Source organism: Micromys minutus (genome assembly GCF_963924665.1).
Source record: "Micromys minutus genome assembly, chromosome: 19".
Taxonomy (NCBI): Eukaryota; Metazoa; Chordata; class Mammalia; order Rodentia; family Muridae; genus Micromys; species Micromys minutus.
Window position 1 is genome coordinate 16,073,377 of NC_137954.1, and position 72,089 is coordinate 16,145,465.

General features: G+C 42.8%; 2 protein-coding genes across 3 annotated transcripts; one reads left to right on the forward strand and one right to left on the reverse strand.

The window, feature by feature from the left end:
* The first annotated feature begins 6,126 nt into the window (after positions 1-6,126).
* CCNYL1 (cyclin Y like 1) lies at positions 6,127-40,293 on the forward strand. Of its 2 annotated transcripts, XM_080932660.1 has the most exons (10): positions 6,127-6,510; positions 15,689-15,763; positions 17,151-17,185; positions 22,960-23,060; positions 25,782-25,817; positions 27,506-27,557; positions 28,917-29,036; positions 33,058-33,224; positions 36,329-36,491; positions 38,155-40,293. In XM_080932660.1, exons 1-10 carry the CDS (start codon positions 6,282-6,284, stop codon positions 38,269-38,271), a joined length of 1,095 nt encoding a protein of 364 aa, XP_080788786.1. In that variant the 5' UTR covers positions 6,127-6,281; the 3' UTR covers positions 38,272-40,293. The 2 variants fall into 2 exon arrangements, with proteins under 2 accessions (XP_080788786.1, XP_080788787.1); XM_080932661.1 differs by lacking the exons at positions 22,960-23,060; positions 27,506-27,557.
* Positions 40,294-48,893: 8,600 nt separating this feature from the next.
* On the reverse strand, positions 48,894-50,651 carry FZD5 (frizzled class receptor 5; the record flags this gene model as incomplete). Its single annotated transcript, XM_080933054.1, has 1 exon — positions 48,894-50,651. One exon carries the CDS (start codon positions 50,649-50,651, stop codon positions 48,894-48,896), a length of 1,758 nt encoding a protein of 585 aa, XP_080789180.1.
* Positions 50,652-72,089: the final 21,438 nt, after the last annotated feature.

Sequence of the window (72,089 nt, forward strand, 5' to 3'; positions counted from 1 at the left end):
CGCTTGAGAGAACCATGATGTCTCTCGTCAGTCTCAGGAATCCCAACCTTTGCAAACCAGATGCCTGGCATGCAATGAAGAAACCGTCATGGACATTCTATCCTCAGAGTTGAGGCCTGAAGAGAAATAGGGGATCACGGCTCCAGTCAGAACTGATCCTGCTGGTCAGCCATCTTAGCCAGTTCTATTGTTAAACTGGTTCACTCCAGCTCGCTCTTCTTTTTCCTAAGCAGTGATGTGTGTGTCCTGACTCACTTCCTGACCCCAAGTTATGAGATTATTATATTACTATTATTATAAAATGATGGTTGTTTTAGAGAGACACTACAGAAAAACAAAAGTTAGAAGCAGAGGTAAGAGAGTGCTGGAAAAATATAAATGGCTTTCCATAGTTCTCAGCTTCTGATGTTAGTACATGCTATTCAGACTTCTCATTCACTTATATGCTCACTCAAAAAGCCAGGTTTATACTGAGTGCTAAGAATACATAAGATGAACAGAAGTTTTGTGTTCTCAGAATTGGGTTTTACAGGGCTGTCAGACATAAAAGTAATTATCATACAATGTGAGAGCATATTGCTCTGCAGTTTGACTCTGCAGGAAAACTCATTACAAGCCAGAGACAGAACCTGTCTTGAGGGAAAGAGGGAAGTACTGTAGAAGAAGCTCTGCTCCAGATAAACCTCAGAGAATGAGTATAGGTTGACCAGATGGCCAAGCTGAGCTGCTATCCTGGATTTCTGATTCTGGCTGCAAAGAACATGACAGAATTATACTGGATACTTGAGTTTTTATTGTTCCTATGGTTTCAGTCTTTCTCTACTCCTCCCACACAGAGTATTTATTGAATAACCAGGATATTTTTTTCACAGGGGTAATCTATTCCATCTGCGTGGGAAAGACATTGGAAGAAATAGGTTAGAAAATACTGTCCTTTTCCACCTAAGCACCCCACAGATGCCATGTTACTAAATTTGGGGTCTATATACCAAAATGTCAAGTCTAACCACTCATTCTTAAAAAGCCAATTAAAATATGTAGGGCCACTCCACAAAGGAGTTCAAGGCCCTAGATCCAGAAAAATGTAACCCAGGTTGTTAGGATTGGGGTTAAGGGTTTCTTTTCTTAAAAAATATGCTTTTTATAGCAAGTGTCTTCCAAGACAAGTTCCCTGGTCCCTGCATCTATCCATATTACTGTGTAAATATCTTATGATAGCATGATTCCTAGAGGCACTTCAGTGAAGACTTCTTGCTGTGATGATAATGATCATTTAGACAAGAGGGCAATAAAGCCATTATAAGAAAAAGATCCTGCCCTAAGTCTATGCTGTGTTTCTAAGAACATAAACTAGGCTAAAAAGACCTCTTCAAACTGTTCAGTTCTGTCAAGTTTAATCAAACTCCTCTTCCCCTCCAGCATTGTCTTTCTAATGTCAGCTTATGTGAAGAGGCTGCTGTCAAGAAGGCTTCTGGAAGAAGCTGGAGGGAACTGTCAAATCATTGCAAGGAAATGCTTCTAACATAAGGGAAACTTGTTTCACTTGGCCAAAGACTCCCTTTAATAGAGGAGTCTGTGTGCTATAGAGATGACTCAGCAGCTAAGACCACATACTGTTTTGGTAGAGGACCCAGGCTTGGCCCCAGCACCTATATCAGGCAACTCACAATCACCTATATGATTCCAGTTCCAGGAATCTGACACCCTCTTCTGGCCTTCATAATATGTGTAATTACATATGCCACACAAACATACACACATACACATTAAAAAATAAAAATAAGGGGGCTTAGTGGGTAAGGGCACTGACTGCTCTTCCAGAGGTCCTGAGTTCAATTCCCAGCAACCACATGGTGACTCACAACCATCTGTAATGGGATCTGATGTTCTCTTCTGGTATTTCTGAAGATAGCAACAGTGCACTTACAAAATAAATAAATAAATATTTAAAATAATAAAAATAAAAATAGGGATGGAGAGATGGCTCAGCACATTTAAGAGCTGCTCTTCCAAAGAATCTAATGTTCAATTCCCAGCATGCATGACACAACTCATGCGTATTTGTAACTCCAGACCTAGGGGATCCAATGCCTTCTTATAGCCCTCAAGAGCTACTACACAGACATACATGCAGATACAATACCCATAACACATAAATTAAAAATATAAATATATAAGGGGTGGGACTGACATATTGGAAAGTCCTAAGATAATTACCTTAGATTCATACAAATAAAACCTCAGATTCTTACAGATGCTAACCTTCACTTAGTACTTACCACAGAATTTGTGTTTTGTTTTGTACAACATCACTCTCCTAGAAAGTCAGATCTTTTTAAATTAATGCTTTCTACTATTTTTGAAAGTTATACGCTTTAAAGTCTATTTTTGTAACAATGGTTCACAGTGGTTTTGCTTATGTTTTAAATTATTTAATTTTAAGGTCTTTTGTATTTATCTGTGTATGTTGTTATGAGCAGGCACTATTTTGTAACTTGATCTTAAACATAGCTTCAATTAACAGGGAGCATCTAAAATGCTATGCAATGATTTCTAACACCTTAGACAATATTATCACCTTAGAATGTGTCGTTGGGCCTTAAGGATTTATCATTGGTGATGGAAAAACACTCTCATCCCCCTGTGGTTTCCCACGTTTTAATGTATTTTTCACTCTGTCATCAGTGCTTAAGTAAATGCTTTACACGGAATTAAATTAAAAATTAATCCCCGTTGCTCCCTTGCCTTTTGAAATAACCTTTTCTTCCTGTTAAAAGGCTAATATTCCCTCGGGTCCTTTTTGTGGTCTTCTATGTGGCTAGAGGGTTTGTAAAAGGTCCACACTTTATACAAATACATTGAGCTTCCTTATCTGTTTACGTTCCACAGTTGTTGCCATTTCTTTTCATGGCTTGGGAAGAATAAGTAGCGTCACCTTCCGCTTCTGTGACATAGCTTTTCAGAGCTGAGCTCCATGGACTTTGCTCAAATATCTCAATTTACTCACTTCTGAGGGAAGAGGCATTGTCCTCTTATCTGTGGTTACTACCTTCATGGATTCAACGATGAATGGGCTGAAAATACTTGAAATAACTTGCATCTCTACCAAGCATACACATTTCTCTTGTCATTATTCTATAAATAATATAATATTGCCCATATATATATACATACATACACACACACACACATATACATATATGGCACTGACATCTATAGGTATTATAGGTAACTCGGGTGGTTTGAAATACATGGGGGAATGTACACAGGTAGGTTATATGTAAACACTGCGCCATTTCATAAGGACTTCAGCTTCTTCTAGTTGTGGTATCTGTAGTGGATTCTGAAGACAATTCTTTACCGATATTGAGGGGTAATAGTGTCTTTGTTAGGGTTACTAGTGCAATTATGAAACGCCATGTCCAAAAACATGGGCATCACTTTTCATCATCCAAGGAAGTCAGGACAGAAACTCAACAGGGCAGGAACCTGGAGACAGGAAATGATGCAGGCCATGGAGAGGTGCTGCTTACTGGCTTGCTCCTTATGGTCTGTTCAGACTGTTTTCTTATAGAACCCAGGACCACCAGCCCAAGGATGGCACCACCCACAATGGGCTGGGCCCTCCCCTATCAATCCTAAGAAAACAACTGAGGCTCCCTCCTTTTAGACGACTTTAGCTTGTATCAAGTTGACATAAAACTAGCCAGAGAAATGGTAGTTGGTTTTCATTAAATATGACTTCTGGGAGGTACAGACGTCACACTTCCGTTTCCCCCAGCTATTTTCCAAACTGTAACTGTAGGAAAACAGGGATCACAAAGTGAACTTTCCCAAAGCCTCACCAGCAATGTCACATAGGTCTTTTCTCCCTGCTTGCGTCTGCTTCCCAAAGCTTATCTATCCCAGATCTGGACTGCAAATATCTCTGCCTTCTTAGGGATGTTATTTATTAATTCCTCCTTTCTTTCTAAGTTTGAAATTTTGTTGTACTCATGGACTCTTACGCCTTTAATATTAAAGAACATCCATCTTGCTTTTTCTCCCATCTTGAAAATTTTCTTTAGTCATATACTCTCTGCTTTCTCCCCTCAGAAGGATTCATTTTCATACAACACTTAACAGTGTCAAAACCGACTTCTCCAAACTTATTCTTCTCTCTTTATCTGTCTGGGGGGAGGCATCAAAATCCACCTATTCCTCTAAATCAGAACTTGAGCCTTTTTTGCCTTCTACTTCTGATCTCCCTCCATATCCAATAACTAAGAACTTCCTATTTCTCTTTGGAAATAAGTTCTTTGTCCCCTCAGTCACCCATGCCCTTTATTGGAGCTGTCTTTCCCTCCTAGGTGAAAGAATATGCTTCCCTAACTGGCCCTTTTCTTTCCTTTCTTCTTGCTGTCCAGAGTAATGTAGTCTTAAATACACCTGATAATGACTTCTGAACTTCATATTCAACAATTATTTCAAGTATAAAATCTAAACTCTTGGTCTGGAGAGATGGCTCAGAGGTTAAGAGGACTTACTGCTCTTCTAGAGGTCCAGAGTTCAAATCCCAGCAACCTCATGATGGCTCACAACCATCGGTAATGGGATCTGATGCCTCTTCTGATGTGTCTGAAGATAGCTACAGTGTGCTCATACAAATACAATAAATATGTAAATTTAAAACCAACTAAACTCTTGACCCCATTGACTTTGGGGCCAGATAGCTGTGTTTGCACCCCAAAATCAGCAGTGTGAACTGGTACAGTTTGATTCTCCAAATTTTTGCTTCTCATTTTCCTGAATGTACTGAGAGCCTAGACTGCTGGTACGCACTTCAGGAAGAGAGAATGAACCTGAAGATTCAATTAGGGAAGATATTTTAAATTCCCAAGTGAAAAGATGGCTCTTCCTTAAACTGAACACTACCAAGTACCAACAAACAGTCTGTCATTTTCCCTAAGTGTGACTTCCTTTTACAGGTACTGTGAGATAAACCTGGAATCCTGACTATTCTGGCGCCTACATGAGCAGCATGCAACCTTGAGAAAGTTATTTCTACATATCCATGCTCCCCCTATCCTGCCACTGACCAGTAAAATCTGGGAGATAGAACATTAGACTACTCTTTAGACTTACAGCTAAGGGAACTCCGTTGGCATGGTGACCAATACACGGTGCATGCTAAACGTTAATTGTTCTCTACCATCCCCATCAATTAGGACTGTGGGCATTCCACCGTGTGATTCTCTATTTTGTGGGAGAAAACTGCTCTCTGCATTGCTAGTTAAAGAAACGAAATCCGGAAATTCCTGTCTTGTGATGGAAGAAAACAAGCGAAAAGGGAGTTGTTGGCTCCCAGCTTTTCCGAACTGAGAGGGACGAGTTTGGTCCTTATTTTACGTATGAGGAAACCGAAGGGTGACGTGTCTAAAGGTCTCAAGCAAGACACAGTCACAGTTCTTTACTGAGAGTAAGGCGCGAGCCTCAGGGTTGCTATGGCCAATGTTGCAGGGGAAACGTAACACTGGGAAGATGGAAGACGAGCATTTAACCATACACAACCGGCTAAGTCCGGTGCAACTTACTTGGGTGAGCAAAGGGAAGCTGTCAAACATGAAGAGACCAAACTGCTGAGAAAACCAACTCTCCACCAGGCAGGGCCTTCGGGGCCCGCCTCGAAGCGCGGCCTCGAGTAACAAACTGCCGCAGGTCTCCATTAGGAAGCCGACTCCGTGCAGCTCACGAGGAATGGAAATCAGAGTCCGCGCGGCTCAGCTTGAGGGACGGGGCGGGGCTTTGTGAGTCACGTGCCTGGGCCGTAGGCGGGTGCGTGGAGGGAAGTTCAGGTCTGATTGGCTACCTGTCACCAGGTGACCGCGGAGCGCGTTCCGGTTGGCAGGAGCCGGCTAGCGGCCTTCAGTCCGGAGGCGGCGACGGAAGGAGGAGGAGCTCCGGCCGCGCTCTCGGCCCGCAGTGGCTGCGTCTCCCAGCGCTTGTCGGGTCCCCACCCCTTTTAAATAAGCCGGGCTGGTCGCCGCCCTCGCAGACTAGTCCGCTGTGGGGAGGCGGCGGCGGCGAGCCGGCGGGGGTGCGGCCGAGGCCGGAGCCCTGCCCCGGGCCGGGCGGCGGGGCGGGCGGGCGCGCAGCGGGCGCGGCGGCAAGTGCGGGCGGGCGCAGCCCCGCTCAGCCCGGGGCTGCCGGCGCCGACCGCGCCATTGTTGGGGGAGGGGGCGGGCGCGGAGTCCGGGGCGAGCGGAGGCGCAGGCGTCGGCCGAGCGGAGCGGACGCGCCCCATGGGGAACACGCTGACCTGTTGCGTGTCCCCCAATGCCAGCCCCAAGCTGGGCCGGCGCGCGGGGCCGGCAGAGCCCGACTACGAGTCCGAGGTGTACGAGGCGGCGGCCGGGGACGCGGTGGCGGTAGCGCCGGCGCCTGCTGCGGCCGTGGAGCCCGCCGAGTTGGATTTCGGAGCCGGCGAGGGCCACCACCTGCAGCACATCAGCGACCGAGAGATGCCCGAAGGTGAGGAGGCAGCGGGCGCGTCCGGGCCGTGGCGCACCTCTGGCCTCCACCGACTCCCAGGGTCCCGTTGGGAGGCAGCCACCGCCTCGGGTTCCTTCCTGCCGGAGTATCCTGGCGCAGGCCTGGGCACCCGGAGTGAAGGCTGTGGCTCGCGTTCCCACCCCTTATTCTTTCTCGGCCACGTCTGGCCAGTTTCTTTCCCACCCCTACACCCAGTTCTTCACTCGTCCCATTCTCTCATTCTGACCTGGGACCCCGCAGCCCTCACCGCTTCCTCTTTGTACTGCTGCATACCGTCCAGTGGAACTTGATCAAGACTTCAAGAGACTATATAATCGCCCCCTTTCTTAATAAAACGCCCAGGCACCCCTAACCTCAGAATAGCCATCCCATCTCCCTGCTCCTACTTAGCCAGATGGTACCTAAGGTAAAAAAAAAACCCTGGTGGTTCCTCTTGCACCGAACCAGTTGAGTAACAGATTCTGCATCTTTAAGGATTTATTTACGTTCAAGTAGAGGCTGCCACAAAAAAAAGTGTATGGTATTAAATAGGACTTTTAAAGTAGCCTCAATAAAGGTTGCTTTATTCCTTTCCATTATAATTGGAACACAGAGATGAAATTGGGAAAGAAGGGACTTCTGTGAAAGATATCAATGTCCATTTCTTTCAAGGCTCCCTCACAAGGACTAGTTCTGCTTGCTTTAAAATTCTCATTTTGATAAATACGTTGCCACTTAAACTTCATTTGCCTCTTCCAAAAGAAGCGGGGTGAGGAGAGATTGTTGATCGGCGGTTTTAAAGTAGTAATGTAAAGGTTTGGGATTTAAGAAGACAGCCCCTGCCGGTGCCGACAGTATTTGTTTCCATGGCTCCGTTTCCCTCCCCACCTTCTGCCTGGAGATTCTTACTCAGTGCTGAGAATGTTGAACTGAACCACTGCAGGGTGGGCTGGCTGGGTGGGTAGGGGAGAGAAAAGGAAATGCTTGGTGCTTTATAATTAACATTTTGAAAATCTGTAAATCTGGGTAAAAGTAATTCTGGATAGCACTGTGGTTATTTAACGAAGGCTACAGATTTATAAGACAAAGTATCCTGAGGGGTTTAAGCCACATTGGCTTGTTTCACTTCAGTGCTACAAATGAGTTCCTTTCGATGTGAAGGAATGTCACCTAAGTGTTTCTTTAAACTTGAGTTGGACTGTTGAAGCCTTCATGTTAGAATACTAACTTAAGGCCCACGATGGATACACTTTTGTAACTTTTTATAATTAAAATACAATTCAGATATTATAAAAGAATGTAAAAGTAAGTGTATCTTTAAACAGTGAGGGGTGTGTGTGTGTGTGTGTGTGTGTGTGTGTGTGTGTGTATGGGGGGGGGAGGGAGGGAGAGAGAACTGTTCTGTTTCAATGTTGTAAGGTAAACCTCTGGATTTATAAACCAGTTAGTATATGGGTAGTATTGAGAGTCCAAATAGGACCTTTTTATAGTTCTTGAGCGATTACACCACATTATCATGTATGCCTATTCTTCCCAGATACAAAGGAAGCCTGTATGCATTCTCACTGTATTGTTGATGATGCAAAGTTGAGATATGACTGAAGCTGCTTCTGCATAGAACTGTTCCGGAAGACTAGTGTGGAGGTGGTAGATGTGCTGAGTTGGACTCCAGAGGGAAAAATCTTGTAAAAATGTCTATTCTATTTTGATCTGCACAGTAGAGCTTGTGGTACTTTGTCCTTCCTTGTCTTCGTTTCCTTTCAGTTAGTTGATGCAATAAGATCTCATATCTCATATGTACTGTCAATGAAAAAGGAAAAGGGCAGGTGAGAGGATAACCTAGTTGTACTGATCATGCTAACCATGAGTTGAAGCTGAGAATGCTCTGACAGAACATTAAGAAAGGCTGGCAAGAGCTGTACCAGCATATATGATAGGAAATGCTTAGGAATTTTTGAGAATAAGTGTGTGATTGTAGAATTTTACTTTATTAATATGCCCATTAAAATTTCATTCAGTATTTTCTCTAAATTTAATTTTTAGATCTGGAGGACTAGTTTGGGTATAGCAAATACAAAGTCATAGGCTTGATGCTTAGTTTTACCAAAACTCTGTAAAATTAAATTCTTTGGCATTCACTAAAGTGATAAGAAATATCAGCATTTGACTAGATCAAAAATATATATATAAACATGTTAAACGTTTGAATTTAATATCTTTATTTTAGAAAAAAAGTTTTATAAGTTTCCTTGTAAATACTTTTAGATTAAAAGGTAGCTTTTTATTAGAATGATAAATTGTTTTGAGTTTTTACATAAAATCATAAATGATGTTCTGTTTATTTCTTTAGAAACATTTTAGAGCATTCAGAGTCACTTTCAGGACTTTCCAGTTAGCATTTCCTACTCATTGGCTCTAGCACTGTGTCTGAGATAACTGATGGTAAGTAACTTCGGTAACCAGAACAGGACACTAAGGCTTCTTACTTCTCAGCCTTTCATGCAGCTTTCGTGTTTCTGTCTGGGAAGAAGTGCTCTCTCAAGTGACCCTTTCTCCCCATTCCTTGGAAGGGTGATAGTAGGGAAAACATTAGAAATATGTGGGAAAGCCTCTGAGCAAAAAATCTTTCCCTTTTCCAGTAGCTTTTAACCATTTTTTAAAAGACATGCTGGTAAGATACAGAAAACACAGATAAACCATTTATAGACAGTCATCAAAACTAACGTTTATTAATATTTTGGTGCTGCTTCTTCCTGAACCTTTCATATGTCTGTTAATATAACATTTTCATTTTATAAAAATGAGATCCGTCTGCTGCTTCCTTTTCTAAAGCAGTGATTTCTCTCCAGAGCGTACCATCTTGTGCTGGTACCTGCCGCTCTATGGCTTTTCCTTAACTGCTGAGTGCACCATTGAGTAACAGCTGGGGTGTGTGGTAACCTGCCCTTTATGATTAGACACCTTTCATAGTAAAAGTGTACATACTCTTATGGAGTGACAGCTATTTTCTGGCTCTGGATAGAATTCACACAGAATATTTAGTGTTTCAATTTTCATCCTTATAATGTGTCATTGGCATTAAAAGCATTTAGTTCTGATGCCAGTTTGATGGTAATGTTGGCTTTTTCTAGGCATTAAAATTCCTGATTTTGATTCTTAGTAGACTATGTCAAGTTTTTAATTCTAAATAGCTTCTGCTCTAAGAGATGTGTTAGTAATAATACTAATCTAAGATGGAAAATCAAGAAACAACATTAGATGAAATCGAGAAATATTAGAAAACTGGACGATGCTTAATTGGCTTGAGTGGCCTGAAACATGTTTATTGAACACCTTTGAATGGCCGGGCAGTATTCCAGAAAGAGACAGTGACAGAAAAGGTGGTTCCTTCCTGTCCCCCAGTCCCAGCAGGTGAGAATAGACTATGAATCAGCAAGAATGTACTGAGTTTGTAGGAAGGAAGTCAGATAGGGTAATGATTGGGAAAGGGGACAGTCTTATACTAGGATGATTAAAGGTGATTATTGTCCTGAAGTGATATGTGAACTGTCCTAAAAGGGAAAAGAAGCAGTGGGGGTGAAGAGAGACTGCCTTGTAGACAGGTCTCTTGAGAGCTTTTCATGTTAGAAGGAACTTTTGTCTGTAAAGGACAGAAAAGGAGGAGACAGAAAGCTACAATAGAGAGAGGGTCACCTGGAGAGAGATGATGGGTTAGGCCTTTATATGCTAAGGTGGCTACCTTGTGGACTTTGGGTGTAATGAGAAAACTGGAGGATTAGACACAGGGGAACAAGTTCCTTATGAAAGAGACCAGGTTAGTGGTTTTGTGAAAATGCACTATGATGTATGCAGGAGGACCAGGTGGGAGACAGCACAGTCATTTAGGGAAAGCATGGTCACTGGAACAAAACAGCAGTATTGCCTGGGGTCTAAAACAGGCTGAGAAATTCCATTTCAACAATAACAAAGATGGGTGGACATGCAAATGAAGTGGCAGGAATGCAGGGACCTGAGAAGCATGGGTGGAAAGTACTTCAGTTTCTTCGGTAGGGTGGGAGAGAAATCCAAAACTGGGATAGTACTTCAGTGCAGTTGCAAGGAGGTTACACTCATACATTGCTAGTGGAAATGCAAAATGATTTGATTCCGTGAAGGAGAATTCAGCAAAGTCTAGCACAGTTACTAACTTTTTTAGTCTAGAAACCCTACTTTAAGGAATTTATACCAAAGACGTATGAGACAACATATTTTTAAAGTTTTTGCTGTATTTCTTTTCCTTAAGATGGTATTGACAGCAGCTCATGCAGTAAGGGATAGGTAAAATGAACAGGCATATCCACATGGCTATGCATTTGTATTTGTAAAAGTAAGTATGCACATAAAGAACCATAAAATAAATCAGATCTCTTGTTAGAGCCATCTTCAGGGTGTAATGCATGAAAGGAAGGGTGGTAGAGAGAGACATATTTTGGGAGATTCTCTTTTAAGGGGAAATACATGTTTGCTTATTTAACAGTGTGACATTTTTTGATCTTGTATGAGTGATTATGTTATATGCCCCTTTATCTAGTGTTTAGCCAAAGGATACACATATTTGCCTATGAGTTACTTTGGTATATAGATTTACCAAGGAAATGGCACCATTTGTTTGCTTTTGTGGGTGTGGAAACTCTGTAATGTATTGTGTATGTATATTTCATTTTCTTTTCTCAGTGATCTGAATTAGGCAGTACAGGAATCATAGCTGGTTTACATATAAGAAGACAGCTACCAAGAACTATAAATTGAGTTGTCTAAGGTTTTAACAAGAAAGACATGGCTGGTGGGGAATGTAAATTCCAGCTGTAGAACTTATCAGCGTAGCTTACAGAATATGACCCAAGTAGGCTGCTTTAGATGCCACTTTTCTTTTGTTTTCTTCTCAGGACAGTAAGATTTGGCGTTCAGACAGTAACATTAAGGAGTATACAGTGAAGTGGAGATAGTAAGTGTGTAACAGAAATGATCTTTAAAGTTTGAGTAAAATGCTCTCAAGGAAGAAAGTTTCAGTATATGAATCATCACAGCTCTTAAAGCATAGGCTGGGAATCGAGGCAGACTGAGACAGAACTGAGGGAGGGACAGGTGCCAAAGTGGATTGGGTCATTGGAAGCTAGGAAAACGGCAGAAGTGAGCTCTAGATTGACCTTCTACTGAGATCAGCTTGCTTGAGGCTGTCAAGAATTATGTAATAATGCAAAATGTAGACTCTGGTAGATTCATCAGTTGGCAGTGCAGTTATGAATCTTGGAATGTCCGTTCAATGCCATAAAACTAGTACTGTCTGTGTTAAGGGATGAAGGAGCTTGTCAGTGAGACATTAGACAAGTGCCTGACTTTGATAAGGACATTTTTGTGATGGGGTATGATTGCTTAATTTTAACATTTTTAGCCTTTAGCAATGCATTTTATTCTAAGTTGCGTGTTCTTTAGTATTTTGACCTATGTAATTAAAGTAGAACATACAACTTATAGAATCTTGGATTGGAGGATAGACAGTTTATTTGCCTATCTTTGCTTTCAAATTAAATTGCACCTAAAATTGATAGTCCAAAAATAATGGATCTTGTCATTTTAATTATGATCCTTGTCTTGAGCTATTTCTCTAGTTAAAAACATTCTTAGAGGTTTCTTTATGGAGGATGTGTCTTCGCATACATGTGTGTACAAGCTCACGAGTGAGGAAAGGATTCATCTTCCGCATTCCTGCTCCACTTATTTAAGACAGTCCAGGCTGGTTGAAAAGTGAGTTTAGAGATCTGCCTGTCACTAGGATCACAGATGCACTACTGCAAGTTGGCTATTTACATGGCACTAGGGCGCCAAACTCAGGTCCGAGACCTTGTGCATTAAACGCTTTTACCAACTGAGCTTTCACCAGATCCTCTTACAGTTTTCTGAGGAAACCTGGTAGTTGGTGTATTCTTATTTTCCTAAATCCATAAGTGTGTGTAGAGTCTGTGTTTATAGAGCCTAATGCTTTGGTTCATACTTGTCTTGCCTCTGTAAGGGTGACTTAGCAGCATCTCCATAGGCTCTAGGAGATGGAATAAGGGTACAGAAATAACACAGTGTGCATATAAGTAGACTCATGGTTTACTGACTTGTTTCCATTCTATATAAAATAGCAAAATGTAGTATTTACAGTAAGTGGAAAGTATAAGTTACGTAGCAAACTGGCAGCTACATAAAATTTATATTTTCTCAAATCGCTGCGCAAATTGGCATTGCAGCCTTGTTAGATTTGATTCCTATAGGCTTTATACACATGATTTTAAGTATCTAAAGCTAAGATGGGAGTGAAAGCTGACATGGTACTATACCTCAGTGTGCCTTCTTTAGAAAGCTGCAAGTGCATATAGAGCCATGGAAGTTACCCATTTGTGAATCAGTATTTGAAGAACTTTCTTAAGGAGATAAAAAGCATTATTTTAAAATATAGTATGCAAAAAAAAGTACTTTGTAATCATAAGGACAGAATTTTATGTCTAAATCCCCAATACTGGATTGGCTAAGCTAAAATGGAAATAACACTTGCTGTATCGTTATATAATTATTCAACCAAAAAACATTGAGTTTAAGGATGATTTTTCTTTATTGCAACACAAATTGTGAGCTGAAAAGAGGTTTTGTTGTTGTTTTGAACAGATAAGAGGGTTTGTTTTTTTGTGGTCAAGTGCCCAGGGCCTTGGATGTGCTAGGACCAGTTACCTAAAGACTGAACTACACTCCCAACACAAGAACTGGTTTTTAAGAACTGCATAAGAAACATAACTGAAAGTTAAGGATTGTAAGAATATCTATTGGTCATTTTAAAGTGAAGCATTATTTTAGCTTTCTCTAATTTTTGTTGTTAAGGAAGAGTTTTACCATCTCATTTTTAATGTGATCTATACTAATGACTGTCTGTATATATTGTCAATGTAACTGATTACTATTCTCCATCAAAATCTCAGAATCGGTGCAAGAGTTCAAAGAGATGTGAACTAGGTATAGGTTGACCTGGGAATTAAATGACCTCAGAATGTGTTTGATTCTCCTCCTTTCCTCTGAGATTTGAGATTTGAGAAATCTTGAGTTGTGACTGACTGGCTGTGGGATGTATACCCACTTCAAACCTCTGTCTGTGATATGTTGTCACTGCCTTTATCTCAGCCTTCTTGGATTTCACCTTTAGAACCATAACAGTACATCTTGATTTGGCTTTTCTTCTCCCTAAGATATATTTTAAGTGAATGTATGTGTACTTGAATTTATGTCTGTGTATATGCACATGCACATTTATGAACACTGGAAGACCAGAAAAGGGTGTCAGATCCCCCAAAATTGTTAACAGGCTATTATGGGCCACCCAACATGAATGCTAGGAACTAAACCCAAGTTTTTTCAAGAGCAACTGCTCTTAACTGTTGAACCATCTCTCCAGCTCCTTGATTTGGCATGTATGTTTTAAACTTTAGTTCTCTTCAATTTTAATAATTTTCTTGGATTTTTTTCTAGTGCTGGGAAATATTATATTGATTCATAACAATATATAGCTTCAGCCCCATCTATTGAAATTTTTAATTTTATTGCAACATGGGGACTGCTACATAATATGGCTCTTTCTAGAAACTATTTTTAATAGTGTGATCTACAAATTACATTTTAATTCAAGTGATGATGTTTTCTTTTAGAAGGAAGTAGTTCTCTGTCTCCTTAGATAAGAGTTCTAGGTTAGAAACAACTGAGATCTCTGCCCGTCACTTCATGCACACATGGCTTTGCTTTTCCTCATAGCTAACTTTATCTCACTCTTAAACATGTCAAAAAAATCTTAAAAATAATTCTGTGTGTGTGGGTGTATCTTCAGAAGAATCAGCTGATTATACACCTATAACTCTTAACCCTCTTGAGCTGAGGTAGAAGGATTCAAGAGTTCAAGGCCACCCTGAACTATATAGTAAGATACTATCATTAAATAAATAATTTAAAAATAAAATGGGTAATTCAGATTCCTGTTCCATTGGGAAGTCCAGAGTATGTTCCTGTGGTAGTCTAAGTTTGTTATTTGGAGTAAGAAAAGGTGTTCTAAGTACAGGTATAAATGAGATGCTGAATTAGATAGCAGTGCTGGTAGAGTTAGGGTTTTTAGATTTGTGTTTTATTATTTGTGTGTATGAACAAGTGCAGGTACCTGAGGATGAGAGAAGAGAGCATTGGCCCCCTGGAGCTGCAGTGACAGGTAGTTGTGAGCCACCTCATGTGTGTACTAGGGACCAAACTCAGATCTTTAAAGAACAGTATCTCTAACTGCTGAGCTATCCAGCCCAGTAGAGTAGTTTTTAATATGTCAAGTGTATATTGACTGGCAGGGTTTGACAGTGTTGCCTTACCGTTTGTCCACCTGGACCTTGTTCCAGTTTCTGACGAGATTGGTTAAATGTCTCGAGGCGAGCATTACTAAGGAGTGTCATCGTCTTGACCTCTCTCATCACACCGTCCTTTATCCTACATGATGCACAAGAGTACATGATGATTAGTTAAGACTCTGTCTTGTTTCCTTGGTTAAACAGAGCAAGTCCCATCTTGTTCCCAAGGTAGACTTCAGGAAGAAGTGAGTGAGTGTACCCTTGGAAATTGAGAGCAAAAGTTAAAAGTCATATATTCATGGAAGTTATGTGGATTGGGCTATTGAATTTTTATGCAGCCTTAAGTCTGCATGGTGAATTACTCCCATATAAACAGTTAAACAAATGCTTTTGTCTAATGAAGTTAGAACTAGCCAAGTGGTTAAAGAATATCAAGACCGATTGGCTTTGTTGTAGCATGCGTGATATATTGAGCAGTATCTGACAGCCTGGAAACATTTTAGTAATATCAGCACATAGATAAGTAGGAGGGAGGGGCATACATATGATTTTACTAACGTTTCAGAAGACTACTTAGGAATTGAGGAGTCTAAACCATACCTGTTAGATTCTACATAAATGGAGACATTCTCAAGTTTTCCAGTAGAACTTGTCTATTTTTGCCTTTATTTTCCTCAAGTTCATATTTTAAAAACATTTTCCTAAAAGTTAGAAGTGTTAGACACAATTTCCAAAAATACCCATTTTTCTTCTGAAATAATAATCACATCTTTTCTTTACTTCTGTAGATCTAGTTTTGGAATCAAACCCTTCTGACCACCCGAGGGCAAGCACAATTTTCCTGAGCAAATCTCAAACGGATGGTAAGATTATTTTCCCACTGAGGAAAAGACTGAGTACTGATGATATTCAGTATGTTATAGTATTAAAGACATTCCGTAGGACTTGCATGCTGACTGAAGCTTTTCGTGCATTTACTTTTGATGTGGCATGATACCACTCTTTTAGGGAGAGTGTGTAGGTTTTGAAGACACTCACCTTGTTACCATGGAGATGTGTGCTTTAGAAGTGGTGTGGGTTTATAGCTGTCTCTCTTTTCTTCCTTAATCAACAGTGTATTTCAAAGATTAATGATAAGATTTGGGGTTCTGTTATATTTTTATGTGAAATACCAAAAGAAATGTTTTATATACTTCATTTTGACCTTATTTCATATAGTACCACTTCCAAGTAAGCCTGTGTCACACCCAGATTTGTGTAACTCAAAACTTTCAGGCTATTTAAAATTTCTTCATCATCCCATTGTAACAAACCTCAGAGCAAACATGTTCTAATAAATTCTAAAAGGTTTGTTGGTGTGTAGATTTCTGCTTGTTTTACGTTGAGGGTCTGAACTGTGGATTTTTGCTTGTACTATTTTCTGTGATGTTTGGTTATTCCCCCTCCTCCATTTTTAAAAGGTAAATAATTTTTCTGTTGATTATGCCTGGATGTAATTAAGGATTCTGCAGCAATCTTGGAATAGTGCAGTAATGCAGCAACACTTTAAGGGGACGTGGTGCTTCTAGCCTGTGTTTAAATACTTGTGTGCATTTTTTGAGTCTTGAGCTATTTCCATTCTGGCTACTACTACTGTTTCTCCATGGGCTTTTCATGCATAAAGGGTGAGAAAGTAGTCGAAGTAGTAGTAGTAGTAGTAATGATAATAATAATAATAATAATAATAATAATAATAATAATAATAATAATAAAGCTATTTGTTACCTTCTCACTTCTCATCAATGGGAAGAAATGTGTTGAAGATGCAGCCTAGTGTTCACAGAGGCAGTGTGGGGAACTGATGTGGCCAAGTCTCTTTCTGGATTTTGTGGGCAGTGATGTTATGCACAGTTAGGTTAACACACTTACTTCAAGGGCTCATTAAAGTAGGCTTAGTGTTTAGGTGTATTGCATAATGTTTTTATTAGCTGAATTTCTCACCTGCCTTAAATTATTTTGTCATTTTCTTTTGTGTATATATAAATTCTTATTTGTGCCTATTATCTGTTAGCTAAAAAAAATTCAGTTTTTGGATTTACTTTATGGAGTTGATTTTGACAAATTTATTTTGTTAGAAACTACTTTTTGAAGTAGAGCTGAATTTTATCTTTACATGTTGATAATCTCTATTAGATAAATAATAGCAATTATTATTTTCTGTGGCATTTGTATCAGAATTGATCAATTAATTGTTTTTTTTTTTATTCTTAGTGCGTGAAAAGAGGAAGAGCAACCATTTAAACCATGTAAGTAAATGGTTGAAAAGTTAAGGAATCAGTAGTTTGATTAAAGTCTGTCTGTGGTGACTTCTAGAGAATGTATTGGGAATGCAGTACTGTTAGCATAGACTGTTTCTGTATATTTTCTAAAATTCTCTCATAATATATTTACTTAGGAAAGTCTGGCATAATACCATTTTTAAAGCAGGATGTTGACTTTTTATCCATTTTTATTCTAATGTGTTTTGAAGGTTTATTTATTATGTGTATGCCCACAAGAGAGTACAGGTGCCTGCAGAGGCCAGAAGAGGGAATCAGATCCCCAGGAACTGGAGTTAAAAGTAGCTGTGAGCTGCTTGATGTGGGTGCTGGGAACTGAACGTGGGCTTTCTGCAAATGCAGGTAAAAGTTCTGAAGTGCTGAGCTATTTCTCCAGCCCCTTAGTCTAATTTTCTAATTGAAGTAACAAGCCATTGGCTGTGGTACTGTGCTGATCTCCCTTCATAATAGGTAAAAGTTGTTTCCACTGTGACCGTTACTCCCCTCTTCCATTTCTTCAACATTATACTTTATTTTTTAAAATTATGTCAGTATTCCATTATGACTGCTCACATAGTTGCTGAGACCTGCCACACACCCTTAGTTTCTTTGTCTTCGGTGGTTTTGAATCTGAATTCTTCATGCCCTCTGACCCATATGAGCTCACACAGCCAAATGCAGTCTGCAACCCTGGCTGGTCTCCCCGTGTGCACATTCTTGTTTTTAGTGTGTAGGATTCACTTTCTAACCAGCCATCTTTCTTACTCCAAATGTTGTCACATTTGTCACTTGTCTGTCAACGGTATTTTCCATCCACTAAATGAATGCATCTGTTCTGGTTTCCTCCTGAGGCACCTTCACAGCCTTTGCCATCCTACGCTGGGTTTGGCTTAGGCCTGCTCACTTTATTTTTTCCTGGAATATGTCTTTGAAGTTATTGGGGTCTCAATACTTCTCTCTTGTATTGTCCCTCAATGTCTAGATTCTCTGTTTCCTCTGTCTTCTTATACTGTACTAAAACACAAAAGTCTTGGGAGGGGCGTGAAGGTATTTGTAGTGATCTGGCCTGGAGAACTCCTCCCATAGATAGAGTTCTAGGCTGAAACTAATTTTCATAGTTCCTAGGATACTTTTGTTACAACCTCAAGTACATAGGCTATGGTGTTTCTGTTAATTTGTTTTTACTTGTTTCTTGTGGTCCTGGGGATTGAAACCAGCACTTAAAACACCCTAGGCAAGCTCCCCTGGATTATATCTCCAAGCTGTAATGCTGCTGTTAAAAATCTGTTGCTATTGTATGATACATTGACATTCTCCTTCCCTGGAGGATAAGTACTTAATATCTAGCATTCTGAAAGTTTGTGATATAGTTTGTTAGGGACTTTAAAATTTTATTCAGAGCCAGTAGGTCTGCAAACAATTTCTTCCAAGTTTTTTTCTTGTGTTTCTTTGGTATTTTCTCTTTTCTTCTTGTGTTTTTGTTATTCAGATGTTGAGTCTCTAGACCGAGATTTCAGTGCTGCGCTTCATCTCCTCTTCACTCTCTAGTTTATTTTCTTCTTGATGAGTCCCTTGCACTTTAATTCCCTTTTCCTGTTGCCTTCATCTGACTGTCTTGCTGGAGTCCCTCAGCTGTAGGACTGCCCTTGGCTTCCTGTGACTGGAAGTGTCACACAGTTTTAACTAGAGTCACATTGTAAGGATTTGGAGGTCAAGCCAACTTGGGGGCCTTGGTATCTTTTTCTGGGGTCCCAATCCATAGGACAGTTTGGTTTCTTCAGAGAAAACTCAGTTTCTGCCTGTGAACTTTGCTCGCAGTAGATTGGTCTTGTCTAACTGCCCGAGGGCCTTGACCGTAGCGTCTGTCTGCTCGTGACCCTGTCCACACAGTGTCTGTGGGCGCCAGCATCGTGTTCTCCATGCCACCTCCACTTGCTGTTCTGACACAGGCTCTGATGGGCTAGCCCTTACTCCTGGCCCTCTTGCTGGGCTAGCCTTTACTCCTCCTGGTCCTTGTCTGTGTCTCGGGACTGCTGGAACTGTAGGCCAACACCACTAGCCCAATCTAGTTTTCATCTTTTAAAAGCATGAAGAATCCTCTGTCAATCCTGTTTCCTGGTCCTGATAGAAACTTTTATTCCTTTAGTTCAAATGACATTTTTTAAAGAAATAGGTTTGTGGTCAGTCCATGATGTTTAAATGAATTTAGAATCGGTATTTAGAGGCTGGAAGGATGACTCGGGGTTAAGAGTGCTTCCTGCAAGTTTGGTTTCCAGCACCCACATGTCGGCTCACAACCATCCACAACTTCAGCTCCAGGGCATCTGAGGCCCTCTTCTGACCTCTTCAGGACTCAAGCATGTACATGGCACACATGCACACAGTGTGCATAAAGATAAACATGCACGTCACTGTTCTGTCAGTAACCTCCTACTAGATAGGCTTTTCTGTGTTCTGTTGTTTTGTTTGTTTTTACATCTTGTAGACATAGGTTTATTAGTGTAGTTTATGGAGTTATAGGCCAGCAGTGCTAAGATGCTAACCACAGCTGGCAACTATTAAGTTTTCAAGCTCCATTAAACAAAAGCTCACTTTGACAGCTGTCTTACAGGCTTTGCTCAGAGATTGTCTTCTGCCATTGTCTAGTTTCCAGACTGAAAAATTTGATTAGTTGGATTTTAGCTCTGTCCTCTGCTGTGTACAGGTTAGTGGCAAGATTTTGTATGAAGGGTTTTTTGTTTTGGTTTTTGGATTTTTGTTTTTTGTTTTTTCTCCCCTTGAAACTAGGAGTGTGTCCTGAAGAGGAAGAGGGCAGCAGGGCTGACTAGCAGCAGGGCTGTTTTCCTGGTAGTTTACTCTTAACTGACGGGGTAATGTTTGGTGTTTCTAGCCAGTAAATTGCTGGTTTGCTAAATGGACAGCAGCTAGGGGGTTAGAAGATGACCTAATTAGATGTTTTAATATTTTCGAAGACAAGCCTCCATGCATTCATAATTAGAAACTGTACAGTGAAGAAAACGGAAGTGTCACTAGAAGGCCTGCCAGCTAGCCTGTAGTTTGTTTCTACTTCGTTTTTAATGTTTGCTTTGTTTTGGCAAAATTGACTTTTGTTAAGTATATACTCTGTTACTCCTTAATACAAGGTGCACTTCCTTAATTCAGAATCCATAATGTTCCAACATTCTAATGCCACAAGTAGAAAATTCCACACCTGACCTCATGTGATGAGGTAGCAGGCAAACAGCAAAACCAAACTGTATAAAATTACCTTTTACTATGTGTGACTAAGAAATACAAAACGCTTATCCTTAGACTTGGGTCCCATCCCCAGGAAATCCCACGATATATGGAGAGAAGGGTGGAGAGTGTGTGTGTGTGTGTGTGTGTGTGTGAGAGAGAGAGAGAGAGAGAGAGAGAGTATATAATAAGAATATTCTAAAACCCACTGTCTTTGTTAAGCGTGTCTATTGTGAGGAGCAAAGGGTTTGTTTGGCTTGTATTTTCCCATCACAGTCCATCACCGTGGAAGGAAGTTTTGAGGAATGGTGGTCAGACAGCAACTGTACAGGAGGCCTTGGAGAGGTGCTCTTAACTAGCTTGTTCAGAATCTTCCTGCTTTCCTGTAGCACCCCCAAGACCAGCAGCCCAGAGGTGGCACTACCCACCATGAACCAAACCCTCCCTCAGTCATGATGATTCTTCATCAAGCATTATTCAAGAAAATGAACTATAGGTTTGTCCATAGACCAATCTGAGGAGGGTGAGGTTTTTTTTTTTTTGTTTTGTTTTTTTTTTTTTTTTTGTCTTTTTGTTTTTAATTGAGAGTTCTTCCAAATGACTGTAGTGTGTGTCAAGTTCAGAAAACATTAGCCAACACACTTAAAATACTTTCTGACCCGAGAAGTTTTGATTTGAGATCCCCAGTCTATAATAGTGACTTCAAATGGTGTCTTCTTCCACTGGAATAAAAGCATTTCAGTGAAGCAGTTTCATTTTCATATTGAAACATCACAGCTTTAGATGACTAAAACACTTCTATCTTGAAAAGACATTTAATATTTCAAATAGCACCATCTGGGGCATTCGATAAAGAGCAAGTGGCTTTATAGTGAAGTGTGTGAAATAAACAGAAGGCTGTTCTATCTACTGTGCGAGTGTTTCTGACTGTGGGTTTCTGGTAGTTTTTATACCCTCTGCCCTTGGAACTGTGTCTTCTGCCTCCCCCTCTAGCGCGTGGTTCTGAGAAAGGGCTGATGGGCACAGTGACAGTGTGATGGGGAGGAAAGGAAGGCACATCTGAATTGGTGGGCTTTTTAAGAATGCTAAGTTACTGGTACTTTGTTCTGAAGAATGCTGCTGTTGGTCTTTATTCAGTGACACTGTTTGACATGGACCCAGTGAGTCTTAACATACTTTAGGCTGTTTCAGTATCTGCTAACTACTGTATTCTTGCATTCTTTGCCAATGAATGGATACTTCTAAAGTGTTTTAAGATAGTTGAGAGAGCTCAAAAAGTTAATTGTCTTCTTTCCAGCACCACTGCAAGCAATTCTTCACTAGTTTATATCTGTAGCAAGATTTACCTCCCAAATTATAGTTAATTTTTCAGTACTAGAGTTGAATCGAGGGCCTCAAGCATACTAGTCAAGTCCTAACCAATGAGCTACATCTTCTGTCTTATTTTTAACTGTTCTACCTACCATGTGAGTGTTTCTGACTGTGGGCTTCTGGCAGTTTTTACACACTCTGCTTTTTCAACCATGTCTTCTGCCTGCCCCTCTTATATGTGGTTATGAGTTTTTTAATTGTAATTATGTAACTTAATTACAGTTAAATTGTACTGTGATATTTATTATTTTATAATATTTTAACTGTAATAAGTAATTCTTCAAATACTTGAACTCCATGAAGCTGTTAAGATGTGAGCTCAGCATTTGGAGGTAGGACCATTGAGAATTTTTCTTCTGGCAAAGCAGTTTAGGAGAACCCAAAGAGAAATATTTTGTGGTTTGGTTATTGGCAGAGATGTGCTGGAAGTAGATGGGAGTCAGAACAGAGGGAGTAAGAGGCTTCCATACAGAGCACAACAGGAAAGTGTCATAAATAACTTTAGACACAAGCAGTAACACTTGGTTATTTTTTCATTTATGGAACAGAATGGCAGTATACTTGTACAGGAAATGAAGGTTAACTTCCCCAAGTTGCTTTTGTCTTCTGTTTTCAGATGTGAGGAAATGTTAATGCTTAAGGGAATAACCCAGAGAAATTTGTGGCTTCTGGCTTGTAGTGAGTGAGCAACTAGGCACACCAACTCTAGCATTGAGACACTTTCAGCCACAAGATATTTATTATTCACCTTGTATTTCTTAAGATGCCCTTATGCCAGCATTCAAGGCATTATAGTTTATTATAGTGGCTGTATAGAAGTAGAAAGTGCCATTTGTTTAAGAGAAAATACTAAAACCTTACTTAAAAGTTTATACTGTTTATAAAGGAAGTTGATAATAGAAACTTGCCAGGTTTGATTTGTAGGTACCATTCTGAGGGCAGCCTTTTGTAACACATTCCTCAAATATGATCTGTGGACATTCAAAGTCTCCAGTGGGTTCCCTGCAGAACCACACATGCTATTGCACTCACTCATGTACTGTAAAAATACCTTAATGCTTTATCATTTGACATTTTAACCAAGGAAAAAGAAAGAACACATTTTATAGGTTTAACTTACTGTGACATTCTCTTCTATTTCCCTTCCCCTTCAGGTATCTCCAGGGCAGCTTACTAAAAAGTATAGCTCATGCTCAACAATATTTCTAGATGACAGCACAGTCAGCCAGCCTAACCTTAGAACCACAATAAAATGGTGAGTACAACTAGGCTGCCAGCGCTGAGCGACAGACCCCTCTGCTAAAAGCACCCGAGCCATGCTTGTTCATTTCAGTCATTTGATTGTCCTGTTAAGACGCAGTTTAAGAAATTGGTGTCAACTAGATACTGATTTTTAAGGGACTAAGTGTAAACTTTCAGTTTCCATTTTATCTTAGACTGCAAGGTAGAAAGGCGAGCCAGTTAGCAAACAAGAAATTCCAGGGAGAGTGTACACTCTGTCGGTGCATTTCTACTGTGAGCACTGCTGAACAAGAGATGTGTCCACATTGATTAGTTATAGGCCGAAAACAATACTTACTGCTTTGGAAACTACTCTTTAACTAGTTTGTCCTCTACCAGCACCACAGTACATGAGCAGCCTCGTCCATAGGTCATAGTTGGAGATGACCTTTGATGACCTAAGATGAGGTCATTCTAAGACAGTGACGGAAGAGGAGAGCAGCGCTTCCTGCATTGGAGTTGCCCAGGGAATACACTTCCTTGGTTTCTAACTATTGGTTTTTTATTTAACATAGTTTGGGAAATGTTTGGTTTTAGAATGTTAATGCTTTTAATCCCTAATTTTACTCCTCAGTCTAAAAAGTATAATCAGCTTATAATTCTAATTTTGTTTCTAATGTACTAGCTTTAAAAAATTTTGGCCAATTATCAGTAATTTGTTCATTTGAAGTTCGTATTCACTGTAATGTCTTCTCACAACAGCAGCTGAGATTGTGCTTCAGCAAAGACTGAGCAAGTCTTGAGCTCAGTAATCGCTGGGTGTGCGTTTTTAGAAAAGCCTCGGTCTGTGAGACTAAAGACAATTGAATCCATTAGAGTCCTCAGATCATTTGAGTTCAAATGATTCTGATGTTTCTATATGCAATTAGTCTATTTTTAAAGAGTAACCCTGGTAACACCAATAGGTTTCATTCCCTTCCCCACCCAACTCTATTGTAGTCTAACTTTTAGGAATCCACTTTTGAAAGTACAGTTTTAACTTGTTTTCTTTAATTATAATTTAAAAATCAGTAAATTTACTTGATGAAATAAACATTTACCAAGAAAATTAAAGCAAATTGCTTTTAGGAAAGATTTTGAAAAACGTTTATCATAGGCAATAATGCATGATTTTAAAGGAGATTAAAAAACTGTTTTGACTCATACAATTTTTTTTTTTAGTATTCATTCCTGCATGTGAACATGTTGGCTCTTATCTGTAATCCCATCTGTTGGGAGGCTGAGGTGGCCAGATCCAGGAGTTCCCGACCATCCTCAGCTCCATAGCAAGTTAGGGGTCAGCCTCAGCTACAGAGGAATATGCCTCAGTAGTTAAGAACATTGTCTGCTCTTCAGAGTTCAATTTCCCAGCAACCACAGGAGTGTTTCACAACCATCTATACTGGTATCTGATGCCCTCTTCTGGCATGCAAGTGTACCTGCAGTAGAGTTCTTACACATAAAATAATTTTTCAAAGAAAAGAAAAACCCATATTTGTGAACACATACATTTTTCTCAGCTTTGCTTTCCCCTCAATTCATAGATGAGTTCAGGTACCTTTAAGAAAGGAGATGCTGTGAGCCATTAATGCCACTGGCAGAAAGTGTCCACGAAAGTCTTTGATCTTCCCAGATTCCCTTCCCAACTTTTGAGCACAATGGAATCACCCTGGGAACTTCAAAGTCATCTTGTTACCCTAGACTTAACCCAGTGCCAATTGATCAGAGTGCCTTGGGCTAATCTTAAATCTTGTGTGAGGCAAAATTTGAGAGCCACTGCTTAATGAAAATAAAGAACTGTGCCTGCCTACTTGGTGTTGGACCATAGACTTACCAGTTTTAAACATTGGTTTCCTCCCTTTTCTATAAAAGTGGTTGTTGGGTGAGCTGTTGTGAAAGTTTTAGTGTCCTTTTCAGAACCAATTTTTTGTGTGTGTGATTTTAAAAATCAGTCTGAGGGTAAAACTAAAGCACTGTAGAAGTATCCATCTTTGAAGGCAACAATGTTACAAAGTTCAAATTTTTAATTTTATATATAACTACTTCTAAAATTCAGATTTGCCTTCCCTCAAACATATCAGTTTATATTTTAGATGGTATGGGCAAATGGCAGGTAGAACACTTCATCTGTGGCAAACTCAGGAGTAGAGTAATATAGTGTCTAAAGGGTTATGTCTGCTTATTAATATTTCACTTAAACTAATTTGGAATATCTGCCACTAATATTATACCTTTGTGCTGTATTGAAAGCACTGCTTATTTCAGGGTATCCAGCAGATTTGTGGACACCCATTTACATTTACTAAGTTTTCTACTAATAATCATACAGAAGGAACTTTAAATGCTTTTATTCAGTCTGCAGAACTTTTCATTACTTCAGGGAGCTAATGAGGTCTGTGGTATTAAATGGATAGTCAACTATAAATCATCCGCAATCTGAGGCCTAACCAGAAATCTCTACTGTTTTAAATTTAAACATACAACTTACACAGAACAAAAGGTTCTATAGGTAGAAAGGCAAATGATAGAAGGGATATATAAGCATTTGTGCAAAGCCACATGCCTTCTAAAATCCTGTTGTCTAGTTGTGTAAGAAGTCAGAACAGTGTAAGTAGAATGGTGCTGTTCTAACTGCAAGATTTCAGGGCTTCTCAGAAAGTCTACCCTGCTTGAAAATGAGAAAATGAATTGCTTCATTTTTTTTTTCCTTCCACAGTGTGACCTTAGCAATATATTACCACATAAAGAACAGGTGAGCATGTTAAAATCTCTTACTATTCCAGCTAATTACCTTGCTAATACAGAGTATTAAGTAGATACCAGAAGCTGTAGAGTGCTTTTATTACAGTATTGAAGTGGATCTTCTGTTTAGAGTTCCTTGTTCTTAAGGCCCTTTAAAAAATCTCTAGTTACTGAAGATTCTAAACTTGCTGGTTTATATATAATAAAGTATAAAAATATACATTGTAACCAGCACAGGATTTTTCAAACTTGATCCTAATAATTTTTGTTGTGGAGTCTCCTCTGTGCATTGTTGGTTGTTTAACAATGTTACAATTGTTTGCTCCCATTGTCAGAGTCAAATTACAGCAAAGAACCATGTTGTTAACTTAGTTTTTGAAAAATGACTTTTAAAACTGAAAAAAAAAACATCATTTGCATTTTTATAAATTTTATAAAATGTAGGACTTGGTAGAAAGACAAATAAATTTTCATGTTTCTCTCTTTCAGTTTGTTTTAAAGAAGCAGGAAACTAGTCCTCTCTCATATTCACTTGAGGGAAAGTTATTTTTAAAGCTTTCAGTGCTTTTTTTTTTTAAACTTTCTGATTCTTTGTGAGTTTCACAGCATGTCCCCACTTCCAGATGTTTCGATACTCTCTAGTACTACACTCAAGCTCCATAAGGATGTTTCATTTACTAATAATGGAGTGTTGTACTTCTCTGAACCTTCACGCTGTACTCATTGAGCTATGCCTATATAAAAAGTGAGGAGACATGATTTTCTGGTCCTGTGGAAAATAACGAATCACCCTTTTTTATAATGTTAGCATAAAGTGTGAGCACAGAGAAGCTGTAAGACATGTGGCGGAAGGCATAGGGCCCAAGCTTGGCTTTTACAGAGCTTTACAGCTTGAAGTTTATCATGACAAATGATGTTTTCCTCAAAGTGACAGGTCACTACATGCAATTTTGATAGTATTTGTAGTTTCACATAAAAATGATATTCTGAAACAAGGGGCTGGTTGAGGTCACAATAAATTACATTCAGAATATTAAAAACAGAAAAGTTAGGATTTAGTTATCCTGCTTCATCAAAGACATAGCAAGCACAGCCGCAGGCTCGTGCCCTGGGAGGGAGTGCTGGCAGAGCGGGCCATGCGGGGTCAGTTCTCTCAGGCTTGCTCTCCCAGTCAGCACCACGTGCAGTGCAGCCGTAAGAAGCGGGCAGTGTTCCATATATATGATGCACAGTTTTAGAGCCCGAGTGCCTCCTGCTCAGGGACTCTCCTGAGTCCATGACCTCAGAGAATTAGTGCTTAAATAAGTGAACTTTGTTTGATGAACTTTTATACACACACACAGAATAGTAAAGGGGGCAGCTAAGTTTTAATTCGTACTATTTATAAGAAGCAAGTGTATAACTTAAAAAAAATACAGAGAATTAAAGGCAGAAACCTGTGAAGTATAAATGTTCACATTCATTGGAGTTGTAAATTGTGCTGCTTTTTGTGAGAAGGAAGTGTGACCCGGTTACTGGCTCAGCTGGGCTTGTCTGTGCTGTACAGGCACACTGACTACAAAGATGCCACAGGACTGAATAAAAAGGTTTTAAAACTGGAATCCAGGAGAAACTGTAAAGCGCTTGCATTGTCGGTCTCGCCCTCCATCCAGCAGTTGTTAACTAACATACTAAATATCCCCGTATTACGTTTCACAGAGATGCAAATAGATCCCTGGACATTTTTGATGAGCGGTCACACCCTCTCACAGTAAGTGTCTTTGGCCTTTCTTAAAGTCGGTATTTTTGTAGAATTGTGTTTACTTCATGTCTGGTTGCTGTACAGCTGGTCACTATGAGAAAACTAGTCCCTCTAGCTTGCGTTAGGAGTGCAGAGTAACATGAGCTACGGGAAGTAAATGTATTGTTTTAATGGAAGATTCAGCTTTTCAAAAGATAATCTTCAGCAGCATCAAGTAGTATAAATATTTGTAAACAAATCCAAAAAATATGTAAAAAAATTTTTAAAAAGAAATTAGGAAACTTTAAATCAGTTAAAATGTCATAAGCCATGTGTGGTTTTGGGTATATCTGTAATTTTAGCCCCTTGAAGGCTGAAACAGGATAGTGATTTGAAAGACAGTCTACATGGTAAGAGCAGTATAGTAAGATCCTAACTTGAAAAACAACCAAAGAATCTATAAAAGTTTAAGAAGTCACTTCATCAGACATATGCTGATTGATACTTAAGAGGCACATGTGCTGTTACATGGTTATGAGAAACTAAAAATATTTTGGGGTTCTTTTTCAAAAGTATATTGCAGACAAGTATGATTTCAGCATTAAAAAAAAAAACCCTCCTGGGTAGGAAAATGGAAGAGTATATATAAAATTCCTGAGCCTGTGCTTGTGTGTCCCTTTAATAAAGGATGGATGGGTATGAATTATAGCCATATATTGCTTAATGGTGGGTACATCCTCAAATATGTATTAGGTGATTTTGTTATTCTTCAAAAACTGTAGAGTACTTGATGTAAGATGACTATAGTAAGATGACTCATAGATACTTTATAGAACTGGTATTATATATTTAGTTAATCATTGCCTGAAAATGTCATTCTTGCCAACTGCCTGTAACATTCCACACTGTTCATATTGAGAAAAAGTGAAAGTCACTGGCATGGTGACACACACCTTTAACCTCAGTACGCAGGAGGAAGAGGCAGGAGGACCTGTCTGGATTTCAGAACAGCCTGATGTACAGACACAGTTAGGGCTTAAAAGTGAACCTGCCTCAAAACAAGCACACAAACAAAATATGAAATAAGCCATACTACCCAGGCCAACAAGATGGCTCTGCAGGTGAAAGCCCGAAGATCTGTGCTTGGCCCCCAGTACTGTAAAGGACTGACTCCTAAAGTTGTCCTTTGACCTCATGTGTGCACTGTGGCTGTACCACATATTTACAAAAGCGTACACAATGAATGCTGTAAAAGCAGCCAAACTACCCAGTTAAAATTATCTTCAGGAACAGGTGAGCACAGTGTGGAGACAGACCCAGGGATTCTTAAGAATACTTTAAGATTTCCTTCAGTCATTACTTATATTGTTTTTTTTTTTTTTCTTTCAGAGAGAGAAAGTTCCAGAGGAGTACTTTAAGCATGACCCTGAACACAAGTTTATTTACAGATTTGTTCGTACCCTTTTTAGTGCTGCACAGCTGACAGCGGAATGTGCAATAGTGACATTGGTAAGTTATTCCTTTCCTGCCAAGCTTCATTAGAAAGCCTGCACCCAGACATGTTTAATCCCTGAAATTATCATTAAAAACTTTCATAAGAACCTTTTGAAGGAATGCAAAGACACAATCTTAAATTTAACAGTCATTGTGGTTTAAAATGTTACCAGTGCCTTTATTATCACAAAACAATTGCTACTAAAGGCAGTAAGAGAGCATTCTCCCTTCATGCCTTAGTACACACATGCAGGCATATTGATGAGCAGGAGTGGGAAGCAATAACAAACCCAAGTGGTTCACCAATACGATCCGATGCAGTTTAAGGCTTATGCCAGGCTGTGTTCCCCAGGTGCTTCTGTTGTATTACTGTCCGCTTCTCTGTTCCTTGGATGCTGGGTGCTAATCCACCTCTGCTGATTACTTATTTCTGCCTATGAAGTTTCCCAGGATTACAGTAGTAGTTCTTAGAAAGGCTTTGTGAACTTGCTAAGCTACAGGTATGTGCTTATCTTTGTTATCCATTGAGAAGGCCTATAGAAAGACAATTGTTCTGAATAATGCATGTTGTTCTAGTGGTTAGGATTTTATTGCCCCTGCAACAAATGCATAGTGAAAAGACAAATGCTTATCCCTGAGGAAGGATGACTACCTATTTCTTTAGCATCCAATTAGACTCTGAAGCAGAGACATGTGCCATGTTCTTGATCAGAATCTCCCTGTGGACACTAATGCTGTGAAAGAAATTGGGCTGGAAAGAGAGGTAGGGAGGTCTTTGTGAGGGAAACTGTCATTCCTGGAAGAACAGAATGGCCCTGCTTGCCCCTTGAATATCCAAGACTGCAGAATGGATTTGAGTCAAGAGGTAAAGAATTAAAAATATTTGTTGAAATGCAGAGAATATTAGCAATAAAAATGAGCAGCCAGCCCTCACAGATCTATCTTCAGTGTTTGAGAGACAAGTCTATAGGGTAGGAGGCCAACATACCAGGAGGAAATGCAGGAATGAGTAATAAAAGGCAAGATAAGACACTCCCATCATGGCAAATGCTGAGAGAGGCCATAGTGTATACACCCTGGGCAGCTGCTCCATTCCACTTGTAGCAGCAGGGCAGAGACGAGAGCACATAGGACAGAAGTCTTGCCTTGAGAATAGTCCAGAGAATAATAAGATCATGGGTGTTTTTGCAAATGTCTATTTCAGGCCATTGCTTTTGTCATGAAAATTAAGCATGGTAAAGGGTTCATGAGTGACCAGAAGAGTTTTGGTTTTAGATAAGTAAGCAGAAGACAGTAGTGGGAAACACTAAAAACAATCCACGCTACCGCTGGCAGCCCGGCAGACAGGCCTACCTGTTCTCATCTTGGCAGGCTCTTTAACCTGGAGCTCTGAAATCTCTCCACCTGGCTTGCTAAGTTTTTGTGGCAGATTGCTAGCACCCCAACTCCATGCTTCCAAATTCCCACGGCTAGTTGGGGTGCACTTCTTGCAAACCCACACTTTGCCATTGTACCTTTCTCTATGGAACTCAGTTGAGTCACCTGTGAAGGAAAACACCATACAAACTTAGTTTAGAATTAACGGAACAAAATCGCTGGGTGCAGCAACTAGCTAGCATCCTAAAAATAAGCTAATGTAAGGTGCAGATCCTCCGGTAGCGGGTCCCAGTGGGTCTGCCACCTGAACTGGGGACCTTCACTACCTACATTTTGTCTCCATCTCCTCCTCCAAAAGCCAAGTCTCTTTTCCTGCCTCCCCCTCCTCCTCTCTCTGACCCAGAAGTTCTACCTACTTCTTGCCCAGTGATTGATCCCCTGAAATCTTTATTCATTAGGGGAATGTTCTGCCACAGAAGACCTTAGAGAAGTGACATTTGAACAAAAACCGTACTACAAAGAGGAAGCAAGAAACTTTGGTATTATAGGCAGTGGAGACCAATGGTTTTCACCCTGTGGGTTGCAACCTCTCAGCAAACCACTATCTCCAAAAATATTTCACATTGTGATTCATAACAGTAGCAAACTTAGAGTTATCAAGTAGCAGCAAAAATAATTTTATGGCTAGGGGTTTCCACAACATGAGGAAGTGCATTAAAGGGCCTCAGCATTAGGGAGGTGGAGATCCTTTGGGCAAGACTGATGCAGGAGCATTCCATGTACTCAAGGAAAGGAGGATGGCCATGTGGTGGGAGAGGACTAAAGGAAATTAGCAGGAAGGAGATACCAGGGTCATTCTCACAGGGAAGAAGTTTCAGGTTGGTTAGTAACTTTTGGTAAGTCTTGAGCATGGGAAAAAGTGATAACCTGTTTTTGGAGAGAGAGACTATAACTGGAGGTCAGAATAGAGGCAAGCGGGACGTTAGGATGCCGTATGATGATATAGGCAAGCAGTGAAAAGTGCGCAGGGTAGAGACTTGTTAGATTACCGATGAAGATAGCAAGAACAGGTGCTACTGGCCGACTGGAGTAGGATAACAGTTTGGGCTTCTACAGCCAGGCAGGTGGAGCAGTGAAGTAAAAGGGCCTGGGACTGTAAGTGAAGGCACTCATGAGCGGCCTGGCAAGAACTGTTTTAGAATAGTGGTAGCAGTCAGAGGCAGAAACAAGTGGGCTGGAGGTGGGATGGTATGTGTGTTATCTGCTGCTGAGCTGAGCTGAACAGAGCAACCAGACATTTACATTGAATAATCTCTGGAAGGGGGAGAAATTAAAAAAAAAAAAAAAAGGCCGTTTGGGGGAAGAATGCTGTGCACAGTGGGTGGAGTCAGACCCACAAAACAGAAGCATAGGCTCCGATTTGAGTGAAACAGAATCCTCACTGTGCCCTCACTGACAGAACAGTGTTACTAAGCACCAGTATCTAACATACATGGCAGAAAAGGGCAGCAAAGGTTTGTCTGTGCTCTCCTGCTCTCCGTCTATTTCTGGAAGAACCAGAGGTACCCTGAGAAAAAGATTCATTCCTCAGATATTTGAGAGTGCCAAGGATGGGGGGCTGCAGGATCATCTCATAGAGAACATGTAATATTTGGCAGACATTCAGGTTTGGAAAAAACTTGAGTTTGAAGAACATTACAAAATCTGAGCCATTAGTCTAATGATCTTGAAAAAGTGATTATCTCTTAAAGTAAACTCCTTTCTTGCCTTTTTATCTTGATAAAAAGCACTTAATACCATATATGGGCTGCCTTCCACAACTGAACTTGGCAACTGGTTTCTACCAGTTATAGATCATAAATACTTGTTAGGGAGCTTCTCTTGCCATTCTCCAAACAAGACTGTTTGCATTAGCATTTACATTGTATTTAGTATTGTCACTAATCTAGAGATTCTTTCAAACATGGGACTGAACACATCATAGTCCTCAAGAGACTGAAACAAGCATAACATGAGTTCAGGGCTAGCCTGAGCTGTATAGTGATGCCTGTCTCACAAAGCAAACACTCATGATCCGCCTGTTTCAGTCTCTGGAGTGATTAAAGGCAAGGGAATTAAGTTGTAGATTATGTAAGAGAGAAAATGGCTTCTTAGGAAGTGAGAGTGGAGAAGGGGAAATAATTGTCTGCATCCTTGGGTGCAGGTGGCTCTGTAATGGCACTGTGCCTGTGGTGCTGTTCTACCCAACAGCCACTGGGAGGCACTCTTGTCATAGTTCCACACAGGGTTATTGTGAACTGGAAAAGGTTTAAATATTCTCAGGGTGGCTTGGATTTTATACATTTAAGCCTAGCATTAGCATGCCTGTAAAATTACATGGAGACACTTGGGTTAATGAAAAGCCTGATCTTCACTGGACCTGTTTGCTGCTCTGCAAGCATGAAGATGACACCAATATCACTCCCTCTCCAGGATGCCCTTTAATAAGTGACATGGGCGGGTAGGGCAGCAGAGATGTCTTGACTTCAGATCTGGCCTCTTGCAGAGGTAGAGCAGAGTCTCTGTAGCACACTGCCTAATGAAACACAGAGGAGGCCTGTCATCCACACATTCAATACATACCCTGAACTAAATCAAAGATCACTACTCTATTCTGCAGGTTTACTTAGAGAGGCTCCTAACTTATGCTGAGATCGACATTTGTCCAACCAACTGGAAAAGAATTGTTTTGGGAGCCATTCTTCTTGCCTCCAAGGTCTGGGATGATCAGGCTGTGTGGAATGTAGACTACTGCCAGATCCTCAAGGACATTACAGTTGAGGACATGTGAGTATGGCAGGTTCCGTAGTGGTTTCCTCACCACTTTTCTAGAACTCTTTATTTGCTACAATAAAGTTTTACATAAAACTTGAAAGACTGCTTTTAAAGGCTGTTTAAAACTCTTGTTTAAAGTTTTTAAAACTTTCCACCATGTATGTTGTTTTGTTAACAATGTATTTCTGTTCAGAAGAACAAGTTAACTAAGCACTACTCAGACAGTGGAAGTAGACGTAAAGCTCTACATTCTTACATCCAGCTTTATAGCGGTTCCTAACTTCCATCATTGATGGGTAGGTCTGGATATAGTGTGTCCAATAATGTGCTTGATAGATGATTTTTGTGGTTTGCTGACCCTTGCAGACAGCATAGCACAGCATATATTTTATTACTTTAAAGCCACCACTTCTCCCTCTTTAAAGGGTATATGTCTGTTTTTTTGAAGATGTCTGCCTGTATTCATGTCTCAGAGCATCTAGACTTCTGTAAGGCTTAGCTTGAGCCTAAATTATTCATTGTCTGTTTACTTTTGCCACCCCCCCCCCTTTATTCTGAGCATTTATAACAAACTGAGTTTTACAAAAGTAAAAGTTTTACTCCTCTGCATGTGGAGTGTTTTTTGTTTTTAGAGATGGTCTCATGAACCAGAAAGCTCTCCAGGATTCCTCTCAGAGGCATCAGTGGGTTCTGAGCACACTCAGCACTTGCCCAGTTACAGCAGCTCTGTGCTGGCCCCAAGCTCACTGAGAGCAGAGCCTTAGTGATGGCCACTAACATGGGGCTCATGATGTAAAGGGCAAGACTGTGGAGTTTGCAAGCAGGATGCACACTGGAGAGGCTTCCAGCAAACTCTGAAAGTGCCCACTTGACCGTGAAAAGTCACTTTGTGGATAGCACTCAAGAAATAGTATAGTTATGAAGAAACTCCTTGATTATATTGAACACCATAGGAAGATCAAGGTACGAGGGTAACAGAAGTTACCCATTTCTGTAGTTAGGACTGTCAGTCAAAATTACCAAACTGCTTATAACTAAAGTAACTAAGAGACTGGTTACAACAACTGGAGTGTTTGGTGAAAATGCTTCTTACATAAGTGGTTGCTGCACTGGTAGCAATCTTAGCAAAGGATATGACAACAAAAGAATCTGAAATAAATAGACACTTGTGAGTTACAGAGGCCAGAGTGACCGGTCGCTGTGTCAGTCCTCTACAGATTGGCTCCTGGAAAAAAAGCAGCGTATGACAGCTGAAAATAATCATACCGCATGTAATAGCTGAAAATGTCTTCAAGCCAGGGGCTCTCGTTGTAGTTGTAAGATCAGAAAAGATTCATAAAAATGTTTAGATTTCCCACACATGAACCCACTGCAAGGGCAGTGGTGGCAGGGCTGAGGCTCTGGTACTCACAACCCTTTTGTTATGAACAGAGAAACACCAGGAGCCGTGTTCCTGACAGTCACCTTTTGTTTATGATCTCTGCCAACCAAAGAGCATGACAACAAGGTTAATACACATTTGTATTTCCCCTGCTGTTGTTAGAAATGTGTCTATCATATTTTTCTTAAAACTTTCCACCATGTATGTGTTTTCTTATAATGTATTTCTGTTCAGAAGAATAAGTTAACTAAGCAGCTGCTGCTCAGAAAATGTGCTATGCCTATAAAAATGGTACGTCATTCAGACATGTGAAAAAAAAAAACAGAAGGTGCACATTCTTTTGGCATAATGCTTTTTTCTTCAGTGATTAAACCTCTATTAATAGACATGCTAATCCTGTAAAGGACTGTATTTTAACACAGTTAAAATGTATTAGTAGAGAACTAGAAAAGGGATAGTGAAGTATGTTTGTTCCAGTAGCAAATTAAGTCTTGATTACCTGATTATCAAAACATTATCTGATTTACATTTCTATAGGCTTATTGCCATATGAACAGGAAATTAATTTTGGAAGTAGGCTGTTTAGCTTCACTTTCAGCAAATGAGAAAGCCACATTTTCTACTTTCCATACAGAATGTCAGATACTTTTTAAGGCACCTAGCAAAAATAAATAAATAAGTAAATAAAACTTAGAATCAAGAAATTAAGTATGTTCTGAACTAAGCCTCGGTCATTTTTGCTTGAGTATTTATAATTTCTCTGTAATTTCTAGAGAGGCTTGTGACTGGTCAGGTGTACTCTTTTAAGTTGTAATGTTTATTAAGCCTTCAGCAAGGTCACAGCCCCAGAGCCGCTTTCAGCCCTGTCCACAATTCCTACTTCAGTAAGCTTTCTCCTGTGTCCCAGCTAGGGCAGCCAGTGCTTGGGGATTTACTCCCTGGTCCAGTGCTTTACTAGATGTAGTATACCAAAGTGGGTTTAGTGTAGCCAGGACATCTCTTTGATCTCTTTGCTTTCCAAAATTTAAAATGAGTATCTTGGTGGTCATATAGCAGTTTGTTACCTTAGTGCAATATTAAGGTGAGCAGAAGCATGGTTTATGCCCTTTGACATAGCCTCCTGTGCCGGGGCAGGGGGAAGGGATTTTCTTTCCCATCCAGTGTAGCTTATTTATTTATTTATTTATTTATTTGAGATGAATCCTTGTTGCCTCAAGAGTTTTTCCCCCTCAGAGATAATAGCGAAGCTCTCGATGGATCCATTTGTTGCCGTGGTGATGTGCCCACTCCTTTTGTTGGCGCTTCTCTACTTCAATAAGCCCCTTCCTGTTATCAGCCCGGTGAAAATGTCTGCAAGTTCTTCAGAGCTAATAAACAGCATACATCATTCCTTTCATCTGCTCACTATAGCAGGCCTTGTGAGTGAGCATGGAGCATGAATCGTACAGCTGCACTAATGGAACTCTAAAGAAAGAGCCTGCAAGTCAGCAACACGAGCGCATGAGAGGGCTGGAACCTTTTCCCTTTCACCCAAGCTCAGAGCACTGGGATGTAGAAAGGACCACGAATAGTGGACCTTGTCTGAGCATTAGTATATTAATCCAGCTGGGGAGCCTTCACTTGTTCCAAAATAGGATTTAGAGCTATTCTCAGAGATCTGAATGATTCTTTTAAAGCTAGCCCAGTTGACTAAAATTGTCCCTATGTGAGTTTTGATATGTTTCTCCTCCTCCAGGAATGAGATGGAAAGGCATTTCTTGGAGCTACTCCAGTTTAATATTAATGTTCCTGCCAGTGTTTATGCCAAATACTACTTTGACCTTCGCTCCTTAGCAGATGACAACAACCTGAATTTTCTGTTTGCTCCTCTCAGCAAAGAAAGAGCTCAAAACCTAGAGGTAAGGCTGCATTCAGTAAGTGGGGTTTTCTGCCAGCCACCTGGCCAACATCTGTGAAGACAATAGAAACCTTTAAACTACACATTGAAGAGGTTATTATCTCTTTGCATCAGATTTTCTGGGTCTTTTGTGGTTCCTACAAGTATCTACATTATATAGAGGGGGAAATAATGCCTCCTCTGATCATAATTCAGAGTCATTTAAATCAAATGTTATATAGTTTTAATAGTTTCCCTATTGATGGGTTGGAGAGATGGCTCACCAGTTAAGAGTACTGAATGCACTTCCATAGGACCCAGGTTCAATTCCCAGTACCACATGGCAGCTCACAATTGTCTTTTAATTCCAAGATCTGACATTCTCACACAGACATACATGCGGGCAAAATATCAATGCACATAAAATAAAAATAATAGTTCTGTATTGAAGCTCTGTATTCCCATAATATCTTGAAACTTCTTGAAATAATATCCTTAATCACAACTCTGCTGCAGTTGACTCAGTCGACAGTTTGTCAGAGTTTAGATGCCATGACTATATTAGACAGCATTAGGGGCTAAACTGAGACCTATGTTAAGAGTGGTGATGGGGGCCAGAGAGCTGGCTCAGAGATTGAAGAGTGCTTTCTACTCTTCTAGAGGATCTGAATTCAAATACCAGCAGTCACATCCAGTGCGTGTAACTGGAGCTACATCCAGTGTGTAACTCCAGCTCTGAGGGATCAAGTACCTTCAGATGTTCATGAGTAGTCCTCCCCCTCCTCCCTACTATAGTCATAAATAAAAATGTTTTAAACATGAAATTGGTAACTTATATAAGGCAAAATAATATTTATGGCCTAAAATTTTTAGTAAATTTAAATTAGTAATAATAAAAACTAGTAAATAAGTCACATTGATTCACATAGTCCTTGATAATTTAGAATGTTTTTCTACTATTAAGTGCTAGTGAAATAGCAACTTTAAATGCTTCAGTCATTAGACTCCTGCCTTGAGTATAGCATTTTTTCGCCTTGTTAATCTTGTTGTTAGACCAATGAGAATGAGTAAGTACTAATTGTTTTTGCACAGGTGTGTGCTCATGTTTAGTTACACAAGTAACATGATAATGATGTAAAAACCTGTCACAACATCTACATCTCTGAGAAGTGTGTGTGTGGTACATGTATCTGAAGTTGGCATAGGTGTCTTCCTGAATCACTTCATTCACATTTTAAAATAAGGTCTCTCATTGAATCTGGAGCTCACTAGGTTGCTAGACTGGCCATTGAGGTCCTGAGCTGCTTTCACCACTTGGTAGCACTGGGAAAAACAGGCAATATGCCGCTGTGCTGGCCCCTTACATGCATGCCAGGGAATGCAAATTCAAGTTCTGCATGCACAGCCAGCACTTACAGGGCTATCTCTCCAGTAAAGTTTTCCTTTAATAGGCGTTGAGTCATGACCCTGGAAAGGTCAGTCAGTTAGCAGGAAGTGCCATTCCCAAAACAGTACCTTCATCTTCAGATAACTCGTGTGGCTGCATTTGTTTAGAATCTAAAGGATGGCTTAGTACACCAGTAGGTTCCCACCTGCTCTGTGGAATAGTTTGTGTTGCTTTTTATTTTGTTTTTGTTAAAGTCGAATTCCTTTTTAAAACCTCTCTGTTCGATTTTCTTTCCTAGGCCATTTCAAGATTGTGTGAAGACAAATACAAAGACTTGTGTAGAGCTGCTATGAAAAGATCTTTAAGCGCTGATAACTTCATTGGTATTCAGCGCTCTAATGCCATCCTCTCTTAAAGGAGAGATTCGAGGAGTGAGAACACCAGGAACTCCTCTGACAGACTGGAGAAACAGCACCTCTCCTGATCAGAGACCAGCAGAGGTGGGACTCCACAGAATGGGAAGACCTCAGATTCAAGAGACTCTGGACAGTGGCTGCTGACTGCATAGGAAAGAATGGGACCTTGTCAAAGCAACAGCTCTCTGTCCTTTGTAATGTAAACAGTTACAGAAACCACTCCACAGCACAGCGCTGACCACACAGATAGTGCTTACCATGTAGGCCGACAGCTGTGAAATATGTGGGGTTTTTACATTGTTTCCATTTTTAGACTTTTGTTTGAGACAGGGTCTTACATAGCCTGGGCTGGCCTCAAACTTAGTATATGATTGAGGCTATCCTTTAACTCCTATCTTCCTGCCTCTACCTCCCAAATGCTGGGATTACCATGCCTGGCTCAAACTTTTAGACTTTAAAGACACTAACCATATAACTTTGGTTTTTCTCGTTTTTCTTGCCTCTGCCCCAGCCAACTGCTGCATAAGCTTTTAGAATTGATGCATTTCAGTATTACCATTAAACATGAGACTCCTTCCCCATTTTTGTGGTGCTGGGAATCAAACTGAAGACCTAGCATGTGCTTGGTGAGCATTTGACCACTGAGCTACACTCCTCAGCCCTGAACATGGGATTCTTAACACTCATGAAACCACCTAGGAGCAGATTGTAGCATCATTAGGTATTAAAGGTTCTCCCACTGTATCGTCAGAGCTGCTAGTCATCACTGGCAATCATTTTAAATTACCAGAAAGCTGCTCGGAAACATTCACCCACCATTCTTGTTGTTTGCAAGCGCTGCTTGCTAGCATTTTGGTGTGTTTGGAGCCATAAAGAGAAAGTATCTGCGGACTGCTTCTGTGTGTCCACGCTGCATTTCCTGTGAACTATGATGGTGCTTCTCTGATTTCTTCTCTCAGATGTTTTCATAATGCCAAACAACATAGCAATTCAGTGATCATGATCAAATAGGAAAAAGTACAAGGGGTCCCCCAAATTAGCGATTGCTTCACACTTACTGTTCTGTGGGCTTTCTGGGGACACGAAACAGAATCGTAATAGCCACAAACTTTCACAGAACATCATCTGAAAGTTCTAACAATTTGAAATAATTAAGCTAATTTAAATTTTTTTTGTTTCTCAAAGATTGTAAACATAGACCCAGAATATTCCAAATTTGGTGAATTAAGTTGAAAAGAAAGGTAACTTAAAACTTTTAAATAATGTTTCATTAGTTTTGTAGCATTTACAATTGTACAAGGCATTAGAGCTTACGACTGCATTGAGATTTGGGAGCTGCCATGTCTGTCCATGGACGCTCTCCTGTTTTCAAGTAGTGCATTGCCAGGCCAGGCTCTGAATGCTTTGATCACCTAAGTGTCTTTACACTCAGTTAAGGGAGGCTGTGAGAAGCGGTGTTAACTCGCATGTAACAAATCAAAAGAAATCAGATCCTCAAACAGCAGGTGAAATGAGCAATTAAAAAAATATCCTGCATGCTACCCCGGGTGCAGGTTTCCCTCTTCAACTGCACCCTTGCAGCCCTAAGCACAGGCTTTAAACGGCAAGGAGCAAAGACTGGGAAAATGATGGCGGCGGCAGCAGCAGCAGCTAAATCTGGAATAATAAAAGATTTGCATCCTACAACTGTGCATTCTATTTCTTCTCACATCTAACCTTGGGAATCTTACCTGTAAACAAGACGTTTGTGGGCCACGAATACTTTCTCCTGAGGCTGCGATGCTTCGCACGCTCGGAAGTGCTGTCATGCTCATCGTCGTTAAAGGACAGACATAAGTGTTACGGAAGGATGTTTGAAATATTACAATCTACCACCTCAAAAACACTGTTTATGGAGTTCAGAGCTTAGAGGTTCAAGGATTGATTGCAGTTTTATTTTGAAAAGAATGCTACAACTTAACGTGGTTTTTCTTTATCATGTTTATATTAAAAGAAAAGCTAATAAATTCTATTTTAATTAAGATATGGCTAGTGTGTTTGTACCACTTCTGTCCACGGGGCATTATTTCTCTCTAGAACTTGTGTTTGCTTTAGTTGTTAAAGCTTTTACATATTAACCAAGCCACTAGTTGAGGGGTAGTAATTGTGGTCCTCAGCCTTCCTAATGCTGAGACCCTTTAATACAGTTCCTCATGTTGTGCTGACCCTTGACCATCAGGTTATTTTTGTTGCTACTTCATGACTAAATTTACAAATGTATGAATTGTAATGAAAATATCTGATAGCCGTGATACCTGATATATAACCTCTGTGAAAAGGTTGTTCACAACAAGGATCCCATCCCACAGGTTGGGAAACACTGGCTTAGGAATGCGTTCTGCCTGAAGATAATGTATCATACTGAGAGTCTGTCTAGCCACAGTATTTACTGATGTCGTGCATTAAGTAGATAGCTCATTTGAGTAGTCAGTCCATCATTGTGAATCAGGAATAATCACAGTAGAAGATGAAATTATAGCTGTAATACCAAAGAAAAGTGGCTAGAATGGAATCAAATTAGAACATGTTCCAGGGAGTCAAACAGAACTAGGGGGATTTGAATTGGTGTTGCTTAAAACATGTAGCATGAAGCTTAACGTGCTTTGGTTTGTATTTCCGGTGAGAATAAACCCAGCCAGCCTAAGGGTTGTTTTGAGGTGGGGCCTTAATTTTGTATCATAGGCAGGTCTGGAAATCTTGAATACACTCCCAACTCTTCTCTTCAGTGAGTTTCCTGAAGTAAGAGCCACTCAGCTTCAGCAGTTGTCACTAAACCCTGCACATTACACATTTATTTACGTTTCCAATATGTAAACTTAGACTTTTGACGATGGATTGCTTTGTTCTTGACAGTGTATAATTAAACTGACAATTTAGGAAGGGAAAGTGTGTACCTTGCAGCTAGAAAGATGACTAAACCATTAAGAGCATGTGTTGCTCATGCAGGGAACCTGAGATCAATTCCTAGTACCTACATCAAGCACCTAATGGCTGCCTGTAACTCCATATCCAGGACGTCTGGCGTGCTTCTGACCTCAGGCACAAACACACATGCACACTAGTTAACTTTAAAAGGGTTTACATCGTATATGTAGAACCGCTGACTGACAGATGTGCATGGCCTGTAGGAGGAACTGGGGACAAGAATCTGCCACTTTGGATAAGTTGGCTTCTTGAACATCACTGAACTGTTTTTCTTTCCTTGATCCTGATACTAGGATATGAGTCATTTTTGATGAAGGGGAAATTGGATTAACTGAGAATGTAAATGCCACTCAACATGGGTAGGTCTCTGAAAATGAGGCATGGGAACCAAGTCACCAGCAGGGTGCTAATTAGATCTCCGGGTTCTGTACCTTCAAAAGACTACAAACATCTGCCTAGACTCGTCAATTTTTGATTTTGTGTTTTAGAGGGTGGGTGGGTAGTGGTCTGTTTGGTTTTTGTTTTTAACATCTAACTTAGAATTTAACTTTTTAAAATTTGTATTTATGTTTTGAGACGGTATCCCACGCTGCAGGTTTGACTAGCCTGGAACTAAGTAGACCAGGCTGGCCTTGGCCTCCAGAGTGCTGAGATTAAAGGCCTGTGCCACCACACTGACCTTGGAGTTCTAATGTGTGACTTTCATTGTACAAAAAGGACAAAAATCTGAAGTGCATGTTTGATCCCAGTATAACTGCCATTTTTATTTTTGCAGGTTAAAAAGTGGCGGCTGCTCAGTAATTCCCTGTTCACTGGGTTCCAACTTAGACACCCTTTCACGTGTCCTGTTTTGTTTTAATTCAACAGCATAGACTTTCGGTTTTATGGCAGCTCAGCTTAGTTTCTTATATCCCTAAATACAGTGTTCCCTGCTTCAAAGATGTCTGTTGGTCTTAACAAAGGTATCAGGTTAGGCAGTGTTTTCATAAACTATGCAGGCTAGCTAAAACCTTTCACAACTCAGCTGCCATCCTTAAAATGACTGGTTTGCCTGCCTGACCCTTCACCCAGAAGCTGTGTAGATTTGTTTACATCTACTTGTTTATTTCATGTATGTAGGTACACTGTAGCTGTCTTCAGACACACCAGAAGAAGGCATCGGATCCCATTACAGATGGTTGTGAGCCACCATGTGGTTGCTGGGAATTGAACTCAGGACCTCTGGAAGAGCAGTCAGTGCTCTTAACCACTGAACCATCCCTCCAGCCCCAGAAGCTGCGTTCTTAATGGTAGTATTTGGAAAGAAAGCTCTCAACAGGAGAAACATCCCCAGGTATAGGACTGGTTTCTGTGCATACTGTGAGCCAAGCATTCAGCACTTTAAATCCAGCATAGGATTACTTCTAGTCTAACTACCAGTCACTTAACCTCCCTGGAGTTCCGGCTCTGCCAGCAAATGTCACAAAGGAGAACACAGGTTTTGTGGGCTCTTTTCACTCCACCATTTTAAGTAGGTTTGCCAGTAAGAGAACATATTCTTGCTTTGAAATAAAATTTTAGGAATCCCATCCTGTGGTTGGAAATCTTAAGTGTGCAGGAATGACAACTGGGGCCCTTACATTGTGTAAAAGAGGAACCCTAAATCCAGTGAAAAGTTGACATTTTTTTTTTTTAAGTTCAGATGATCTTTAAACGTCTTAAAAACACCCAACCTCAGAACTGCTGTAAAAACTGGGCAGTTTCAGTGTGATCAAAGAAATTCAGGGGTAGTCCCAGAATTTAAGAGCTATAGCAAGATACCAAGTACAATGTTCCTGAGGACTTCGAAGGACACTCAGGTGAGTATGATCACTTAAAAACAACCCTGCTGCTTCTTACCCTTCAAGTCTACAAACCACTGAAATCCCAATGGTTAGTGTTTAGCAGAACTAATTCCTTCAGAGGCTGGCATTCAGTGTGCCTCCATTCCCCCACCCACCCAGTCCTCGGGGCTCAAGGCCTGGAAGGCCTGTTGCAGTAGACCATCCCAGGTTTGTCCCAGGTTTGTTGCCTGTAAGCTTTTTGACTAATGCCCAACACTCCTCATGCTAGTTACTGTATAAAAGCCCTCCACTGAAAAGGCAGGCTTACAGGCAAACTGGCTCTTTCGCTCGCCTGCGCCAGCCCACCCACGTTCACCAGAATGACGGCTTCCAGATCAACCGTTTTTAGTGATTCCACTACTTGACTCAGTGCAATCCTTTAAATGTCCCACTATTTCTCAAGATAGGGTCACCCCCCAACAGCTGTCCTCCACGAATGACGAGCTTTCTCCAAGTGCAATGGACTCTGGATCCCGGAATATTAGTGGGGAATCTGAAGTCTAGACTCCCCACTGACTTTTTCGTTGTAACATGGTTAAGACTTTAACACACCTTTGATCCCCCAGCACTCCAGAGGCAGAGGCTGGTGGATCTGAGTTCGAGGCCATTGTTCTAAATTAGGTAAAGTTACAGAGAGCTACAGAGACCCTGTCTCAAAACAACAAAACAAAAGATTATTCACATTAGGGCAAATGGGCAAGGGGAAAACAAGAACTCTTAATTATCCAGGCAATTTTTTTTTTTAATGGGGAGAAATTTTTCCAAATTTAAATACCTTTTTATTAAAAAAAAAAAAAAGAAAGAAAGAAAGAAAAACCCAGTAAAGTCCCCAGGCCAAGTAAATCTGCAGAGCTCAGGCAGAGCCCCAACTGATTCTCATCAGACACCCTGTGAGAGCCTCCTCTCCGGTCCTCTTCACCCACACCAGGAACAGCTGAGGACCCTGGCCTTCTATTACAGTCTTCTGAATTTAACCATTCAAATAACTCAGCCCACCAAATGTACTGCTCTTCTCTCCTCACATGGTAAATCTGAAAGACTAACAGGTAGAGTGTATCAGGGCCCACAAAGAGCAGAGCTGGGATTCGAACCATCAGCCTGTGTCCTCACTCCATACACACAGCCATTCTCCAAGCCATGCTGGGAGTTCCTGCCCCCCAACTAGATACACAGAACATGCACCACGCACACGTACCCGTCAAACAAAACATAATTGGGACACAACCCTGATCTGCCATGGAGTTCCCTTTACTTCAAGTGAATACAGAAGAAAGCCCAGCATGGGCAGGAGGAAGCCAAGGGAGCGGAGAAGAGGAAACTGTCACAGCTACTTGTCCTTGCAGTTGGAGTTTGATCGATTTTTCTGATGAAAATTCAGTTGCTTAGACTTTAAGGGCACCTGAGACACGCGGTGACCTGCTGAAGTCTGCTTCATCACCGTCACTCTCGGAAACCAAAGCATTTCTCCACAAACAGGAGAGAAAGACTGGACGCCATCAGTATATTTTCTTCACCGTTGCTTTTAATGCATTTTTAAAAAGTTATCTACATTAATTGGGAACAAAGAAACAAAAATAGACATTTCTTTGTTTTTCATAAATAACTAATCTCCATATTTGATAAAAAATCTTAAACCATTATTTTACCTTCCCACAAATATAATACAAAAAAAAAAAAATCTCCAAAATAATAAGGTCAACAAGTTAAGGATCTTGAGACTAACATAACCACATACAATTGCCGTTGTACTGACTCCCAGGCACCAAACCAAACCAAACGTCTCTTCAAGGTACTCTGGGTTTCCTTTTGCGAGTGTTATGGATTCAGAATTATAATCATTTGCCAGTTGTCATCTATAGATTCAAGCTGATTGTCTAGAAATAAGATATTGCTGGCTCTGAGTTGTGAGTGCTGGGTTTGGCATGGTGTTGAGGATTCTCACTGCATGGGACAGGCACTATACAAGTATGCAAATCATACACAGCACTGAATGCCCTCATTTGGCTCAGTAATAAATTCACCTGCACCAACCCGTATCAAAAGTCACTAAATCTCTCTCTCTCATATATATATATATATGTATATAATATATATTACGTATATACACACCCACAAAACATACTATACATAGTTTGTAACAACATGACTTAATATTCTCTTTAAATGATACACCACAGACAGACATTATCCTGGATGAAATAAATCCTGCAATTGTTACCAGCTTACCACAAGGCTCTGAGAATCTGAAATAGGTTAGTTAGTTCTGTCCTCCCTGCCCTTCGCCCTTCTTTAATGTCCTGTTAGGTTTTCTTTCTGAGCTGTTCTTCCCCAAGCCAGGCTGTTTCTTTCCCAGGATCACTTGATTGGACTTTGGAGACAAGAAAGGACACAGAGAGGGAGCAGGCAATTCTTAGCCACAGTCCCTCCTCACACCTGCCTAGATTTGTGATGTGTTCCGTCCAGTTTGCCAGTGTTAGAAAGCACTTATTCAAAGCTTTGTCCCTCGTACCCCCCTTGGTCTTTCTGTAGAGCACAAAAGTGAAAGCTGCCTCCTTAGCAGGGGTAGCAGTTCATTAAAACATACAACTGTGCTCCCTAGCTCTGGGGTTCCCACTCTACACTCCCGGGGCAGGTCATGGATGGTGTTATTAAGGTTCAGTGTATGATCCATGATGTTTTCTCCTGGCAGCCGGTGTCAAGGTTAGTGCTGCCCCGGCCCAGGAGGGAACAGCCTAATGAATACCAACTCAGAACCAGTGCCATCAGCACATTATTTAAGCTTGTACATGCGCACAAGAGCACCCGAGTACAGACACAGACACACACACACACAGAGGCCCTGGTCACTGGTAATGATCACAGGAAACTGACAAAAGGATTGCAGGAATAAACCAATAAGGCACCAAGAAAAAAAATGTTTTCATCCAACTTAGACAACTTCAAAATGTGAGGAGGAGGGAAATAATATAAAGTTAAATTAAAAAAAAAAAAAAAACCTAAACAAACCCTGAACCTTCCTAATATCTGGCCATTGAGGTCCTGTTTCTTCCTTTAGACTATGTAAATCCTCACCCTCTCATCTGTGAAGCATCCCAAAACTTGAGGAGGTGAATGAGGTGGCCAAAGGCATGAGCCCTGGACCTGAAAGCACCCCCCAAGTCCTCCCAGCTACACAAACCGGGCAGTACAGCAGTGGCTGAGCTACCCCACCGCTTGCTTTTCGTATCTTGTTATTCTTATCCGTACAGATATGCAAAGTGAAGGAAACTGCGTGGTGGGAAGACAAGGCAGCCATCCAAAGACAGCTTCCCTCTTCCCTCCCCTAGGGCTGGCCAGAAACTCTGGTTGGCTTCAGGGAAGCAGGTGTGCTTTCTTTGTCTCCCTTAAGGGTAAGGGAGAGGGAGAGGAAAGAGGAGCACAAACCCAGAACAGAAAACAAGAGGCTTCCGAAGCTCCTTCCAAAGGCATTCCCCACACAGTACCCTCTGTGGCATCAAACCCATTGCAACTTTCGTATCTCTGAAGGATAATAATCGTTCTTTTTTTTTTTTTTTTTTTTAGCATGTTGCTTAGATGGAAAAAAATAATCATTCTAAAAAAAATAATATCATTTGCTTCATTCCACAACTTTCAGACACATTGTCCATCTTTTCTAGATTCTGCCACAATTTCAATTTTCTTTGTGAGGAGGGAAGGACCCCAAACTATGCACAGCTGACGGGGTGAGGGGGATGGAGGATGTGCAGTGGATTCTGGGAAGACTATGCTAAACAAGGCAAAAGGTCAAGGTGATAAGAAAAGGACCTCATTTGAAACACAGAAGTGGTGCTGAGCAGAGCAGGTATTGGGGTTCCCGGGAGGGGCTTCAGAATAAGTTAGAATAAGACATTCAGAGTTCTGCATCTAGGTGTACAAGGTCTTGTGGAAGCCACTGAAATTTTAATTCTGACTCTAGTGAGAGCAAGGGCAGGGTATTTTACCAATGGGAACAACCTCTGAGTGCTAAAATTCCCAATGGAAACTACACAGCATCTCTCCATTCAGTACCTGGGACAGAAAGCTGGTTCAGGCTTAACCCTTGCTCCCCCCCCCCCCCCCCAGCTGCTGAAAATGAAAATCAGGATGCCTCAACTCCAGCTGTTTTTCTAGAGAAGCTTTGTCAAGTTTCAGTCGCTTGGTCATTTTAGCCCCCTATATTCAGTCCTTGCTCTGCTTTGGTCACTGGCACTCGCTGGCTGGTGCCCTGCCATTTTGTTCCCAGTAATGGCCCCACACTCTTAGTGAATGAATAGTTAAACAGATTAGGAAAGCAAACAGAGGCTTCTAATGGCAGGGAAACTGTGTGAGGGGGCTGTCCATCACTACACAGGCTTTCTCAAAAGAGCAGGAAAAAGAAACCAGGTCTGCCCTGCAGTAGACGTCCCCATATTCCAAAACTTACGTTCAGAGTCTTGTTTGTTTTCAGACTACTAGGGCACGGTGTAGCTGCTTTAAACTTGAGAGTTCAGGACTTGTCCTCGCCGCCCCCCCCACACACACACACAGCCAATGTTTGTTCCCAGGTAACTAGCCTCCCTCCCCCAGTCTCAGCACTTCGGTGGGTGGGTGTGGCTTCTAATCACCGCTCTCCACCCGGAGGAATAAGAAAAGCAAGAAAGACTGTTTAACATGATAAAGGAGGTGGGCTGGGAGGCGCAGATACGAAGCACTGGGAATTTACTTTAATTACTGGAAGCATATCCGTTTTTTGTCCGGTAATCTAAAAAGAGAGCCCCCTTTAGCAAGGATTCCTAACTGCTTCCAGAAAAAAGAGAATGGATTTACTTTTACTGAAATTTGTAGCTCACATTTTTTTTTTTAGTTCTAAAGGGGGGGGGGGGGGAGAAATCACTGGAGCTTGTTAAGAACCACCCACCCCCTCTCTGGCACAAAGCTTACCTTCTCACCAGTTCAGAACTCACTTTCAGCCAGTCCCCATCCCTCAGGCTCTATGGCAAATGTTTACGTCCACTCTATAATCCCTCCTCTAACTTATTCAAGACACGCAGGACGGCTGGCTCTTTTAGGGATGAGGGTGATGGCAACCTGTCAGCAGAGAGCCCAAGGCTTGCTGAGCAAATTCCTAGCTCCCTAACTTTGTCATTCGGGTACGGTCCTAACCACATCATACTCTACTCCCGGAAAGAACTTGAGGAGGCTAGACACAGAAGGAGCAGATGGCCTCTGGCCTCTACGTGTCCTGGACATTTTAAGCACTGTAAGAAGAAACTCCCTAAAAAAGAACACTCCACACCTTCCCAGTCACAGCAGCCTTTCACTGTTCACATTTATATAAAACAAAACAAAACAAAAACAAAACCAGACACATATAGGAAATATATTTTCCTAATTTAGACCACACAGTCCAAAAAAACCTGAACCAACGATAACCTCATTACACTGCCTGCTTGAGGATTATGAAGCCCCCAAAGCAAAGGTAAATTTTGTTGCCAAAATGCAACAAATGTAAAACTTAAAAATACATATAAATTAAAAACAAGGTACTTCTACTAAAGAAAGCAGTAAGAATTGCAAACTAGAGTACACTTAACCCACTGCACTGCAAGCCGAGCCCCCTGATAGAAGACTAGGGACAGCTAATCTCTTGAAACCGTCCCCTTCTCTCCAAGCCGCTCAGGGAGGGGGCATCAGCACCAAGAAGATAAACGGAAGTGACCTTCACAAAGCTACCAAGTGAAACAACCGCCCCCTTCAACGTCCAGCACTGTCCCTGGGCTTTCGGCTCCCAGGCCTCTCTATACATGCGAAAGGGACACTTGCTTGTGGTATGCGGCGGCGGGGCCGGGCGGCCCGGTCCTGCCAGTAAGCGCGGCGCTGGCCTCTGCATAGTCTCCTGCGACCATAGCGCCACCGCTCTTGTGGCCCCGCCGAGAGCTGCAGCAGCAGCGGCTGGTGAAGCGCCGCCAAGACTCCAGGGTCTTGCCGGACCAGATCCAGACCCCCGACGTGATGCCCACCACCAGGCACATAAAGTACTTGAGCATGAGCACCCAGTACTCGGGCTTGGCACGTGGCTGGCCAGCGTCCGGTCCCGGACACGCGCAGGTGAGGGCTGCCTCCCAGCTCTCCCGGTAGTGCTGCTCATACAGGTAGCAGGCCACCACGATGCTGGCTGGCACGGTGTAGAGCAGAGTGAAGATACCGATGCGGATCATGAGCTTCTCCAGCTTGTCCGTCTTAGTGCCACCCTGCTTGATGACGCTCCGGATGCGGAAGAGTGACACGAAGCCTGCCAGAAGGAAGAGCGTGCCCACCAGCAGGTATAGCACCAGTGGGCCCAAGACAAAACCTCGTAGCGAGTTCAGGTTTTGGTTGCCCACATAACAGATGCCAGCCACTGGGTCCCCGTCCACGGAGCTCAGTGCCAAAGCCGTAATGGACTTGACGCTGGGGATGAGCCAGGCAGCGAGGTGGAAGTACTGTGCGTAGCCTGCGATGGCTTCATTGCCCCACTTCATGCCAGCCGCCAAGAACCAGGTGAGCGACAGGATGACCCACCAGATGGAGCTGGCCATGCCAAAGAAGTAGACTAAGAGGAAGACTACCGTGCACAGAGCAGGGCCAGTAGTCTCATAGTGAATGTGGCTGTGCTCACGGCTGCAGGCGACGCTGGCATGGCCCACAACCAGGCGCACCAAGAATCCCAGTGACACACACAGGTAGCACGCAGACAGGAAGATGATGGGGCGCTCAGGGTAGCGGAATCGCTCCATGTCAATGAGGAAAGTCGCTACGGTGGTGGACGTGGAGACGAAGCATAGCACGGACCACAGGCCAATCCAGAAGGTGGCGAACGTGCGCTCATCTGGGCTGAAGGAAGGCTGGTAGCAGGGCACTGCGCAGTTGGGCACTTGGCCGGTGCGCACCTTGTTGTAGAGTGGGTGTGACTCCTTCAGGATGGGCACGAAGGGCTCCCGGCACGTGCACACAGATGGGCCTCCCGAGGGGCACTCGCCTCCGGAAGATGGCGCCCCTGGTGGTCCTGGGAGCGTGGGTTTGGCCGGGAAGGACTTCGGGGACGCGGTGGTGGCTTCGCTTCGGTTATAATCCATGCACAGAACCTCGGCGTCGCCGCCCAGCACAGGGAGGCGGTCGCAGCTCATGCGCTCGGGCCAGGCGAAGCCGTACTGGCGCATGAGCGGCGAGCAGCCGGCCTTGGCGCGCTCGCACACGGAGCGGCACGGTGGTAGCGGCTTGTGGTAGTCAGGCAGGCAGATGGGCGTGTACATGGAGCACAGGAAGAAGCGCAGGTCCGGTGAGCAGTGGATCTCCACCAGCGGCCAGAACTGGTGCACCTCCAGGCCTGCCTCGTCCTGCGTGTCATGGTTGAACTGGTTGGGCATGTGCGTCAGGTTGTAGCCGATGCCGCGGCACATGGGCACCGTGATTTCCTGGCACACCGGGGCCTTGGAGGCGGCCGCTGCCCGGCCCACCAGCTGCGCCAGCAACAGCAACAGAAGAGAGGGCGGCGCGGACGGGTCGGTCCGAGCCATCGTCGCCCTTCCTCCCTTTGCCCCGCGCTGCCGGAGAGGGTCTGCGTTGACCGACGAATCTGCGGCCAGGGCTTCCCTCTCCCGAGTCTTGAGTGTGACGCCGGGGCTGGCAACCTGTTGGTTTCTTTTTCTCTTAAAGAAATCCGTCCGAAGATAAACTGTTTCGGGAAGGCGCTGCCTCCGCCCGCAGCGCTCAACTCCACGCCAGATGGGACTGGAGGGACGATTAGGGCTCCGACTCCAAGGACAGAACTCTTAAAAGAGAGGGTAGGGGAGAAGAAAATCGCAACCGCTCCTCCTAGAGGAGCGCCAACCACTCGGTCTCCGTAAACCGGCTCCAATCTCTGGATTAACTCCTTTCCTCCCCTCCTCCTGGAACCAAACTTCAGACGCCCCCACCCCCTCCATCCCACTGCCCGCGCCCGCCTCTCTTTTCTGGCCCGGCCCTGCAGGCTGTGCCTGGGGCCAGAGAGCTCAGTCCCCGAGAAAGGGGCAGAGGAACCGGGTGAACTGGGAGGACGCGGGCTCTCACCTCTGAGGATCCTGCTGGGCGGCAGATGTCTGCAGCCAGCCGGGCTCCTCCGTCCCGCGACTCCGAATCGGGCCAGAGCTGGAAAAGTTTAACGACAAGCTAGGTACCTGTGGCGGCAACACATGGCAGCAGGTGGAAGGCGTCTCAGAGAGCAGGGCGCCCCTCGACCACGGGCGGCGCGGGCCGGTCAGTCGCCTTCTCTTCCTTCGGGGCCCCCTGCATGATTCGGGCAGAGCAAGGCAGGGGCAGGCCGTGCCTTCCACCGGCGTCCCGGGGCCGGGACGAAGGGCAAGGGCGCCGGGCAGCACTTGATCTGGAAGGCGGAGGGGTGCGGCAGCCGGAGAGGACCCCCGCCACCTCACAGCACAGCGAGCAGCCAGCGCTGGCCGGGCGGGGACTGCATGGTCCGCGCCCGCCGCCGCGTCCCGCCAGCCGCTCGCAGCCTCCCCTGCAGGGGGCTCCGCGCTCCAGCGGACTCCGGGGGGCGGTGGCGGTGCTCTCCGGACGCGCCCCGCTCGGCTCCTCCCCCGCGCTCTCGCACTCTTTCGCCCACCTCCAGGGAGCTCCGAGCGGTGCGCGACGGCCACGGACGAGTCTCGGCCGCAGGCTGACTGCCCTCTCCCGCCCCGCCCGGGTCACCTGCCTCTAATGCCCGCCGGGAGGCCCCGCCCCGGGCCCGCCCCCTCCCGCCCTGCCCGGAGCTGGGCCGTCCCACGGCTCGCTCTCCGGGTCCCCGCCCACCGCCCCGCCGTCCTGGCCTCTCTGCGAGCGCCCCGCGGCCCCGCCCGGAGCGGGCAGCGGAAGAGCGTGGGCCAATAGTGGGCCAGGAAGTTACGAGGGCGGGGTCAATGCTAATCAGGCCTCGCTGAGAACCCGGGCGGGAAACCTGGCCCCAAGTCCTTCTGGAGTTCTCGGAGGCGGTTCGCCAGGCTGGTGGTACTCACTTTCCTGAAGGTTCTGCTCTCTGAACGCCTGCTTTCAGGGCCCCCACCAGGCCATCTCTCTCCAGCTAAGTGTCCTTATCGAGGCCCGGCACTTGTTTAAAGGGATGAACGGTCAATTCAATTGTGCCACCTGTCCCCCTTCTAAGCTGCTTTGTGCTAGGTGACAGACCGCTAGTACTTAATGAGCAACCTCGTGTTAGTTAATCGTTTACACCTTGATAGGCGATCTGGATACCGTAGCATTCCGGGGCCAGAACGCCTCAGAACTTGACCTACACAGCTGAGCTAACAAGACAGCAGAGACGTTGACAAACTTGGGCTCCTCCCTGTGAGAGCTCCTGGCACACAGTAGGCGCTCTGAGGGCAAACCTGGAATCTGAAACCAGAAGTTGGATAGCTGAGTTCACAATCTTTACCACTCTCCCCTTCCTTGGACATACCAGTATTTCCCAGGCTTTGCTCTTTCGTATATACTGTTGTGACAAAAGAATGAATTACTTTCCAGTTTTGTAAGTCTCTAGAGACGTTAGTCCTTAGCAGTTGCGGTTTATAAACCCTGGCAGATCCGAAGTCGCCCACAGAGAAAAAAATTTGGACGGGGACAGTGTACAGCTCAGGGTGCTGGGTCCCCCAGGGTTGGCTGCTGTGCACTCTGGCGAGGTTGGGACTGGGTAAGGGGGTGGGGGGTGACGCACTGGTGCAATGGGAACCTTGGAAAGACCTGCTAAGCACAGTCAACGTAGGGACACACCGTGGCGCTCTCCTGATAGGTTAGTATACTCAAGTTTTAAACGTCTCACAGATGCCTCTCTTCTATGAGTTCTAATTAGGTTGGAAGACTGAGGTGTTTAGCATTCTTGAAATTCATTCACACGCTTATGAAGAGGTTTTAAATTGTAGACTGCTCCTTCGCTCCTGCGGGGGGGAGGGGAGTGGGAGGGATTCAAAGTAGGGGAGGGCATAGGGGTACTTGAAGAACTACCCTCACTGGCTGAAATCTGTTGGGTGTTATATTGTTTTCTGTGCCGTTTGTACAGGCTGAAAAGCCAACTTGAGTTTATCAACAAGGCTTTGTGGAAGCTAATGAAACTCCGCCTTTACTCCCAGACATCACAACTATTAATGTTTAAAACATGCTCTATTCCCTAGAATTCTATAAGGTGTGTTCATATTTAATCTCTTTTGTTCTTAGTAACTGCTCAACCCTCGGGGTCTAGAAACATACCAGGTTAAGAAAAACTAGAGCGCACCAGTCAGATAAGGAGGGAGCCCGCAGTGGAAAGTATGTCCAGCCTGCCAACATGCCAAGAGAGGCCTGCTACCCTTTATGTGTATGTTGCTGCGATGGACAAGTGTTGGCTAATAATAAAAAATTATTTGGAAGTTGGAGAATGTAAACCACTCACGCTGGAATTCGGCCCGAATACTTGGGTTGTTTCACTTGGTTCTGCCTAGAACGAGACTGTTGCTCTGTCAGCCTACCTTCTTAACAAAAATCTGACTTTTGCTTGGAGATCCCAAGCAACAACAGAAGTAATTGGAGGGGAATGCTGACTGAGTGTGGTGGCTCAGACATCTAAATCCAACACTCTGTAGGGGGACAGCAGGAGAATGCTGAGTCTGAGGACAACCTGGGCTGCACTGGCAGTTCGTGTCTCAAAACAAAAGTCAATAAAAGTGACAAAAGAAATGTGTCTAGCTTTTTAAAATTATTTTAGCTTTTCCTTTCCCACATATACCACTTTAAAGATTATTTTAAGATATACTGATTGGGGCTGGAGCTCAGCTGTTAAGAGCATTTCGTGCTCTTGCAGAGGACCTGGGCTCAGTTTCCAGCACCTACAGAGAGGCTTACAACCATCTGTAAGTACAGTTCCAGGAGAGCTGGTGCTCTCTTCCAACCTCATGGGCACCGTGCGCATGCATACATGCAGGCAAACACTCATACACATAAAGATAAATCTAAAACCAGAAGGATGTTTTTAAGTGTGCTGAGTATTTAACATACCTTAGGCCAGTTGCTAAATAATTAATATATATAGTACCTCATTTAATGCTTGAAATAATCAGATACAGAAACTGTCACCAAAACAACTCATTGGGTTTATTGGGTGTAGCCAGTCCACAAAAAGGGCTGCGATCAACTTCATGACTGTTGCAGTTAATAGCAATATGATACAATTGTAAATTACTAAGAATCGGTTTTAAGTGTTTTTAGTGCAAACACACAAAGATAAGTGTGTGGACTAGAAATGTAGCTCTTTTAGTTACCTATCAAACACAAAAGGTCCTCATGCTATAATCCAACCACTCAAGAGGTGGAGCCCAGAAGATCAGAAGTTCAAATCCTTACCTGCTATCAAGTTGGAGACCAACCTGGGCTATATGAAACTTTTGTTGTTGTTGTTTTTAAAGAAAAAGAAAATGTGTGTTACATACGCTAAAATAGTTTGAATTAACTATCCCAGGAGATGTAGCTATATCTTTGAAGCATGCTGTAGTTGTGAACATATACAATTTGTACTCAGTCAATTATGAGTTCTTTAGGGCCTAGAGAGATGGCTCAACCGTAAAGTTCCTGGCCGGAAGCATAAGGGCTTGGGTTTAGAACCCCAACACCCACTAAAAGCTGCAAGTGCTGAATCCCACTGCTGACGTTTATTCAGGCTGTTGGCCTCCCAGACGGTGATGGCAGTGAGCTCCAGTTTCAGGAAGAGACCCTGTCTCAAAACGCAAAAGAGGAAGGCCTCCAAACGTGCATGCAGACATGAGTCTAACCCCCACACACAAACGTGTACACATCATAAATACATAGTTTAATTTAAACTTAATTTTAAAAAGAATGCTTTCGAAATACAAAATTTTTCTTCTGAGTTTTAAATTATTATGCAAAGAATTAGAACACTTATTAAAAAAAAAAAAAAAAGAACCAATTGTGTATCTGTGCTGGTGATTACACCTAGGGTCTTGCACATACTAGGCAGGTTCTCAGTCACTGAGATAGATGCTCTATCAGCCCATACAAACATTTTAAATGTAATCGTGTTTGTTAGTCGTGCTGTGGGTGTGTGTCCTGGTGTGAGTATGCCACGGTGCTGTGTCAGTCAGAGCTCTCTTTCTGCCCGGCTTCCCAGGGTTAAACTCAGGCTAGTGAGTCTGCACCGCAAGCCCCTTTGCCTGCTGAGCCATCTCATCAGTCCAAACGAAGATAAATATTTTTAAAATCTTGTTTTTATTGGGTCTTTTTGGTTGTTTGGTTTGGGGGGGGGGCTGTTTGTTTGTGGTTTTTGTTTTTTGAGCCAGCGTTTCACTGTGTAGCTCTGGCTAACCTGGAGCTTTGCTTTGTAGACCGCCTGACTCTTGAAGGGCTGGGATTAATAGTGTGCACCTTACACTCAGCTCCAAAGACAAAATTTTTAAGCATTTGGAACTCTACCAACTGTCATCAATTGCTTTGCTCATATGTCCTTCCATAAAGCTGCTTAAATAAACATCACACTTCTAACAACTGCTATATTAAAAGTATTTCTGCATAGTCAAATTCATAAAATTCAATGTAGACTGCTGTTCAAGATATGCTTATTCACTGTTAAAAATTTGGAGCATAATGATGTTTATCTCATTTTTTAATGTCTAGCATTTAAAAGTATTATATTTTATATTTTATCATGGGGAAATAGCTATGAATCCGTAATAATGGTGTCTATGTTTTTTTTTTTTTTTAACAATGCATTATTCCCAATGCTGTAGGGAATGGATAAACAGGTAGTCTTTGTGTACTTTTCAATTACTTTTTAGGCTGTTTATCTGTTTGTTTTTGAGGCAGGGTTTTCCTCTGAAATCTAACCTTGAACTCTGGGGGATCTTCCTGTCTCCACTCTGCCAGACTCCCTGTATACTGTTTCAAATATTGATAAACTAAGGCGGGAATGGTTATGTCAAATAGACACACTCTGAACGGTCTACTCAACGGCCTTGCAGACTAAACGAATGAGCGCCAACTGAGGTGCACTTACCATATGAGCTTGACCCCACTTCGTCAATTACAGTATGAGTCCAAGTGTTGGCCTTGGCCTTCTTCACCTTGCGCACTTGGGCAACTTACTGCCAACTCCAGCCCTTTTCCATGTCTGTAGGAGAGTCTGAAATTCTTATCTGTCGGAGAAGTTCACAGATTCTGTAGGGTAAAGGGATGGGAAACATGTTTAGTGCCTGAAGAGTCCACAAGGACTTTGGTGACTGCTCCTAGCTTTTTCTAAGGTCCATCCCACCGCCTGCTTCCCCCAGTTTCCTGGGGGTGACTGTGCTGTAGTCCTGAGCACAGTCCAGCTGTCACCATTTATCTTGGCACTTAAAACTAAATCGAATGCCAAGGCAGGGCTCGTCACTTGCCCTGACCAAAGGGCGTACAGCTGGTGACCTCAGTCACCTGTGCACACAGGTGCTGGCACCAGCAAGCCATCCACAGCCAACCTGGCTCTCACGGGTATTTCCAGACAAGCTCCTCACGTGTCTGCAGCCCTACTGCTCAGGCCTCTCCCCACCTCCCCAGGACACACCAAGACACCAGCCAGGGGGAACTCAGGAGCTGTTTTCCTAGGTTGGTAATGAATCTCTCTCTCTCTCTCTCTCTCTCTCTCTCTCTCTCTCTCTCTCTCTCTCTCTCTCTCACACACACACACACACACACACACACACACACACACACACTCCAGTAATCGAACTCTACCCCTCCGTCCTCTTTCCTCCCATACCACAGTGAGGTTATATAAAAGTAAAGGCAGCTCTCTCCCCCTCGCTCCCCACAAGGTTGTGGAGTACTAATCTTTCTCACATTGATCAATAGCTTACAGCTGCATGTTACAATCACCCAGGGACCTTTAAGAACCCCCTCAACCTTGGGCCCCTTGGAATGGGATTTCTGATTGAGGGCCGTAGATACTGCGTTCAGGTTTGCTTTGTTTGCTTGTTTCTGATGATTGCTGGCTTTTCAATTAATTCTCCAGGTGACTCTTGTTTTTATCTAGGGCTAAGAATCACTGAAAAAATATTAGCTATGCCGCCCTCTCCGCGAAGCTACTAACGTGAACCCCATGGACCCTCTGCGAAAGACTGTTTTATACACATCGCTGTATAAATGGAAGCATCAAAACAAAGAATACAGGCTTCTGGGCTACTCCCGTGCGAGTCTGCATGGGCTGAGGGGAACACATAACTCAATGGAACTGTGGTCAAATTCAGGACCGGTGACAACCCCAGGAATAGCAATGGGTGAGAACAGCTCCCCGTGTGTATGCCATGCTAACATTAGACACATGCAATTTCTTCTCCCCAAAGAATCCTGGAAGATTGGCTATCACTATCCTATTTATTGGTGAAGAAATTGCAGTTCAGACAAGCTACGTAGCTGCATATCTTCTGATTTAGATTTCCCTGAGCCCAGAGGTTTCATGCCTGTTGATCGCAAGCCTGGCTGTGGGCCAGGTCAAAACAGCTGGGCCACAATTATCAATGTCCTTTGTTCTTTGGAATCTGTTCTTCTGTGGTTTCTTGAGCTTGGAAGGGAGAAGAGGGGAGAAGTGGGGACTCTAGACTCATCTAGAACCCAGTTTAAATCTAGACTCGACTTACTATTTGGGTGTAGCAGATGAGGTATGAGGCAGAGTTCCTTGCACTAGACTTCAGAACTTTGTCCTTTCATTTTTTTTAATTGACAGTTCAATACATTTATCAACCATAGATGTTTGCTCCTCATTTCTTCTCTCACGGCCTCCTCTCCACATGAAATGCTTTCAGCCTAATCTTGTACAGGACTTATGTAGATAACCCCGCTCAGTTGAGTTCACATACACAAATGATCAGAAGACCTCTTTTGCTACATATTTCTCCATCCTCTGGCTCTTACATACTTGCTAACTACTTACCAGTGATCAGAACCTAAGTCTTGACATCAAAGCTGATTCTGACACAAGGCCGCAGAATCCTAACCTTGCACCCCCAAACAAACAAACAAAAACAAAAACCGAAAAACTGAGAGCAATGACTTCCATGTACCGTGAACCCAGCACTTGTTGCCAAGAACATAGAGATAGACGGTTGTGGTCTGACAAAGCAGGGCATCATGGGATTTTAGAGGGGGCAGTTAGCCAAGGAAAGACCTAGACTTCACTGAAAGGCTGAATATGAATTGATATAACTCATCAGGCTTTAGTGTTAGGAATAGAAACCACTCTGAGTATTTCAAGTAGAGAAAGACATAGTACTAAGACTCAAGCAGGAGTGTATGCATCTGTGGGAAGGAAGGACTGGAGAGCTGGAAGTCAATACCCCTGGTGTTTTGAGTTCAGGGCTAATCACTGTAGCCACAGTCCAGAAACCAGGCTGCTGCTTCTGCAACTGCTTCCCACGCCCTCAGAGCTGATGACTCGCCATCAGAAGGGGATACCAAGTCCAGCACCATGAGCTAGATGTCTTCTGTTGGGACTCCCTAACATGATTTGCCTGCTATGGCAGAAGGCTTCACTTTGCATTTCAGTGATGCAAATCTCATTGAAGGCTCTTGGATAACAGTGCATTTCAGACCCACACCCTAGCTGCAAGTGAGTCTGAAAGTATCTTTTGTTGACCCCTTCAGCTGGATTACCAGAAGGATAGGATGGAGTCACTCTTCTAGAGAGAGGAATCAGCAGAGAACATGGAAGCAGAAAGAGCCTGTGTTGAGCTGTGGGAGATTACTAGACCATCATGGAGTGCCTGTTTACCTAAGGTGCCCTTAGGTCTAATCAAAAGGTGTTGTTTTTTTCATAAACTATATCCATATGCACACCCCGTGCATAACACTTCTTCACTAATACTGTGCTTTGTTTTATTGACTAGGATGTAGAAGACAAAGGAGAGAAAGAGAATGTGCAAAAAAAAAAAAAAATGTAAAAGCATTAGACACAGTTGTTTTTATCCATAAAACAACTGGGGCCTATCTTCAATTTATGTTGCCTTGAAACAATATCTGAGACTGGAGAGCTTTTCTCTCTCCTCCTGGGGATGAAATCCAAGGCCTCCTGCATATTAGGCACATGCTTTACCACTGAGTTATATCCAAAACAGAATACTGGCTAAGTCATAATGACCAGAGTTTATTACCATTGTGAAGGCTGTAAAGATCAAGGAAAGGGTATATCTGGTAAGGAATTTCTTGCTCCTTCATATCATGAAAGGAGGAGGAAGAGGAGGAGGAGAAAGAAGAGAAAGGAGAAAAGAAAGGAGAAGAAGAGAAAGGAGAAAAGGAGAAGAGAAAGGAGAAGACAGAGAGATAGACACATACAGAGAGACACAGAGAGACAGAGATACACACACACACACACGCACAGAGGGTGAGGGGTCTTTACAACAATGTCTTACTGTGTCTTAAAAATCCCACTCAGTAGTAGAGCAAGCTCCACATGAACTTGGGAGAGGACAAGCACCGAAATGGAAGTAGAACCTTACATTTTCCCAGGCTTAAAACACTACTCATCTCTCCTTTCTCCTTCCTGGTAAAACTCTGGTTTGTAAGTTTTTATAAACTATGCACTTCAGAGAAGGCAGGAGCTCTAATCCAAGCTATGGGTTATAACATAAAATTGTCTACCTGACCACCTTGCCTTTCTGCTTGCGAAGATTAGAATTACTTACACACAGGAGGCTCACCCTTGGCCAAGAGAGGAGAGATCTAATGGGAAGTGATGAAGGGGCTGTGGAAAAGGTTTTACTGAGAAAAAGAAATGCTTGTTCTTCCCGTGGACAGTGATTTGTCTACACGGTGCAGCTGTGTGCCTCCTGTGTGTATCCTAAAACCACTTAAGAGCTAAGCTAATAGAATGATGGCTTCGAGGTATTTGCCACACAAGTGTGAGGAACCAAGTTCAGATCCCCAGAACACACATAGACAGGTAGCTTCAGTAGCTTGCTGCCAGCTGGGTGAGCTTCCAGTTCAAGGAGATCTTGTCTCAATAAATAAGATAATGAACAACTGAAGTAGAAATCGATAGAGGACATGCAGTGTCAACCACTGGTCTCCACACATTCCTGAACACAGAGAGCATTAAGCTGACGACACACTGAGGAAGGCTGACCTGACTCAGGACCTCTTGTTAGATGTGATAACCCATCCCTTCATTTGTAACCCTGCAGAGACATATTGTCAGCCATTAACAACCAAGAGCACTGTAGCTCTTTCTCATAGCCTGTATCCTCAAGAGGAGAAGGTACCCACTGACTCTTGCCTAATGGGAGTCTTTGGAGGAGGCTTAGCAATAGGGGTTTATTCTTTCTCTCTTGTTTAAATCAGCAAAACAACAACCACAAAAAAAAAAAAAAAAAAAAAAAAACCCTGTCATTCACCCTTCCAAAGCTGTCACTCCCTTAAACGTCACTTCTGTCAAGCTGAGTGGTTGCTGCCCATGGAGACACAATCCTTCTGCCACAGCTCTGTAAAGAACATCTTACTTCTCGGACCTGCCAACCATTTGCTGGGCACCTGTTTATATCCTTGGTACTAGTCAGGCATGGGATCTAGGCAAATAAGTGAATGCAGATTCCAGACCAGTTGGAAAACAACAGGTGAATATAATTACTTCTGTATAAGGAAGGGGAGGGGTATGGATACTGTCTATAATAGTTACTCTTGATTGGATGGCAACGCACTCAGGATAAGGAACACATAGGCCTCACCTTCCTACGAGAGCATCTCCAGACAGGAGTAACTAAAGGAGAAGACCTGCATCAAGTATGGCTGGCACTGGGACACAGTCTGAGGGTCCAGAAGGAATAAGTCGAAAGGAGCAAACCTGCTAGCAGGGGCATTCTCTCTCACCCCTCTCTAGCTTCCCTCCCTCCCTTCATCTCTGTGCCTTGCCCTCTGCTTTCTAGCTTGGCTGAGATTAAAGGCTCTGCTTCACCACACCCATGCACAGTATGCTCTGCCTCCCACACCTCAGAAATCACTCAGCCAATTGACCATGGGCCGCAGTCTCCGAGACCATAACAAATGCATCTTTCTTCCCATTAAACTCTCTGTGCCGTATATTCATCCTAGCAGCAGAAAACACCCTGGATCCTGGGTTCTGGCAAGTATGTGGAGGGGATTGTGCTCACAACCAGCCTGTGATTTGTTTCACAGGAAAATGATTTCTTGTTCATCTTTCTGTTTTCTCCACTGGATTTGTGTGTTTGTTTTGGGGTCTCACATCCCCAGCAAATTATATTTTCCAAAGATAGTTAAAAGAAAATTCTACTGTCTCACCAACCTTGCGCCTCTACAGTGTGATATTGTCATTTCATAGGGAGGAAGGAGAGGGGCTCAGGTTTCTTCTGCCTGTGTGTTGGTTTCTGCCTCTCGAATGTTTTAGAAGTGATGTAGTAGGATTTCCATAGACAATTCATGACTGTGTGGCATCTACCTTGTTCTCATAGCAGTTTTCTAGAAGTGATCAAGAGAGGATGGAAGAGAGAGAGGGAATGGGAGCAAATGCTCCTGCTAGAAGGTTTGCTCCTTTGGCTCCCTTGAGGAAGCCACTACAGTGGACCGTTCTAGGCGAGTGTAGACTTCCAGCCATCACAGGTCAGGTGTTCTGGTAACATGGGTAAAGGAGCTCCAGGGAGATTCCAGTGCCCATTTCAAATCACCCCAGCCAGGTAAGTCTTCCCAGTAGAGGCTTCAGATATTGTTGAGCAAAGATGAGAGTCATTGCTAAACCCTCTTCAAATCCCTCAGCTGCTGTGTCTGGGGCGTAATTAAATGCATGTTGTTTTATGATACTGGCCTGGAGTGCTTTGTCACACAGTGGTGGTAATTGGAATACCCCAAATCTGCCTCCCTGTGAAGTCTTAGATGGTCCAGAGACCTTTTTTTTCTTTTTACCTGGCCCAGTTGGTGATCAACTGAGGCACTGAAGCTCCGGAACTTTTATCCCTGCACTTTCATCCTGTTGAATATCCCTGTTGATGATATGCATGGGAAATGTCTAATCTTTTAAAACACAAATCTTCGCCATTGATCTTAATATCCTGCTGCAGTGGGGTTCCCCAGGTCAATTGTGTGCAGTGGGGGGAAGCTGGGTTTCCTTTCATCCATTCTAAACGCGCCTCCTTTTTATCTCATCTTGTCCTCTTGTTCTTCCCCAAGTAAAGCCATTTCCATTTTGTGGGGACCTAGACACAGAGGACTGAGTTGAGACAATAATCCTCCTTTGAGCTTGTCACCCACGAGGCCTTGGGCTCGCTGGGACATGGAGCGGCGGATTTTGGCTGGTGACTTCAAGGTGAAGAAACACTCGGTTCTAATTAGTCACAGTTTTAGTTCTAAGTTTTTTCTTTTTTTTTTTTTTTTTTAAATGGGTGCTAAATTCTGCAAGAGGTGATGGGGGTCTTGTTGTAGGGCTGGGGTTGGAGCATATCACAGTGGGAAGACCCTTGGGGTAAAAACCAGGGGCAACCTGGGTTCAAGTCTCAGCTAGTGAACCTGCTGTGTGCTCTTGAACAGAGCAGCCAACCTCTCTGGGGCTCATTTTTCTCAGTCAGGCAAGGGTTAGAGATTGTATCAGAGTATCCTGTGGTACCCTTTAGCCCCAGCCATTCTGTGAATCCTAGTTGCCAGTCATTTAGAAGCACCTGCCACACGAATTCCTGGGAAGAACCAGGCCATAGCTGCAGAGGGCAGTCGAGAAAGAAAAACAAAGAACGGGGAGTTTCTGTTTCCAAAACAGCATCCCAAGTAGGCTTCCTGTTACCAAATAATAGATTCTGCTGGGACTTGTAAGGGACAGGCTGGAGTACTCTGCCTCCCAGGGCTGGCCTCAAACTCCCTTTGCTCCTGCCTCAGTGGACCTATCATTTCCAATGGCCAATCTCACGACTTCATTGTTGAAAATTACTGGGGACAGCTCCACATCAAGGGACAAGAGGAGGTAAGTGTCTCCACTGCACAGCGACCTCATAGAGAATTGCCCCGGAGAGCAATGTGCAGGCATTTGTCACACGAGTCTTAGAGAACTGGAACTCACACCCATCCTTTGCTTCACCCAGAAGAAAAGCTAGGTATGTTAGGACTATGAAACAGCATCCTGCCTTAGTTGACCCGGAGTCTTCTCACGCCTTCGCCATGACAACGATTCCACCTGTGGTTCTCTTCCTCCTCTCTCATTTTGTTTCCTGGTACTGGTTACTGAACTTAGGGCCTCGTGCATGCTAGGCAAGCTGTATGCCACTGAGCTGCATCTCTAGTCCTGCTTTCTACTGTTCTGTTTTGAGGTATGGTCTCTCTACCTTGCCCAAGCAGGCCTTGAACTTGTACTCCCTGCCTCAGCCTGATTGGCTGGAGCTGAAAACCTGCACCAGTAGGAATAGCTACAGTGTGATTCTCAGACCTTTGGATTCTAATACTCACCGTTAGCACTGTGTCCTGCTGCTGTATGATTTTGCTAGTCTCAAGCAGAGACCACGCATCTCATCTCTGACCGCAGAATCCCTTACATCCATGACTATTGAAGGGCTGCTGCATACAAGGGAGGTGGTTTCTCACGGACGAGTTGGCAAACTCTTGTTGACAGAAAGGCTAACCACAAGGCTCCTCGGAAACCTCTTGGTAAGATGAATAAAGGCATAAGTTATGACTATAGGGCGAACTATTTATTTGATTATTAGGTTATTTGAGCAAACTAAGAAACAAATATGGTCCATTTTTCAGGAAGAAGCTGTCTCCCCAACTACCCTCTGATACTTAATGATTGGAGCTAGAAAAGAGAACCTGAGTCCTGGCCACATTGTGCCCACTTCTACCCCTGCTATTTGGACTTTAGTTAAGGGATGGCTTTGAAGGCTTGTTCTCCCTTCAAACTTTTGGCCCATATTTGGCTACAAAATACCATTCCTTGCTACCCAAAGGCGCCCTAAGGATATGTTCCTGTTTAACTAAGCAGCACAGATAACTGGTCTAAGCAGCACATTAACAATAGAGTGCGTTTCTTTCTTTCTTTTTTTCCTTTCTCTTGAATGAATCAATTTTATATTTAGCAAAAATAAGCAACCAAGACAGGGATCCTCTCCTCTTCCTCCTCCTCCTTCTCCTCCTCCTCCTCTTCCTCCTCCTCCTCTTCCTCCTCCTCCTCCTCCTCCTCCTCCTCTTCCTCCTCCTCCTCTTCCTCCTCCTCCTCCTCCTCCTCCTCCTCCTCCTCCTCCTCCTCCTCCTCCTCCTCCTCCTGCCTCTGCTGTTCCCTGATTGGTACCTTACATTACTTATCCTGGTACTTCAGTTACAATTAATGAACCAATATTGACATATCATCACTAAACTAAAGTCTATAGTTGTTATTAGTTTTCTCTCGGGGAGTTTCATAGTTCTAAAGGTTTTGGCAGCATGTAATGTCTACTCATCCTTATAATGTCATGTAGAATACTTGCACTGCCCTAAAAATAAGTCACCTGTGCTGGACTTATTAACCCCTTCCTTGCACCAGGCCCCTAATTACCACCAGCCATTTCTACTGCTTTTATGGTTTTACTTTTGCACACATGATCAAAGTCACGCAGTCAAAAATATATATTCTCTTTTCCAATTCACTTCTTTTACATGACAGTATATATATATATATATATATATATATGTGTGTGTGTGTGTGTGTGTGTGTGTGTGTGTGTGTGTGTGTGTGTGTATGTGTATGGTTCCTCCAAATCTTTTACAGCCTTAGGTATAGCTCATATTTTTACCACTGAATTATATTGCCCTGAATGGATGAATCACAATTTGCTCATCCACACATCATATTAAAGGACATTCCTTGGTTGCTTCCAAGTTTAGCAGTTAAGAGTGAAAATGCTACCAAATACCCATGTGAGTGTTTCTGTGTGGACACATCCTCCAGCCAGTGACCGTTGGGCCACACATGAAAGGCGTGTAGTTACTTTCCTAAGCTGCCTAATCGTCTTCTGAGGCATCTGCACCAGTGTGTGCTGCTGCCCTTGGAACAGGACAATTCCTGCACTCCACATCTTTAGCAGCAATTGGGGTTGTCCGTGTTTGGGACTCCTGCTGGCCTAAGGGGTGTGTAATGCTATCCCGCTGTTTGGGTTTGCAAGTTCCCACTGACAGGTGATGGAGAGCATATCTCCATGTGTTTATCTGTTGTCTTCTCTGCTATGCTGTTGGAATTCTTTGTGTATTTGCTTATACGTCCTTTATTAGATATGCAGTCTGTGAATATCTCCTTGGCAGTTGTGAATTATCTCTTCATTTTAACATCTTATTTTATGTGCATTTTGGGCCCACATGCATGTCTGTGTACCACGCACACTCCTGGTACTCACGGAGGACAGTAAAGGGTATTAGATTATTTAGTAATGGAGTTACAGAAAATTATGAGGTACTTACTGTGTGGGCACAGGGAATTGAACCTAAGTCTTTTGGAAAAACCCACGTTCTTTTTTGTTTGTTTGTTTTTTTTGTTTTTGTTTTTTTTTTTTTAGTTCAGTGGTAGAATGTTGACCTAGTTGATTGTTTTATTTCGGCAGACAAGACATGTACCCTGAGTCAAACCAGCTATAGGGATAATAGTTTAGCCAGTGTCCTCTAAACTATAGATGAAACCTTGACATCTTGGCCATGAGAGTCTTATGAAGGAAAGTATTTAATCGGGGCTGGCTTATAGCTTCATAGGCTTAGTCCATTGCTATGATGTGGGAAGCATGGAGACGTCCAGACATGATGCTGGAGAGGAGCTGAATGTTCTACATCTGGTGTAAGACTTTACTACACACTCAGAGTGGTAATCCCTCCTTATTTTGTCTCCGTCGTCTCTTCCGCCCCCAAAATGGACCCATGTTCTTAACCACTGAGTTTATCCCTCTAGTTCTATTTCTTTTTCTTCTTTTTTTTAATACTATCGTTTGGCAGAGAAGAGGTTTTTACTATTAATAAAGTCCTTGTTGGTTGTTCGATATAATTTTGACATAAAAGTGTGTGTGTGTGCGTGTGTGAGTGTGTGTGTGTGTGTGTGTGTGTGTGTTGCTTGTAATTTTGATGTCATACCTAAAAGATATGTTGTCAGGGTATGATAGCACATGGATTTACTCCCAGCACTCAGAAGGCAATGACAAGATCTCTGTGAGTTGGTCAGTGCTATCTATGTAGTGAGTTCCAGGTCAGCCAGGGCTACAGAATAACACTGTGACTCAAAGTGTATTTATTTGTTTAATTTTAAAAGATGTTTAAATTTCCGAGGAAAATCCTCAAGCAAGCTCTGAAGGGACCAAAGGAATAACTTGCAGAATCTTGAGATGATGTTCTGAGGGTCCTACCATCTTAGGATGACTTCTAGCTCTGAGTCTGCATGTCCCAACCCTTCCCCACCTCAGGGTACTTTGGTGGCCTTTGATATCACTGGCTTTCTCCTTCCTGCAAAATGGCCCAGAACCTTGCAGAGAGGAGAGAGGTTTAACTTAGGGAAACTGCAGTTATGGGTTGTCTCTTCATTTACAAAATTTCAATTTTTATTTTAAATTTTCCTCAAATCCCTGATGAGGTATTAAATAGGGATTCAACTTCAGCCTAGTGGTGTATTTAAATTTTCAAGTGTAACCAATTAAGCAATCGTCTCGAGGAGCCTGTCTTTCTACCACTGAAACGGAGGTGGCCTGCCCTTGTTTTAAAAAGATAGCCAGCTCTTCTTTGAAGAAGGTTTTTGACTCTAAAAAAAGCAATCTGTCACTTTGTAGGACTTCTAAAACTATAAGCCAATGTAAGTTCTTTCCCTTAGACGTTTTATCACAGTGACAGAAAGCTGCCTGGCAGCAGGCAAAAACGGCTCTACTTGTAGTCATCCAGTGAAGATCCAAGGAGCATGTATCTTAATCCATTTAAACTGCTGCTGTTTTACTCTCAGGGCTCCCTAGGATTCCTGGGATTCTGGTGAGAGTAAGCAGAGGGTACAGACAAGAGAATTTTAAGGGCTTTCTGTTAGAAGATGCCAGTTGGCCACTTCGATAAGCACTGCCCAAGGAATGTGCAGCAAACACATTGCTGTTCGAGGCAGAAGCTTGAACCCGAGTGGCTGCTCCTGGCCAGAGGGTCTCTAGAGTGGTGAGGATGGGTGAGTACTGTCTAGCAACCTGCCTAAAACCAGAGGCAGACCCGACCTTTGACCCTTTGAAGGGGAGTGTCCTGTTCTACACGGACCAGCCTTGGACTCACAGAGACCCACTTGTTTCTGCTTCCCAAGTGCTGGGATTAAGGGCGTGCCCACCACACCCATCTCCTTTCTTTCTTTTTAATTGAAGATAAGGTTCGTTTTTTTCTTGGTTAGTGCTTCCTCTTCCTCTACTCCTCTAAGTTCCTTACCACCTCCTGCTCCACCATCTACATTTACCCCCTTTCTGTTTTTCATTAGAAAACTTATCAGGGTTGGCCAATGCAAACAGAAGGACAAGAGCTCAGGAGAAGGCACGAGAAACAGAGATCTACCCCTTTGCACACTCAGGAATCCTCCTTTGCACACTCAAAAAATCCTCCTTTGCACACTCAGGAATCCCATGAAAACACTACACTGGAGAATACAATACTCACAAGTACTTCTCAACCTGTGGGTCGAGACCCACCCACAGCCCAAAAGACCCTTTCACAGGGTGGCATAAGACCACTGGAAAACACACATCTTTGCATTGTGATTCATAACAGTAGCAAAAGTACAGTTATGAAATAGCAAAACAAAACAGATTTATGGTTGGGGTCACCGAAAGGAACTGTATTAAAGGGATAGGGCATCAGGAATGTTGAGAACCACCGAAATGTACACTTGGAGGACCTGGTGCAGACCCACGCGGGGTCTGTGCTTGCTGCCCTTTGAGGCTCCTTTTAACTTGGCAGCTTTATAAAGCGATGCCTTGTTTAGGAACCTTTGATATGTGGAAGGAACATCTCTGCCAACATAAGCGTTGAGCCCTAGGTGACAGGAAGAATTCTGAAGTCTGTGAGGTCACCCAAATGGTTAGCTGTGAGTGACAGTGTCAGATCCTGAGCCCAGATTCCTATGCTTACCCCTCCCTCAATGTGCCTCCCTTGGACCTGCTGAACAAACCCCAGGCCCAACCTTCTGTGTCCTGGCCCTGGGCTATCCCTGTGGGCCCAGATGCTAGCTCTGACACCTAAGCCCGAGGTGAGGCGAGGAAGAGGTGTGGCTCCTCCACCTCAGCTGCACGTGCAATACCTGAGCAGCTTCACAAAACTGTTGGCAGCCAGGTTCCCACCCCGAAAGATTTAGATTTAATTGGTCTTCGGTGCAACTTCAACCAAAGGATTTGTGTCTGTTTTTTTTTTTTTTTTTTTTTTTTTAATGGAAGTATATTATACATGTAGAAACGTGCACAAACCCTAAGTATGCATCTGGATGAAGTTTTACAGATGAAAGGTAGCTATGTAACTACTATCCAGCTCAACAAGCAGGACTTTACTAGCAACCATGGATGCAGAAATCATGTTATATACTGGCTCACGATAAGAATATGTAAGACGAATCCAGCCAAATGTACAAACAGAAGTCAACCAAAAGAAAACGAGTGAGGAGAAACCCAAGCTATACTTAAACCCCAACCCAGGCTGCTGTTTCTCCTCTTACAGGCAGAAGTCTTACTTCCCATCAGCAAGTCAACAGGATGGAAAAGGTGGTTGTTTTAAACACGATCCTTCCTTTATAAACAGCCCTTCTCTTCTCACAGTATTCACCTCTTAAAGAAAAAAGAAAAAAGCAAAGCCCCCAAACCTGCCATGTGCACGTCGCTGGACCGACTTTTGCAGATTGCAGCAAAGCACTGAGAACCTTTTATGCACCAAGCCCCCCACTAAATCCTCAGTGCATTATCTTCCCTTATCCCCACAGCACCCAGTAATAACAGCCTCCCCCATTTTCCCCCGTGTTACAGATGAGGAAACCCCTGCATAAGGAGATTAAGTAACTTGCTGGAGGGCATGTCATGAGAAGCTGGCAATGCTTAACTTGCAGGGATCCGGCTGCTGTAACTCCATTGTGGTTTGAAATGCTGGTGCCAGCTTGCCTCTGCTCTTACATAGTTGGACAAAGATAAATGTCATGTGGATTTCATTCCTTCAGAGTCCAGGGCAAATGGGCTGGGATTCTGTGTCCTGAAAAAACACAGATTACCTCTGGATGCTGGAATGGGCTTGGGGTCTCATCCCATCACTTTACATGGGACGGAGGCAACAGCAAGAACTGGGTGAGAGGAACTTCCCAACATCCCCTCTTTCCAATGGGTATAGTCATCACTGGGCAGCTAGGGTTTCTCCTGTCTTCCTGGCTCATATGTGGGCTTGTGGCCTTCATTGGCTTTGGTGGCCACCTGTCATTACTTCACCATTTGCATCATCGTAAGAAGGGCATGTTAGAGTCCGTGTCATCCTAAAAGCTGCCTTCTTCCCTCAGCTCACTCTCAGCTCACTAGAAAGCTGAGAGTCACAGAGGTGCGTCAGAAACCCTTCTCTCTGGCTTCCCCGAGATTGTTTGGTGTGTTTGGATTCCATGTTGTGTGTGTGTGTGTGTGTGAGAGAGAGAGAGAGAGAGAGAGAGAGAGAGAGAGAGAGAGAGAGAGAGAGAGAGAGATCAGCCTCCCAGCATGTTCTGGCAGCAGAAGTGGTAGGGTGTGTAAAAGAAATCTCCCTGCAAAGTTTTCATTGAAAACTTAATGTCATTTGCCAAAGTCTTCTGTCTTGAGCACTTCCGAAAGTGTCAGCCTGTGGCTTTCCCATGTTTCCTGTGAGATTTTTGTACGCATGCCTTTTATTTATTTTTTCATTCAGCAGAGCTGGAGATTGATCCCAGGGACTCGTACATGTTGCGACTTCAACCTCCCTTAAGCTATTTTAGTTTTCTTCTAGTTTTGAATTTACCCAGTCTTCAGGTAGCCAGGTCCCCTTGCCCTGCTTTGTAGCCTCTGCCTTAGTCTTTATCATTATAGCTGACTCTAAGATAGAGAATTTAGTCTATTTTCTATAATTTCTTCTTTTTCTCCTCCTCCTCCTCTTCCTTTTTTTTCCAGAGCAATTTTTTTTTTCCAGTAAAAATTACACCCTCAATTACTCTTCTCTCGCAGTGGATAATACTCTAAGAAGCTGTTAGGGTGGGGGAAGCTGGGGAGGCAGCCAGAGCCAGGAGGTGTGAACCAGTGCTGGCTTGCCAACCTTCTCTGTTTACCCTAGGAGGCAGACCAAAGTGTAGCCTTTGTTGCTGAAGTCACCGGTGAGGGTAGCCACTTCTCTGCCTAGTCTGGTTTGTTCTGCATGCTTAGATACCGAAACAGAGAAAAACAGAGACTTTGGAAGGTCTGCCTTTCAAGGAAAAGGGGAAAATTAGCTGACACCAAGAAGGCTTGCTGCCTGAAAGCTGCTGCAGTGTGTATCAATACCTGTATTCTCTGTCCCTCTGTATGTCAGTAAGCCCATAGGAGATGCCACACTTTCAACAAGAGATGAGAATACTCCTCATCCACTGGGTCTCATTGTAACACCTGCTTTGGCTAGTAGGGTTTTAGCAGATTTGCTGCAAGTAGTAGGCTAGAAAACATGCTATGATTGACTTTCTTCCTTGAATCTATCTCTGCTCTTTCCATGAGTAGAATGTGTCCAGAAGAAACCAAGGTTCCAGGAGGGGATGAGAGATGTGTGAGGCAAAGCTTCCCTACGGAAACTGCAGAAGCCCCACCCAGCCTAGAGCAGAGCTGATCCAACAAGACATGATCAGAATGAGCCAAGATCAATAGGTCTGCCTGGCCAGATTTTGTGTCACTTGCAGATTCAGGAATTGAGGAGGAAGGGATAGTGGTTTTAAATACTTGAGTTTTGAGGCTATTTGCTATTTAGCAATAGTAATGGCTTCATATCTTCTGAGACAAGAAAGACGATGACGATGGGGACAATGATATCAGTAACTAGAAACAAAAACACTTTGCAAATATGTATTGTGAACTTGAAGAATAGGCCAAATAGTCTCTCTGTGAGAATGAGTTTAAATTCATTCCCATGCTCAATTTATCCTATAAATGTTTAACTTCCTTGTCATTTATCACAAAACTACAGAACTGGCTTAAAGACTATGAACATGAGACATCAGAAAGTTAATATGCATCTTAGAGCTTCACTACAAACACTGAGAGATACGTGGGAAGTGTAGGCAAGAACTCAGAGGGCTATTTTATCTAGGTATAAAATGTTATACCCAACTGGAGTTAGTGGCACGTGCCTTTAATCCAAACGCTTAGGAAGCAAGTGGATCTCTAGTTTCAGAGCAGCCTGGTCCACATAAACATTCCAATCTATGGTTAAAAAAAGAAAGTTACATCCAAATAAATGGCACAGATGGATAGAACTAAGAATTAAATGCTAACCCGGAGTGGTAGACTTTAGGCCCAGATACAAAATAAACTCTCATCTTCCCACCACCCCCAGAGATAAAAAATTCTCTCCTTAAAGTGTGATTCCTGAGTGAACAGGAAGGAGAATGACTGAAATTTTCTCAGATAAGGCAGCTTGTCTTTTGGAATAAGCAAAGCTGGAAAGTGTTTGGACACGTTTGCTGCCTTCTAGGGACCCTCTAGATGCTGATAATAAAGCAATGGATGAGACATGGCTTCTGAGCTGGCTACCATGGAGGCAAAGAAGATTTTTTTCCATACATTGTCATACATATCAAAATATAGGGTATTATATCTTTTATAGAGGGAACAATTATAGTTTACTGATATCAAATACCATTTTCATCGTATTATACAGCTGGCAAGAGAAACAGAAAATAATTTAGCTTTCTACCATTCAAGCCTGTTTTTTTTATAGTAGATAGCATCAATTCTTCTTGTTTATTACTTGATTTTACTCACAAACAATGGTGTATTTACACATGGTTTTAGATATACTCAAGTTGGGTTAGTGAT

Coding starts and splice junctions, on each gene's coding strand:
- CCNYL1 (XM_080932660.1), top strand. CDS start 6,282: ATGGGGAACACGCTGACCTGTTGCGTGTCCCCCAATGCCAGCCCCAAG. Junction 15,764..17,150: donor GAGCAAATCTCAAACGGATG/GTAAGATTATTT, acceptor TTTTATTCTTAG/TGCGTGAAAAGAGGAAGAGC. Junction 23,061..25,781: donor CTTAGAACCACAATAAAATG/GTGAGTACAACT, acceptor TTCCTTCCACAG/TGTGACCTTAGCAATATATT.